The sequence below is a fragment of the Rousettus aegyptiacus genome, unplaced genomic scaffold (genome assembly GCF_014176215.1).
Source record: "Rousettus aegyptiacus isolate mRouAeg1 unplaced genomic scaffold, mRouAeg1.p scaffold_m13_p_14, whole genome shotgun sequence".
NCBI lineage: Eukaryota > Metazoa > Chordata > Mammalia > Chiroptera > Pteropodidae > Rousettus > Rousettus aegyptiacus.
The window spans coordinates 1548729-1616553 of record NW_023416289.1 but is presented as its reverse complement, the minus strand read 5'-3'; the positions used below and the strand labels follow the sequence as shown (position 1 = coordinate 1616553).

Below are 67825 nucleotides of genomic sequence, written 5' to 3'. Positions count from 1 at the left end.
TTTCTCTTTGGCCGTTGACAGTTTCTCTTCTCTGAAACTCTTGGTTTTTGTCTTACTTCACTTTTCTCCTGCATTAATCGTCCTTTGCCAAGAAAATTCGCAGGCAGAATTCTCGCCGTGTTGTAGGCAACCCCGCCCCCCTCACGTGCCCGGCTATTGTCTCCCACTCTGGCTGCGAACTTGGCGTGCGGTGTCCCTGGCAGCACAGGCTGCGCGTGCGTGTGCGCGTGCGTGTGCGTGTGCGCGTGCGTGTGCAGCAGCAGCCGTCCCGTCACAAGCTTTTCCTTTCCGAGCTGTGTTTTTCACGCCTCGTCTAAGAAGTTGTCCTCTGCCCTGCGCTGAGGAAGACCGATCCTCGATCACCTGCTCAAGGTCGTAAAGTTCTGCCTTTCACATCCGGGTCATTAGTGCATCTGGAATCGGTTTATGGGATGAAGCGAGAACCGCGTTTTAATGGCCCTCTTATGGGAGAGCGATGATCCAAGCACTGTTTACTGGGAAAACCCTCCTTCCTCCTGATCTGTAATAATACCTCAATCACACACCAAGTTCCCATAAATGCTACAGCCTTCCCAGGCCAGGGACTGGCAAACTTTTTTCTAGAAAAGGCCAAGTAGTAATTATTTTAGGCTTCGCCCGTCATGTGGCCTCCATCACCAAGACTCAGCTGAGCCATCGTAAGGCGAGCTTGGCCAGGGACAGACAGCCCAGGGGCAGACGAGCGAGACCCGTGTTTGGGCGACAATACCACGCTTTCAACACTTATTATAGCTTCATAACACATCTCGATATTCTAAAAGAAGAAGTTCTGCCTCTTCATTTTTGAAATTATCGTGATGATTCTTGCGCTTTAAAATTCAGTAAATTTTAGACATCATTTTGACAAATTCCATAAAATTTCGTGTTGGATTTTTTTTTTTGTCATTGCACTAAATTTCTAGATTGGGGGGCTCCATCTTTATAAGACGCATCTCATGCTGGGCACTGGACGCGGTGTGAAGTCCCCCACGTGAGCCCGCAGCGGTCCTCGTCTGGTGTGGGCTGAGTGAGCAGCTCCCTCGGCGGGGTCCATCGTGTCATGGATGGCCCTCCCTCTCCCCTCAGCCCGAGGGTGGAATTCGGGTGCGTTCCCAGGGGTCACAGGACGAGCTCCGTGCTGCGGGATGCCTGCCTGTCTCCGCTTTGCCCTGAGGGATGGGGGACCAGACCCCCGCAGCCTCCACGTCCTCCTCAGACCCGCTCGCAGGCCGTGCCACAGAGCAGCAAACGGGATGGCAGCTCGGCGTGCAGAACGCAGGACAGCTGCCCAGAGGCTGCGCCGGCCGCCTGGCCGGGTCCCGCCTCCCGCTCTGCCCCCTGCCCACTCCCCACTGGGCGCGAACGTGCCGGCCACGCGTCTGGGTGGGGGACGCTGAGAAAACGTGTCTAAAGCCAGGCCCTGAGCTGGGCCGTGCCCGCTGCATCCCGCCCCGGGCCCGAACCCGGCCTCCGCCTGGGCCCAGGGCCCGCTCTGCTCCAGGACTCGGCCCGGCCGCAAACCCCCAGCTCCGGCCTCGCCGCCCTCCCCGCTGGAACCCTGAGCCCCGCCCCCCGACCTCGCCTCACGCTGCGCCACGGAGCGTGGCTGTTCCCCACTTGCTGGTCCCCCCCCACCCCCACCCCCCCAACGCCGAGCTCCACTGGCCAAGCTGCTCCCCCTCCGTCAGCGTCTCCATCCTCGGGGCCGGGGACATCGTGGGTATGCGAGGGACGCGGCACGCGGCGTGGGCGCGGGCCGCTGCTCCCCCCGGAACACCGCCCGGGCGAGGATTAACTTGGGGATCCCGCTCCATTCACCGCTGCGAAATGAAGCTTAAAAAAAGAAAAAGAAAAAAAAGCACGGATCATCCTGAGCCGCGCATCCAAATGTCAGATTTCAAAACATGTTGTGAGCTGAGGATCCGAGTCGCAAACTTCAAAGCCAGGCCCCACCCCGGGGAGTCGGGCGGGCGGCTCCTTAATTGCAGCCTTTATTCACGCGTGGGCGGGCGGAGGGGCCCGGCGTTTCGAGGGCCCCCCTGCTTCGCTGGCTGGAAGCGTGAACGGCGGGGTGTCACCCCTCAAGCTGCAAGGGCCGCGCATCAGAGGAAACGTGGCGGGAGCTCTGCAGACCTCGCCAGTCAGCGCGGATTCTGCCGTCCGCAGACGCCGAGGCCCCGAGGAGGAGGGACGAACAGCCTCTGGCTCCACACGAGAACAGGGAGCGCACGTTAGAGCACTGGGGTGGGACACGCGGGTTGGCGGGTGGCTCACAGCGGGGTGGCCGGACACAGGGCGGCCAGTTACCCCAGCACCGACAGACCGCGGCAGCCCCGGGCCCCAGGCGCCTCCAGCCGCACGCCCACCGCGCCGCCTGCAGCGGGCCCACTGGCGGCCCACGTGCTGGTCAGGGAAGGGGGTTTGGGGAGAGGCGGGCCATGTGTTCACGTCCCAGCTCTGCCTGGGGAGGGGCCGAGGGCGGGACCGCGGCCACCCTCCTGGAGAGACTGACTCCGAGGAAATGGAGCATTTCTGTTTGATTGGATTTTTACCCTGGCTCGCCCGAAAACAGCCAACATTTAATTCCTCATCTCGCAATTACAGTAAAAGGTAGATAAACCCCCGTGAGCCTTCGTCTGGCGTGTGGTGGCTGCCTGCCCGCCTCCTGTCTCACACATGTGTCACGCGCCACGTTTCTGGGGCAGGCGGGAGAAGGCCGGGGAGGGGACGTGGGGCCGCCCGCCGTCCCGAAAGCGCGCGGCGCTGGGCCAGGGCCGCCTGGGCCTGAGCCCCGGGTCCCCGGGGATGTCCGCTGCCCCGCCGCTCTCCAGAGGGGACCCACGCGAGCGGCTCTCCTTGACCTGTGTGGCTGGGGCAGGCCGGGCCCGCGTCGGCCGATGAGGAGGACACGGAAGCCCTGTCCCCCCTGCTGCTGCTGCGGCCAGTGGCGTTCTGCGGGGACAGCTCTGTCCCACCCAGACGGTCAGCAGCGACGAGGCTCTTCGTGGTTGGGGGCTGACTGCGCCCCTCGCTGGCCCCCCCACTCCCTGATGACCAGCGGTCGCTGCCACCAGCAGTGGCTACAGCAGCGTCCCTGCTGAGTGCTCTGCTGAGCTCCTCGCCGGACCCCCTGAGCCCTTAGACAGCCCTGCCGGGCGGGCGCTGTCGCAGTGCCCGCTCCACAGAAGCGGAGGCCGAGGCTCAGGCCACACGGCCACACGAGGGCGATGCTCACCTCTGCCACCTGTGCTCTCGGGAGGCCGGGCCTGGATCCCCAGAGCCTCCCTCCCAGGCCCACCCTGCTCCTGCTCCCGCCACCCCGGCCGACACACACGCCGACAGGGGCTTTACTGTCAGCAAAACCCTCACCTCTCGCCTTTAACGTCCTCCTCATTACGGTTCTGTATGGTCGGACAAGCCGAGCTCCTTATTCCTGTGACCGAGAGCAGAAAGTCTTGGCCTGGGGTGGGAGGGGCCTCCCTCGGGGACCTCAGGGCATCGGGGGGGGGGGGCACTACAACAACATGTGGCCCACGGGGAGAAGTCAAGGATCTGGACAGGCAGACAGCTGGGCGAGCAGGACGTCTTGGAGGAGGCGGCTTTTCCGCTCGGACCAGACACCTGGCTCACGGTCAGGCCCCAGTGGGGGAGGTCACCGCCGCCGCCAGGGCACAGCTCAGGCCGGAGCGTGGTGGCAGGAAGTGACGGAGGCACGGAGAACCAGCTCGTGACAGAGGGGAGACCCGGGGAAGCACCAAGGGGGTAAACGCTATTTACCCAACGGCCGCAAAGGCCGGGAAGTGGCCGTGCCTCCCGGGGGGGACTCCTCTGTCGCCCGAGCTGGCCCCGCCTGGCCCCCACCCTCTCCAAAGCGAACAGACCACATCCAACACTGCGATGAGCAATGTCTAATGAATAAACATTATTTAAAGGGACTTCGTAACACCATGAATTTTTCAGTGGCGAAAAACAGCCGAGGACTTATTAAAAAATGCATGAATTTCGTAGTTGATTATAAGTCAAGAGCATCCAGAGAGAGAGAGAGAGCGAGAGCGAGTTGGAAAGGGGGGGCGTGGCAGGGGACACCCGCGGCCGCGCAGACAGGAGCTAACAGGGTGTCTGAGCGGGAAGGAGCCACACGGCGATTAGTTGATGGCCCTGCAGCGCCTGGAAGTGAGGCACGGCTGAAACGGTGGACGACGAACCCCACGGCCGCACGAGGCTGGACCCCGATCCCTGCTGCGGGAGCCTGTTGCCGGGGCTGCGGCACCGTGGGCTCGGCGGGTCGCCCTCCGCCAGGGAGCTCGGCACCTCGTGAGGGGCGCCCAGGGAAGTGTGGCCCACGGGCATCGGGTCGCGAGGGCGCGCGCTGGGTGACGGATCCGCCCAGAGCCTGAGCGGGACGGAGAAGACGGCGATGCTGAGACCGGCCCGAATGGCTCGTGCTGCCACAGGCAGGCGACAGGCTGGGGAGAGACGGCGCTCTCGGGTCAGCCGGTCAGTAGAAACACGAGCTCCACAGAGTTCGAGTTCAACGATGCGATGATGGAACTAGATGGAGAAAAAGATGGGACACCTGGGGGGGAATCAGAACCCGAAAAGCATCGTCACAGAGGAACAGAGCAGACACTGTCGACAAGCCGATTACCGACGCAGAGAAAAGACTCAGGGCGATAAAAATGGACGCATATTAAAGAAGAGAAAGCAAAGCCATCAGAGAGACACTGGCTATAAAAGAAAGGCAGTTTGTCTTAGAAATAACTGGCGTTCCTGAAAAAGAGAGTCCAAGAAATGGAAAAAAAATTTATATTCGAAGGTATAATACAAGAAAGGCTCCTCGCGTTGGAAAAAATCACTGAACGTGCCCCAAACAAAACAAAACAAAAGAGCACAATGTATTTCAGGAGCGTTCAATACAGAAATATCAACACAAAGGCAAATCCCATCCTAATTAAGTTATTCAACTTCAAAGTTAAGACAGACAACCTCACACATCCAAACAGAAAAAGCGAAATCACAAGCAATGGGAAAATCGGGCCGGAACTTGCAGCGATGCTCAGAGCAGAGGAAAAGGGGTTGAGGCCCCAGACGTCTGAGAGGAACAGAAAGTGGGCCAGGAGCACGGCCCGGCCGCCAGCCTTGTCCGAAGGCCAGAAGCAGCCATCGTGAAACGTCAAATACGCCAGGAAGTAAATGACACAAGGAGCTTTCTTGGAGGAAAAAAAAAAAAAATCATTCACAAGTATATCCAGCTCTCTAACAAATTAATCACAGTAATAATAATAATAAACGCTCAGGAATTTAGACATGGGGTAAAAGAACTAGGGAAGAACAGAGGATTTATCTAAATATAGAATACATACTAAGCACCTAAGGGAATTGCAATTACCGACGAGGTATGACATTAATTAACCTGGATAAGGTAAGAGTCACACGCAACTGAGGAGGCGCAGCTGGCGGGCGGGAGGGGGCAGATCGACGTCTCGTCTTTGAAAGAAGGGAGTCCACAGGCCGGACTTGAAGCTGAATAAACTCGAAACCTGAAACACACCTCTAAAAAATAATGACGCTAAACCCCCGATGTTTTTCGAGAGCTTTTTTTTATTATTATTTTTAAGGGATCTTCTAGGAAATGATTTTGCTTACATTTAAAAAAATATTTGAAGTTCGCAATTTCGTTGGTTTCACTTCAGTTATGATTTCTTCTCGGTTCTAGTAAAAGTATATGTAATACTTTACATTTTGAAAGAATATCTAGAAATGGCCGTATTTTTATAAAGGAAAATATCTGTCAATGTACCTATGTTGCCTTTGAAGTATGTATGTGCACAGACAAGTGTCTGGAATTATATGTGACTAAGGTAGTGGCATTTGGGTGGTTTTTAAAAACTTTATTGTACTTGTTTGAAGTCTTTACAAAAGCATGCATGTTTTGTTTTTGCAAAAGTAACAGAATGATTTCCTGGAAGCAAATACGCTAAGATATTATGTGAATAATTTCTGGTGATGGGCATACTGATGATCGTTTTGTTCTGTGTTTTCTAACGTCAGGCAATTTTAACTTCAAAAATACATTTAAGAAAAAAATAAAGATAATCATTTAAAAAAAAAACAGAAATAGAATCTATAATTTCCAAATCGAGAGAGGAAAATAAAAGTTTTAGTGATCAAATGTAAACAGGAAGAGAGTTGCAGAGAAAAGAAAACATACCACATAAGCCAGTAAAAATAAGTCCAAGCAGATCATATCGACATCTATAATAAACATAAACAGACTTAAGTTACAGACAATAGTTTGCTTAGTCTAGTGATGTGCTTGCTACAGGGCAAGCAGATACGAACGACCCAGGAAAGCCGAAGACAGAGGACGGGAACAGAGATTCCTGCCCAATGAAACAGGAATAGGATCTCAGCAGCAAGTACAACTGGACTTCAGACAAGAGGCGTTTGTGGAGATGAAGAACCCGAGGTAATGACAGAAGGACTCGCTGAGCAGATGAATCGGTCACAGGCGGCATGTACCTGGCAGCCACGTGGCAGAACCCACAGGATCGCAAGGAGAAGCCGACGAGCCCACAATCGGAACAGGAGATCTGACCCGCTGCATCGGAACCTGGTCCCGCGGAGAAAAACGCCTTGGGACGTAGAAATTGTGTATGACACCGGACCCACCTCGACCGAACAGATATATGAGGAACCATGCAGAGAACAAGCAGAGAGTATGCAGTATTTTCCCGAAAATGAGGACTATTTACCAGCGACCAGTTTGCAGTAGAACACAATAGAAATCTCGACCAATTTCAGAGGATCAAATATCAACAAATACCATTCTCAGATCCCGATGGAATTAGAGACGGACAATCAAAAGACCATTAGGACAAAACTACAGATTTTTTTAAATGACATTTCTCAATTAGTCATGTTAAAAGAGTGCAAATCTCCCCAAAATAAAACATTTAGAACTAAATGAAACAAGCGTTCTACTTACCATAAGTTGCGGGATAAATTCCATACAGTTTTTAATTCACTTACATAAAAAGTGAGGGTGTGTGTAAAAATAAATGAGTTAGTTATACAACTTGAGAAGAGTAAACTAAAAAAAAAAAAAAAAAAAAAACGTAAAAGCATGAAATCACCTGAGGAAAGGATTAGAATGTGAGGAGTCTTTGAAGGAAGTTCTCCCAGGAGAAACCAGGAAGGAGGTGGGGTAGCTCGGGAGGAGAGGAAGATGTGTTCTGTCCTGTGGCAAAGGATTGAGACTTTACATTCCAGCACTAGCCAGTCATTGGCTAAAGGCTGCTGGCGAGTGGGAGGGATATAAACCTGGGGTACTTCCGGCCCCAGCGCCCACCTGCAGGCGTTCGAAGATCGCAAATGCAAACCTTTAGCAGCAAAGCCCACAGAAGCCGGGAGAGGGGCAGGCTGTGCTGGCAAATAGGACCCAAAGGCACCGACAGAGCCCTCTGCAGGACGTCACTCAGGAGAAAAGCCACACTGTAAGAGAGACGATCAGTGCAAAAAAAAAAAAAAAGAAAAGAAAAATCCGGTTATTATAAAAGAACACCAAAGCAGAACGATGTCTAAGAAAACAGACGAAGAAAAATAGCATTTGAAAAAGCAGCATTTGCACAAACTAAGCTCAGAGCAGCCTACCTCTCCCACCAATCACAACTAAAAATTCTGGGTAAAACATAAAAAGCAGCAGTGGAGTCGCAAACCAGCGGGAAAGGTGCGTGCGTGCGTGTGTGTGTGCGTGCGTGTGTGTGCATGTGTGCGCGTGTGCGTGTGTAAGCTCACACACATATCTACAGATAATATAGACTAGAGATACTAATATGTAGCGCTCTCTACATGTGTATATATAAAAGAATATTTACATATATTGACATATACATCTACATATCCATCTCTATTACGGCATTTCACTCTTCATAAAAATGCAATCCAGGAATGTGTAAAATTATAAATGTGAAAATATAAAAGGGTTTAGAGACGAGTTTCTTAGATACAAGACACACACACACCACCAAACAGAATGAAACGATAAACGTGATCACGCTACCATTTAAAATGTCTGCGTGCCAAAGACACTGTTAACACATTTTTTAAAAAGTCATAATCTAAGAGTATATATTGAAACACGCATTATCAACATCATATTGGTATCAAGAACATATCAAGTATCCCTACAAGGCAATTACAAATCAATAGTTTAATAGTCGAAAGCGTAAGAGATGAAACCCTCATGACCCGCAAGCATGTGAGACGATGCTTAATTTCACTGCTATTCAGGAAGAATTCACATTGAAATGAGATGCTCTTATTCCACATCAAAACCTATCACCGCGTTGGTTGAGATGTTTTAATTTGGCAACAGCGAGGGGCACTTGAGGTTGAGGGGAGTTGAAAGCACGTGTGAACTGTCGATGTCGATCGACATGGCCAGGGCTCCTGTCAAAGACGAGCGACTAAGTCAGAGGCGGTTGCGAGCGCTCGCACCCCGCGTCCCCGCTCGGGGATTCCGCTCCTGGGTGCCCGCGGGGGGCGAGCCGGCATCCGTGCCCAGCAAGGCGCGCTCGCGGACCGCGCCTGGCCACGGCCAAGACCACCGAGGACGAGTGGATAAACCGCCGTGCTGAGCTCGCACAGCGAAACACAGCCCTGTCACTCAAACGAATGCCCTGAGCGCGAGCTCGTCCAGGGAGACGTCCTGAGACGCCACGGAGAGGCCGGGGACAAGCAAGCGGGCGTGGACGGCTCGGCACCCGCGCCGTGACACGTGACTCCCGCGCGGCGATTCACAGGCACGAACGCAGGAAGCGGAGGGTAAACCCCAGACCCCGATTTGGGAAAACACGGCCGGCCCCGGGGAGCGCCCCGGGCTGCGCCGCAGTCTGCCATCTGAAGCCAGGACCCTCGGGGAGCGAGGGGACGTGGGCTATTGCTCTGTTTCCCCTGCATTTCGTTTCTTTCTGTTTGAATTATTTACGACAAAAAAAAAAATTAGAAAAAGAAGCAGGAGACGAGGGAGCGAGGGCAGAAGGACTACGCGGTCACCCGCCAAACGTCTAGTGCGGCTCGTGGAGCATCATGGGGGACCTTATCCTTTGCTTTATACTTTTTCATATTTTCCAAATTAGCCCCAGGAAGCATCAACGACTTGTATAATCTGAACGAAAACAATAAATGTTGTTTGAGAAGCGCCTTGGCAAGCCGCGCTGGTTTGACAGCCGGGGGCGTGCGGCTCTGGACGCCCAGGCTGGATCCGGGGGCAGCCGGGCCAACGCGGGCTTCTGGGGGAACTGATAAGGGCACCACTGAATTTAAATGTCACTATCAGTAAGGTCCCCTGGGCCCCAAGGGACGGGGCTCTGGGAGTCCGGACCCCTCGGCCAGCCTCCCAGAGGGCAGCAGCTGCAAGGAGAGATAGAAGCCAGCTTTGAAAATCAGTTTTGAACATTGTGGTCACCGCCCTGTCCCCAGGTTACCATAGGCAAAGCCCCGTGGTGGCCCTGAGGACATGGCGGTGACCCCTAGAGCCCAGCATGTGAGCACGGTCCCACGGGCGTCACGTGGGCACCGAGCTCAGCGACTTTACGAACCTCCCGGGGCTTTTGCGTTTATTTCTCAGAACAGCTCCGGGACGTCTCACTTCACGGCAGAGAACTGGGGCCCGGAGAAGTCGTGAGCACGGTGCTGCTGCTGAGTGGGGCGGGGACAGCGCCCAGGAGGTCACCCAGCACCGCATGGTGGCGCGTCAGACCCCAGGACCAAGCTGGGGAGAGAGGTGGCTTTGCATGGGGCACAACGCCCCCAAGTCCTAAACCCCGGCAAGGGGGCAGCCCCGAGTGCAGGGGCCCATAGGGGACCAGACTCCAGCCCTCGAAGCTGGGGGGTCCTGGTAAGCAGGGGCCCGTCCCCCCTCCCCAGACGCTCAATTGCCAGCGACATCATGATGGGAAATGGAAGCCCCTTGGAAAGGGCCGAGTAAATGGGACTGAGAAAAAGGCGGTGTTTCCTCCCAGTCGCGTTTTAATGGCTCTTAATTCTGTTTCCAGGACAGGATCTGTTGCAGCCGGGCTCCAGACTGGCCATGTTTCACCTTGTCGGGACGAGCCCGCAGCACTGAGAGGCCCGTGGGGGCCCTGGGAGCTGGCGACCCGAGATGGCTCTGGGGCACCTCACGCTTGGAGGTGGGGAGGACGGCGCCTTCTGGCAGGTCTCCTGACTTCCTTCCCCGACTCCTGGAGCCCCAACTCCTGCCAGCCCCAGGCCTCGGCTCCCATCCGGGGGACTTCATCCCCCCCGCCCCCGGTCCAGCTCTCCTGGGTGGAGAACGTGCCCACGACACGGGACACGGGCCGTCCAAAGCCGCAGAAGCAGTGGCGCCTCTGCGTGGGTCTGGGGGCCGGCCGGGGGTGGGGGGGTGCACACGCTGCTCTCCTGTGCCGGGGGCCCAGGGGCTGCACGAGACCCCTGTTCTCAGCGGAGATGCTGCCTGTAGGGCCGTCGCATCTCCTGGAGCCCAGCGCAGGCAGCTTCTCCCTCCAGGCCGCACTCAGTCTTGCTGGGACCAGGTGGGAACGTATCAGCATGACTCCCGCTGGGGGTCGCAGGGAAACGGGGGCTCCAGGCTGCAGAGCCCAGGCTCCTCTGAAAGAATCACCCCACTCAGGGAATAAGCGGGAGCCAGGCGACACCCCAGATGCTACGTGTCCCCCTGAGTCCCCCGGGGTTTGGGCCCCAGCAGCAGGCCCAGGGGAGGAGCAGGCTGAGGCCGAGCTGGCGGAGTTCCCACACGGGAGAGCGAGGGCCTTGGGGGCCAAAGCGTCCGACTTCCGAGCAAATCCGGCAAGCCCCGTGCTGAGCAGCGGCCACCAGCTCGAAAAGGCTCGGGCGACCATCATGTCCCGCCTAACGCAGGAGCGCATGGAAAACACGCCACGCGGGAAGATCCCACTTCCCTCGATCAAGGAACAAAGCAGAGTTGATGGGGGAGGGAGGGGCAGGGGGCGGAGCAGGGAACGACTGGGGGAAACGACTCGGCTCCTCGCCCACGGAGGTGCCCGCGGCCACTCTGCTAACATCTTAGAACCGGTCAGCGTCCACCGCCAGACCTGCCCAGGTCGTTACCGTCTCACACGACCCCCGGGCCCCACGGCAACGGTCGTGCTGCACGATGCCGACGTGCCCATGTTTGACCACAATCAACTCGGCTCTGTAGCGGCCTCACTGAGGTGTAATTCGCCGATCCCAAAGTTCACCCGGAACTGCTCTTAGAGAACACGCACGAGCCGCTGGGAGCTGAGCGAGTCGCTGGGAGGAAAGGAGCTCGGCGGCGTTGTTCGGGGACCCGCGCCGAGGGGACCGTCCGGGTGGCGGAGGTGACGACAAGCGCCCGGGAACCCCACAAAAGTGAGTTCTCCGAAAGCCGCCAAGAGGGACTGTGGGCTAGAATTAAAATAACGCCCAATCAGATGACATCACAAATGTACTAACACGACTGCTCAGAGCTCAGTTACGCTGCGGGGGACCCAGCTCCCTGATGAGGGGGCACCCCTCCAGGAGCAGGGGTTTCTGAGACCCGCGTCTGAGCCAGTCGAGCCCAGAAACCACGGAAGGGGAATCTGAAGACCCCCCAATTCCTCAGCGGGCTCAGCGTGGGCATCGGGCCATCGCGGACCTTGCGGGCGATGGGACCCCAGCCGGAACTCTCGGCCAGCACCCCCAAAACACAGCCGGAAGGGGCGGTGGGTCCGGGGTCGGTGCCGCTTCCCGGGTGCCCCGTGAAACCTGGCCTGTGGCCGGCACGGGGCGGCCAGCGCTGCCTTCCCGAGCATCGCGCAGCTGAAGACGCCGCTGGACCCGCGTCACGGCCGGGATGCACGTGGCGCCCGCCCCCACCCCGGGCCCCGAGGATCCCCACCTGGCATTTCCTTCCCTCCGACAGCTGCGACCTCTTCCGCGGGCTGCTCTCACCACAACTTGGTCAGCTGGCCTGCATGTTTCAATGCACGACTGAGAAAAGTATCTTTTGTGGGCCCAAGTGTCCTAAATTCTGCTGTCCAGAAAAAAAAAAAAAAAAAAGGTAGCTGTGTAAGTAGACCACAGCTTTTGAAAGCCATGACGATAAATCGCATTAATTTGGACCCCATTAATCTGGAGAACGTGCTAATCCCACAGGCCTAGGAGGGAGCTTAGCAGGGAAGAAAGAGTTTGCTTCCTAAGCAAAGAAGGATGCAAACCAGCCCCAGCGAGCACAACCTACTTAAACGCAGACGCGGCTCTTAAAGAAAAAGGCCGGCGAGTCGGCCAGCCCACGGTGGGTGCGGGTGTGGGGCGCCACGGCCCTCGGCCACCCTGGCCAGCCGGGCGCTTCCTCTAACAGAGCTAAAGGGTGGACGTGGAGAGCCACTGGTCCCGCAGCCTCCTCGGGGGAGCGGAGGCCCAGAGAGGGGAGGGAACCGGCCCCAGGTCGCACGCCCAGCCGTCCTGGCCCGTGGCGAGAGGCCCCTGCTCGGCCTGCCCAGGCTCCGCTCCCGGCTCTGTTGCCGCGGTGACACCCATCGGGCCTCCCTCCACGTGCTGTCTGCGTGATGCAGATGAAGCCGAGGGCCCCCCACCCTCTGACATCCCCAAGGAAGCTGGTCCCTGAGGGGGGCTGTGTGCGCTCAGCCCCACGAGCCACGACCGGTGAGGGCAGAAGGGGCTCCAGGCTTCCGAGGGCCCCAGACACGAGGCGTGGGTGCGGGCGGGAGGCACCGCCCCGCGGAGACCCGCACCGGAACTCCTGCTCCCTCGGCCTGTCATGGGGTTCGCCTCTGGCCGGCCACCCGCGGGCTCGGAGGGAGGGTTGGACGCGGCACATCTCTGAACACCCTCAGCCCACACCCGGCCTTCGGAACAGAGCAAACGAGTGAACAAGTGAACGAACGAATGAATGAATGAAGCCGTGTGCGCTGCTCGGGGCGCTGGGGGGTCTGGGAGGCGAGGGTCCCTGCTCCATGGTGCTCCGTCCACACGCAAGCCACACGGCGGCCGCCAAGGGAGACCCCTGGATCAGCCGGTCCCACCCCCTTCATACCCATCACCCACGATCGGCCGCCCCCTAGCTTTTGACTCCAAGCATAGCTTCCCTCGGACTCTGCCGGTGACGGGCAACTCAGCCCCTCGCGGTGACTCGTCTCATCCCTGGATACCCGTGACAGTCGACACGCCTGAGACCCACCCCCCACACAGGCCCGACTCTGCTCCCAGGGGCCACGGTCCACGCCCTGTGACGGTCCCGCAGCCGCACGAGCAGAAAGGTCTGCCTGTCTCCGCAACTCCTCGCCAGCCTCGCCAGCGGGGAGCAGGCGGCAGCCATGGCCCAAGGCCCAGGTGGGACGATCGAGTCCAGGGACGTACAGCCACGTGGTGGCTCTCCCTCGCTTCTGGGAAGATCCCCAAATGTCCGTGCGTGCCCCCGCCCGCGCCCTCCCCCCAGGTCCAAGCCCGCCACGCCCCTGGTCACTGCCGCCCCGGCCCTCGCCTCGCCCTGCTCGTGGCCCAGCGAGATGGCCTCTGCCTTCTCTGATTTCTGCCCCCACCTCGCCATTCTCCTCCCCGGTCCTCGGTGCACCCTTTCCCAGCCCCCTGCTTCGGCGCGCCCCCATCGGCCCCGGGCACACCTTTTAACTTAGAGTCTCTGCGTCGCAGCGAACGCTGCTCTGTTTCTCTTCTTTTCCGTTCACGTTTATCGTCTGCGTCCCCCTCCAGAACGTAGGGCCAGGAATCAGCCGTATCGGGTGAGAACTCCGCGCACGGCTGCCATTCGCACAGAGCACAGTGACAGCACGAGTCTCCCAGGGTGCGTGAGCCGGTGTTTGCAGAGCACTGGGTGTAAGGTGGGTTCAGAGCGAACCCTTCATCTATGAGCTATGACCCCGGGGAGCTGCGCCCCACACAGGGAGGGGGGGCTGGCTGGCGGGTCTTCTGCCTCCCTGAGGCCCCAGCCGGGACCCCGCCAGGGCTGGCTGTTTCCCACCCTCCTTTCCGCCTGCAGCAGAGACTCGGTAAAGCCTGGAACCCACAGGGATGAACTCTGGGGAGGCGGCTGAAGGGGGAGCCACCGCACAGCTGTTTGCACCTGCTCTCATGGCCCCCGGGGACGAGGAGGCCTGTGACAAAGGACGGGCCACCCCCCGACCCCCCGCAGCCTGCAGCCCCCCTGCCCGAGGACCCAGGAGACCTCCGCCTTGGCAGTGCCATCTCAGTCTCTGGGGCTGAGAGGAAACGAGGACCCTGCAGAAGTGGCTCCCTGGGGCCCCACCTCAACCCCCCATGGCTCCTGGGCCGGGGCCAAGGTGCTTCCGTTGGCTCCTGGTCCCCCGGGACACAGCCGGGATTGTCCAGCCTGCTGCAGGCGCCGAGCACAGCTGAGGGGACAAAGCCCAGCTGTTCCTGTAGACAAGCGGTCAGCTTTCTCTCCACATGAAAAGGGAACCTGTGTCCCTGGAGGCGCGGAGGGCTGTAGGGCCCCTCCTCGACCCTGCTGCGCCCTGGACGGGGCTGGGTGGGGCCCGCATGGGCCGGGGGGCGCCCTGAGCCAGCTCCCCGGCCTCTGCCATTGACCCCGTGCGACCCTGGGCTGGCCCCTGCCCGTCTCTGGCCTAAGGTTCTCCACTGAAAGCAGGCAGCTGGAAAGTGTCCCCTGGGACCCAGCCAAGGAGGGCGTGGGCCGCTTTGGGGCCCCCTACCAAAGAGGAAGCGAGACACAGGCCACCGCAGGCGAAGGTCCAGATGGCCCTGCCACGGCCCCCGTGTCGCGGGGAGGCAGAGCAGCATGGTCCGGGGAGCAGAGGGGCAGCCGCCCCCGCGTGTGGGCCGCGAGGCCGGTGAGGGCCCGGGGGTGGCGCAGAAGGTGTGGTCAAGGCCAGCTCCGCTCCCAGGGCCCAGAGCACCATCACAGGGCGCCCGGCCCCCAGAGCCCCTGACGACGCCCTGCAGACGTCCGAGGCGGGTCTCCACATGTCCCCTCCTCCCCGGACCACTCCAATCATGGGCCGCATGTTTCTACACCAGCCGCCCCTGCCCGACCCCGGCCCACGCTGGCCCTCCCCTTAGACTTCTGCCCGTCCCAGGCCTGGGCGAGGACAGGACGGCCTCCCGGAGCGTCATAGGGCACAGGGACCTGGAGCGCACAGTCTGCGCCAGGCAAGGGTGACCGGGAGGGGTGATCTCTATACAGGAAAGGTCGCGGGCTTTTCCTTTACGAAGCGGCCGTTCGCTGTCAGTGTGGACGGCGGCCCGGGTCAGCCGTCCCCACGATGGGACCCGCCCCGTCACAAGCCGGTCACCTCTTTTTCCTTCGTCTTGTCATTCCAGATAGTGTGGATTGCGTTCCTGTCACCCGCAACCCAACGAAGACGCGTCGAAACGCCTGTCCCTGCCACCCAGACGCCCAGGTCCTGAAGGTCAGAAACCGAATCTTCTCCATCCCTGTGCACCGCCCCCCCACCCACCCCGGCACGGCGATGTGGACCAGTGCGTGTGAACGATGCTGACAATCACACAGCGATGACGCTTCCTCGCTGACGGCCGCCTGCGAACTCACATTCGCAGGGCTCGCTCACGCCCCCCATCGCGCCTGGAGCCACGGCATCTTCCCGCCACACCCCAGGGACTCCGGGGGGGCCGACGGGCTGGCCCCACCCTCGAGAACGAGGGCCGAGGAAACTGTCACCCGAACCCCTGCCCCGGGGATGCTCACCTGTTGCACGTTGATGAAGATGGTTCCGAACATCCCGTTCGTGTGACGAGAGAGCCCCCTCTTGGACAGGTGGCGTCCGTGCCTCCCCAGAAGGTGTCCCCTCTGCAGAGCTCCCCCACAGAGCAGCCGGGCACACAGCACTGGCCGCAGAGCAAGGCGGGCAGAGCCTCGGACACGCTCGGAGGGCGAGATGGAAGTCGTTAGCTCCAGTTTTAATTTAACAAGCCCAATTTTATAAATAAGAGTGCATTTTCCCAGGCTATTATTTCTAATTATGCATTTACATCAATTCACATTATGCAGTTGATGAAACGTTAATACCGAAGGCAATTTTCTGCTGACGGGTGGCATGGAGAAGAGCTTTCTCCACATTACGAGTCAATATTTTTGGAAATAATTACCCAGTTGCGCACTACAGTCCGCGCCGACGAACCCACTAGCTGCGGGTGTCTCCGTGGCCCCCCACGCAGAGCGGAAAACCCGGACAGGAAAAGATGTCCAAGGGCAGCGGGCCCGAACTGCGCGGGGACCCTGGACAGCTCCGGCTGCGCTGCCGGGGCTCCCGGCTGGGTCCCCCCCGCCCCCCGGGTGGGTGACTAAGCTGCACCGGGCTGCTCTGCGTCTGCAGGATGGGCAGGGCGGCGGCCGCTCACGGATGCCAATGCATGCATGCCATCCCTCATAGGTTCCTTACTCATGGCTGGTCCACTCGGTGGGGCACATAGTGGGCACTCCGTGAATGGGGGTGATGATTGTGAGGGGACGGGGGACGCTGGGGGACCCGACCATCCAGGCCGGTGGCTGCTCCTGGCCCTCGGCGACAACACATCTCGGGGCTGATGGAGGCCTGAGGGAAGGGGCCGGAAGGACCAGCCTCCGGCACAAGGACCCAACGGCTATTCACAGAGCTGCTTTCACGTGCCTGTCAAGTCCAGACGCCAGGGCTACAGAACGAGCCCTCGTGGAGACCGCCGCACAGTCCCGGGAGGGACGACGGAGGCCGGGCGGGGAGGTGGCCGAGCAGGGAAGAGCGACGGACAAAGCTGAGAGCTGTCCCACAGATCGGATCACGGTGGCAGCAGTGGGCCCGGAGGTGCTGGTGGCCGTCCTGTCAGCTGCGGGGCTCAGGCCAGTCCCCCAGGCAGGGCGCACCCAGGCTCCTGTCCACTCCGGCCTCCCTCTGCCCTCTCGCGGCCGGTGGCCATGGCTGCTCGCCAGAGCCCCCCAACCTCGCTCGGCCCCCCCCCAGGAGGCTCTGCACGAGGAGCCCCCAGAGCGGCCCCCCCTTGTCCAGGCTGACCCACAGAGCCACCCACCACGCGGGAGCTCTCTGAAGCTCACCTGCTGGGCTGGTCTCTGAGCAGCACCCCTAAAGTGCCAGATGGACAAAGGTCCGTGCGCCCCTCCTCCTCTCGGCAGGGCACCGAAGCGGGTGGGGGTCAAAGGGCACACAGCGCGTGGCCGCTGCCCGGGCTCCCCCAGCCTCGGGCGTCTTCCCAAACACAGAATCCCATTCAACAGCTTTTTTATTTTTTTTTTTAGAAAGAAAAAAATGGCATTTTCAAACCATTTTGAAACATTGCTGTGAACAATTAATTTAGGTCTGAAGCACGGAATATGTCTTGCAGACAAATCCAGGGCACTTGGTGGCTGGCAGCTGCCCAGTGTGAACCCCGAGGCGCCTCCGCCCAGCCACAGGCCCAGGGGGCAGCGTCGCCCACCAGAAACAGCGGCACCACGGGGGGCGCGGCCGCTCCAGCCCCGGGGAGGCCAGGCGTCCACACGCAAGGCCAGCAGCCCCCCGCTGCCCCGGCGCCGTGACCTCTGTCCACTGCGGACAGCACAGGCCTCCACCGGCACATCACTCCGGAGCAGCCCTGATTGGATCAAAATCCCATCGGAGAAGGGGCGGCCGGCAATCAAACCTCCGGAACCGACGTTAAACCAGTGACATTTCACAGAGCGAGCAGCGCTGGCAGCTGCCAGTCTGCCGGCGGGAGCAGTCCACGGGGCGAGTCAGCGTGAAGGTCACGGAAATGCCACGGCGCCTCTCCCGGGGCCGGGCATCAGCTCTGAGGCGCAGGGCCCGCGGTGGCCGGGGACCTGCGTGCCCACCCAGGCCTCCGTCCGCTCATGCACTCGGTGCGGGGCCCGGCCGACCTCCAGGGCCTCCCGGGGGCTCTGTGGTCTGAAGCCAAGGAGGGTATTAAACTCATGGCTTGTGCCTGTCTCCGCCCCCCTGTAGCTCCACCGTGCAGAGGGGCCACCACCCGGGATGAAACCAGGAAAGACACACGTCCTCTGAATAGAGCCTGGCCGGAACCTCGCTGGGAGCCGTGCAGTTCCCTCCTGTCACCGGAAGGGCGCCTGCTACGTGCCAGGCAAGGTGTCCAGCCAGGTACGGACCAGCCTTCTTTTCCTGCGGGTGACCCCACTTGGGCAGGAGAGGGGAGGCCAACACTGCCAGCACCCGGGACCCCGTCCCTGCCGGCGACGGTGAGGGGAGCCACAGAGCCTGCCCATGTACTCCGGACCCTGCAGACCCCAGGCGCAGACCCACGTGTGCTTGAGGGGACGCACTGCCCAGAGCCCAGGGGGCCCAGGAAGCTTCCCTCTCAGCCCCTGCGTCCACAGCAGATGTTATTGACCGGTGACAGCCACAGTGCGCTCATCCACACTGAGCGCAGCAGCCACCAGCACCAGGAGCCGGCCTGGAAGGCGAGAGCAAGTCGGGGCCTTCCCGAAATGAGAGCCTAGCACAGGCGAGAGGGTCTGCTCTGGCCCGGGGACAGAACGAAAGCAGCCGCACGCGGGGGAGGAAGAGACGGTGAGGGAGGCCTCCCGGGGACGAGTCGGGCTGGCCGGACCCAGCCGGGAGAGGGAGGCAGACACGCAGGCGAGCACAGCCAGGGCCGTGGCAGCGCCAGGCGGAGGCGTGACATGGGACTCAGACAGCATCCTGAGCTCTCGGCGCGGCCAGAGGGGAGCCTGCCCCCGGCCTGCAGGGGCCGCTTCACCCGGGACGCGGCAGCAGATGGAGCCCCGGCCCTCGCCCTCGGAGCCTGTCACATGCCCAGCACAGTGTGGAGGGAGCCACCAAATGCCAGGGGGCTTCCTGTGGGCCCCGCGCCCCGCGCCAGCCCCCATGGGGACACTCTGATCAGAAACTTCTAGGTGGTAGCCCAGAAAGGTGTAGAAGGATGACAGACCTTGGGAAACGGAGCCATCTGCCAGCCTGCCTGGCACGTCCTGAGTCCCTCCCAGGACCCAGAACTGCAGGGGACCCAGGACCATAATCATCGACAAGTTCACCCCACGACAGCTCATGAAGCTACTTCCTGGACATGGGCTCGTTTGGCCCCGCAGCAGCCCGGGGACGTGGGGCACTCCGCCCGGATGCCGAGGCTCAGCACCACGGACTCCAGGTGTCGACCACCCCGACACCGGCTGCACCCCAGCATGTTACCCCAGCCGGCCGGCTGCCGTGCTCCGGGTTCCTGACCCATAGCTGACTCCTCAGAGTTCCTGCAAGTCACAGACTTGGGGAGGCTACCGCAGGTCCCCGGTGGAGACCGGGACCATCAAACAACGTCTCACCAATGGGGCGCCCTCTCCGTGGGTCTGGAGAACGCACGGGAGCTGGGCCCCGGCCTCGCGCCCTGCTCAGCGCCAGCCTGTGCTTCCTGATCACCTCCGGCCCCATTACGGTGCAGACCACGCGCCGGGACATAACAGCTTTATCTCAACTGGATCAATCCCCGCCGATCGTCTGGCCCCAGCCTCTTAATTCTCCTTAATGTCAAAACAATTTTTGGTTAAGTATACAGTCTGTCCTCTACTAAATTAAACTAATAGATCTAGTGGGAAATAAAACCCCGAGTGTATTGAGAATATTAAAAATTAAAAAATAAACTCTCCATGGGTCTGGAAGATTTACTCTGGCGAATGATTAAATAAATAACCCACGCGGAGGCAGCAAGAAAATCCATTAGCGGATCCTCAGCTCCACGGGTCACGCCGCCCCAATAACGCCACCCCTCCCAAGCACGCAGGCTCAAGGACTGACGAGCAACCGACACCCCGAAAGTCCGCCTCCTCCTTGCTCACGGCGGCCACACCAGCGAGGCTCTAGCACGTGGCCCGCTGCTGGTAATGTCACGCCGCGGGCACGTGCGAGCCACTAAACGCCTGACACTAGACCAACCCTGCCACTTGCCGCCTGGGGGGACACAGCTGGTGCACCCCGCTTGCAGACGCAGAAACCCAGGCCGCGAGAGGCCAGGGCGAGGCCAGGGTGTGCACCGAAGCCCGGCTGGCTGCGCGGCCCTGGCGCCGCCTCGCTCCTCCGAGCGACCACAGCCCAGGCCTCACTGCGGTGACGCCCGTCAGAGGCGGCGTCTGCATGCCAGGAGCCTGCCCACCCGCCATGCCACCAGCCCTGGCCCAGCACCTGTGAGCTTGTCCCTGGGAGGTACGGGGGAGAGGGGCGTGGGCAGGAATTGAAATCCCATCCTGTGCTCTGCGCCGCTCTGCGCAGATCTGCTTCCCTGTTAGGCGTTAGGCGTTAGGCTCTCAGCCCACTCTTCTTGCGCAGAAGCCTGGAGCGGGCTGAGGCCCCGCCCCGGCTGAGGCCCCGCCCAGGCTGAGGCCCCGCCCTCCGCTGCGGCCCCGCCCGCGCTGCTTCCCTGCGGTGCCTAGCCCCTCCGTGTCCCCCCATCTCGCTGTGCTGCCTGCCATCCCCCGAAACCCCACCTCACCAGCTTGGCCTTGGCCTTCTGCCTGAAGCAAACTTCCGCTCCCGGGTCTTTGCCTGGCTGACCACTGCGGGTCCTCCCCGACCCCCGCCTCCCACTGAACGTGTCCGTCGCGTGTGCGTGTGTGGGCTGCACGCCACCCATCACTGGCTGAGAAGACTGGGCTCAGCCTGTCTCTCTGCAGGTGTGTCTTCGCCTCCTTCTGGGCTGAAACGCAGGTCGCCTGTGGGCAGGCCATCACGGGCACCCCAGACCTCCCCCTCCCCATCCCCCACGATGTCTGGACAGATGAACGATCAGGGTCTCAGGACATGTTGGCTGAATAAGTGTTTGATGGGGAACAGGCTCCGCCTGGAGTTTCTCCCCCTGGTTCCCTCTCTGCAGACAGTCTCCAAGCCCGATCAATCCTGTCTCTCGCAAGTGAAGAGCCCTAGGGCCCGGGGGATCCAGCCTGGCTACAGGAATGATGGGCCAGACCCTGGGGCCTGACGAGCATGGGCCCCTAACTTCTGCGGGCCTAGCACGGGCTGACGGCAAGCCGGGCCTGCTTTGCGAGGTGCACATGGGCATGGTGGCCCGCCTCCCTGATGGCTCTAAGACGGAGGCCCCTCCCTCGCCGGAGCAATGCGGGGGCAGGAGCCCCACTGTCCTCCAGGGGGGCGGACAGGAGAGGAAAACAGAAACCAAACTGTGAGTTTTTTCACTCGCCCTCCCCACGTCTTTAGGGCGCTCAGCCATGGGTTCCCGCCCCAGCAACCCAGGTACAGAGAGGGCCATGCCTCCGCCACCCCCACCCCTAACTGGAGCAGCTGGCCTGGGGCCGGACTTCGGGCCTTCGCCCCGACGCTGATGGTGAGCGAATGACTAACCTGGCCAAAAATAAAAGACCTCGTAAATCTGGTATTTTCCTTTAAGCTGTCAGCTACACAGAGTGTGCCAGGATTATTGATAGAAAAGTTTGTGGATGGGCTGCATCTTAAAATCAAAATACATTACCCCGAATCAATGCTGCTGTGCGTGGTACGGGGAGGACAGGAAAGGTCAGCCGGGAAAAGAACACCGAACCCGGAGCTCCGGAGGACCCGAGCACCACAATAAATAAATGTTGAAAGTGGGTTCCAGGGAAAACGTTCACTTAGGGCTGTAATTTAAGGGTGCTTTTGCGCGAGGCTGGGCAGTCTCTTTAAATAGCGCTTTTGGAAAGACGTTCAGTGACTCCATCCACAAAACGGCACTGATGAGCACTGCAGACCCCAACTCACGGCCCGACCATGACGGCGCGTTATGACAGGGGCAGGAGGGAAAGAGCTGAGGGTGGGCACGGCCACACTGGTGGGTCAAGTGCATCGCAGTGACATGACAGGGGCCTCCGCCTCCAGGTCCCTGTGTATGGTGGTCTCCTGACCATTTGTCCAGGAGCCTGGGGATGGAGAGAGAGAGGGAAACCCTGGTGGCCCCAAGGGTGTCTGAGCTACCCGCTGGCGAGCACTCAGGACTGGACACGGAGCAGCTCTGGCATACTCCTGCAAGTCCTTCAGTGGGAAACTGGCTTCAAGTCACGTGCCCGACATCCCCTGTAAACGGGCCATCTTCTGGGCAGCCTGAGGGACACTGGCAGTTGGCAGGGCTCAGTGGCTGTCTCCCCAGAGAGACGTCTCCCTCTGGAGAAGCAACACACATGCTCTATCACAGACTCCTCCCTCCGACTGAGCCCGGGACACAGCGGCCAGGGCTCGGCCAGGGCTGGCGGGGACTGCGGCCCGGTTCCAGCTCGCTGATTCTCCAGCTGGCCGAGGCTGGGTCAGGGAGGCCGAAATCCCTGCCCTGCCCGCCAGGAAACCCCCAGCAAAGGCAAAGGTGAGGCTGAGTGCCCCTCCCCACCTGCCAGCAGCACTCCCAAGGGCCACGTTTCATCCGTCCTGAGCCCGGGTCAGGCCAGATGACCCAGAGTGAGACACACAGAGCAGGAAGGGGCAGCTGCTGCCCTGGCCATCCACCAAGGGGCGGAGGAGCAGATGAACCCTTTCGCTGCACAGTTCCCAGCACGGGCTGACCCAGCCAGGATGAAGCAACGAGGCAGGCCGAGGCCATCCCAGCTGCCACCAGTCAGGCCAGCAGGCCTTCCTCTCTATAGCAGCCCAGGCACGAGGACCAGAGACCTCCTGCAGCAGGAAAAATTGGGGTGTTTTGGTTAAGAATTCAGACCCCAGAGTAAGGGAGACCTGGGGTGAAGCCTTGCTTGGCCACTTACGAGCTGTGTGGCCTTGGGCTACTTTCTTAAGTGCTCTGACCTTCAGTCACCTCATCTCTAAAATGGGGTGAAATCAAGGCGGCTACCCACCCCGGGGTGTTACGGGGTGAAACGAGCTCATCCATTTCCTCCGCAAATGTTCGTGGAGCTGCTGCTCCGTGCCAGACCGCGCCCTGCGTGCCAGTGAGAAGCCCGCAAACGACAACCCTTCCGTAGCGTGGCCAAGACCGCCGGCAGGGGCGCGGGGCGCAGGACGTCCGGCGAACGTGAGAAGCAGAGAAGAGAGAGGGGAGCCGGTGGGGGGTTGGGGTGCGGGTGCGGCAGACTGCAGCCCTCAACCAGTGGACCCAGGGGTCTCAGTGAGAAGGTGACTTCTCAGCAAAAGTCAGAAGGACATGACGGGGTCAGCGGGCCAGGCATCAGCCCGGTCAGGTGACGCAGCCGGTGCAAAGGCCCCGGGGCCAGTGTGGCTCGGGCAGCGTGGGTGAGGAAAGGTCAAAAGACACTCGGCGAGAACAGAGAGTGGTGCAGGGCCCAGTGGATGGTGTGACCTCATCGGCCACAGCAAGGCCACTAGGGTTCGTCCTGCAGGGAGGGGGCCGCTGCAGAGGCTTCGCAGAGAAGGGTGATCGCCCGGTGGTCGTATCCACCTAGTGTGTGGGGCGTGCGGAGCCAGCGCCTGGCACACGAGCAGGAGGCCTGGACCCGTTATCCTTGGAGGAAGAGCACCGGCTCACGCAGGGCGGCGCCTCGCCCGGCCACGGGCGTCTAGACGACTCACAGGTGTGGCCGCCTCCGGTGCGGGAATTGCCCCATGCACGCCTGATCACAGCCGCGGACCTCGGCTCACGCCCGCTCTGCGACGGGAGAGCACAGTGTGCCGGCTCTCGCCGTCAGAACCCTGCCTGGAACCCGTCCCCAGGTGAATCTGCTCTCCTAGAGTCAAGCCACAGGCCCCGCCTCTGGGAAGCACAGTGCAAGTCTGCCCCCTCCCTCCGGAGGCTGAGGACAGCAAGGGGCCCAGCAGGGTCTGACTCGCACCGTCCAGTGCGGTTCCTAGAGGAAGTGGCATTTTTCGAGGGAAAGCTCCGGAACCAGGAGGATAAACTTTCAGGGGGCAGTGGGAACCGCCTCCCGGGGGCCCCTGCAGAGACCGCGGGAGGAGGAGGAAGGCCCCGGACGTCCCTCCCTTCCCGGCCAGAGACCTGGGCAAATGAGGCTCGAGCCGGCTGCGGAGCTGAGGGGAGGGGCATGATTCTAGGGATCCTGAAACCCTGGCCTGGAAGGGGCAAAGGGCGCTGTCCAGGGTCACCCGGGAAGGACGGAGCAGAGACAGGGCCTGACTGCCTCCGTCCAGAGGCCCTGCCACGGTGGGCTGCCGCACAGTGTCTGCCCTTTGGGCTTCCTTCCCCGGGACTGGCTCTCCGGGGACCCTCCCGGGGCAACTCCGGGAGGCTGGTGAGCGGTGGGAAGCAAACACATGAATCCCCGGGGTCTTCTCACGCGAGCCTGGGGCAGAGCTGAGCGTTTGGGGTCGGGGGTGAGGGGCAGAGATACTGAAATCCACCGGCTGGGAACTCGCCCCGGGAAGGGAGGCGAGGGGAGCCCAGGCCAAGCGGCGGGGCTCGCCCCCATGGCGGCTGTGCGAACCACAAGCCTGCCCCGCGGCTCCCTTAGGGGACCAAACCGCACTCCTGCAGAGGGCCGGGGAGGGGACAGGCGCGGGGATGCGGGGGATGCGGGGTTGGGGGCAGGGCTCTGGAACGCGGCTGCGGACCCGACCTTTGCCTCCCGCCGCCTCGGGGAATCCCCCTCGCGCCCGGAAACGGGGCCGCGAACAGCGAAGAGCCAGTGGGGACGCAGCGGCCAGCGACTGAGGCGCAGGAACCCACCCCCGCCCGGAAACCCCCGGAGCCGTGAGTCGTGCCGGGCGCTCCCCACCCCACCCCTCCCGCGCCGCGGCTGCCGTCACTCACGGCCTCTGCTGGCTGGCTCGCTCGTGCGCTCTCGGCGCCACCGGCACCTGCTCGCCGGCGCCCTGCGCTCACTTCTCGCTCGCACACTGCAGGCTCCCGGCGTCGCCGCCGTCACCCGGCCTCGGCCCCGGCCCCGCACAGCGCTCCGCCTTTCTCCCGGGTGCTCGGCGCCCACCCGCCCGCCATGGCCTGGGCCTGGGACAAAGAGCGGTGCGGCGCGTTGCCCAAACCCGGGTAAGGAGTTAAGGGCGGGGGTCTGCGGAGAGGGCCGCGGGACGCACGGCCGTCTCCCGCGTTGGAGATGGAGAAGCAGCCAGGGAGAGTTTGGGTGGGAGGACCTCCAGCCAAAGCGAGTGCGGGGCGGGGCTGCGCTCCAGCCGAGAGACTGTGGTTCCTGCAAGCGACCCCCACGGGGGGGGGGGGCGCTCGGGGCGGGGGCGGTGCTCGCTGTGCAAGGGGAGGGGAGGGCGGGGGCGATGCCGCGGTGGAGGCGGCTCGGTGCCCAGCCACTGACCGCCCCCTCCCGTCCTCTCCCCCGTCCCCTCCCCCTCTCCCCGCCTCTCTCCGGCTCTGGGTCCGCCACGCCGGACCCGTCTCCCCGCGCTGCGCTGGGTCGGACACCAGATCTGCGCGCCGCGGCTGAGCGCCCACTCGTCTGCGGAAAGAGCCGCGGAGGGACCGGCGGGGGCGGTGGCGGTGGATCTCGGCAGGAGCCGGAGGAGGTGGCAGTCAAGAGCCAAACCAGGCGACCGAGAGGCGGAAGCTGGCGGCTCCGAGGCGCGCGCTCCCTTGGCCAGGGATGGGTCCCGGCGCGGCCCAGCCCCTGCCCGGCGCTCCCGGCAGAGACTGAACGGCGGTTCCCCATCGTCCTGCGGCCGGCGGCGTAGAGGGAGGTGCGGACCGATCCCCGGCGGCCTCCAGGCGGGACCTCGCGTTCTGCACACCCCGCGCAGCGCCCCCCGCCGGAGCCGCGCCGGGCAAGCCGGCCAGGGAGCTGGGCTGATTGGCGGCCGCCGGCGGCCGGGGGAGGGCGCGCCGCGCGGGGCCATGGCAGGCTCGGGGGCGCCCTAGCCCGAGCGCGAGCGGGATCCGAGCCCACGCTGCCGCCACCGCCGCCTGTCCGCGCCCGGGCGCCCGCCGCCGCGCGCCCCGCGGGAGATGGAACAGCGGAACCGGCCCGGCGCCCTCGGATGCCTGCCGCCGCCGCTGCTGCTGCCCGCCCTGCTGCTGTGCGTGGCCGACGGTGAGCGCGGGAACTTCGCCTACGCGGGGGCGCGGGGGTCCTTGCCGGGGCCGCCGCAGCCAGCCGGCCTCGGTCGCCGCGAGAGGAGGAGACGGGGACGGCTCTGCGGGCGCCACATTCCGGCGCGCGGCCGGGTCTCGGAGCCGCAGAGGGAAGAGAGCCGCGCAGGGTCTGCGCAGCGGCGGCGCCCGCGCCCGGCGCGTTCGGAGGCGGGCCGGGGCTCCGGCTGCGGAGAGGCGGCGTGCGGGGCGCGGGAGCTGGCGCGCCCCAGGCCAGCTCCGGCAGTGCGGCGGGCGCGGGAAAGAAGCGCCCGCCGCTCCGGCCGCCCCGCGGGGTGCGAAGCGAAGCGTCCTGCCGCGGTCGCCGGTCTCCGCCGCGGCCCAGCAGCGGCCCGAGCGAACTTCGCCAGCGCCCGGGCCACGCGTGGAGCTGCAGGGTGGGGAGCACGAGGCCTGCGAGCCGAGCCAGCGTCTCGCCTGGGGTTGTCCCAGGCCCCCGCCCCACGGCTGGTCACGCCTCTCTCTTCTCCCGCCCCCAGCTACGTTTACCGAAGTCCCCAAAGATGTGACAGTCCGGGAGGGAGACGACATCGAAATGCCCTGCGCGTTCCGGGCTAGCGGAGCCGCCTCGTACTCGCTGGAGATCCAGTGGTGGTACCTCAAGGAGCCCCCGCGCGAGCTGCCGCATGGGCGGGCGCTCAGCGCGCCGGGCGCCCGGAGCAAGGTACCGGCCGGCAGCGACCGGCACTGGCGCTCGGGGTTCTGGGGCGGCTGGGGACCCCCGTGGAGGAAGGAGGGCGCCCCAGGCAGGGCAGCCCATCTCTCACCCTCCCCGTCCCCATGGGGTCTTTGACAGCAGTTGTTACCCCCAAGCCCTGTTCGTTCATTCCCTTCTCCCCAAACCTGAGAACTCCACACCTAGCAGGTAAAACGCCACACCTCATCCAGTCGCAGGCTCTTGCTGGCTGGCTGCGGGCCCAGAGTCTGATGGATGCTGGGCGGTAAAGGAAGACCCCTTGGTCGCAGGGCTTCCCCTGTGCCCTGCACCACTTTGAGGTCTCCAGGGCACGAGGCCAAAGACGTAAGCTCCTCTGGGCTGGATTCCAGGGGCCGGCAGAGCACGGTACACAAGGAGGCAGGCAGCCGCCTCCACGCGCCGGGGGATCAGAGGGCGGCTCCCACAGGCCCCTCTGCCTCTTGGCCCAGTTCCTTACATACACCCTAGTGCAGCTCTGCGCGGGCGCGCGCACGCGCGCGCGCACACACACACACACACACCACACCTGCCCTCTGCCCAGGGTCCCACCCGGAGTTACTGCTCACGGCTCCCACTGCGTCCTGTCCAGACACACCAGTCCTTCCGTGCAGCTTTTCACGGGGTTTAGAGAAACTCGGTGGGGAAGAGGACGCCCCGCGGGATGGAGACGGGCCTTCCTTCCCACCCGGTGGCATTCCAGCCTCCCCCCTTTGGCCAGCGCGTGTGCGGGGCGGCCCTTCAGCTGGCCAGGCACAGGGCTGGCTGCACGGCCTGCTTCCTTCCGCGACGCGCTCCTGGAAATCCTGACATCCTCCGCGCGCTCAGCCCGCACCACATCCCCAGCGGTTTCGAGTCCCAGCCCGCCTGCGGAAGGTCCCCTTGCCAGAAGCGCGCCTGAGTTCCAGGGCCTGAAGGCCGAGAGCCTAATGTCTCTCCCTCTCTGCTTTGCATTTTAGGTAACAAATAAGGACGCAACTAAAATCAGCGTAAGTGTGGAGCCCAGCGCGGGCCGCGGGCGACCCCTTCTGGCCGCTTCGCGCCGCGCCGCTTTCTCCCTCTTAGAAAGGCTCAGCGGCCGGGCGGTGCAGGGCTCCCTCGCAGCCTCGCATTCGCGGCGCCTCGGCGTGTCCGGGCGCCATCTGTCGCCGGTAGCGGCACCGGGTTCTCGCTTCTGTAAATCAGGGTCCCGGGCTCTGCGCTCACCTATAAAACTCTCCGTCCGCGGCGCGCTCAGGCCCTGCGCGTCCGCCTGCCTCTCTGCTGGCATTTCTCCTAGCAGTCAGGGCGCGCTGCTCTCCTCCGCTGGCTGCTACCGGCCCCTCCGGTGGGCGCCCCCGCCCGGCGCCTGGGCGTTGCCCGCCCTGCACTGTCCTGCGCCTGGGCTCGGGTTGCGGTGCCAGGGAAGTGGGGCTGGGAGCGGAGCGGCAGACTTGCCAGGCTACAGGCTGGGGCGGGTGGGGTTTGTAACTCACGGAGGAGATGCACCCAAGCTTCCCAGGGCCTGGAGACTCCCTCGTGGGCTAGGTTCCAACGGGAGGGTCCCCTGGCTGCATGGTGAGGGCCACCATGCGCCTGCTGCCCTGTCCACACCAGGTGAGGGTGGGGGGAAGGGCTTTGTTGGGAGCTTCAGGCTGACCCCAGTAAAGGGCAGGTTCATAAGTAGGGGGACCCAGGGGGTCCAGCAGCAGCCTGAGCGTGCTCTGCCTACCTCAGGAGGGAGGGCGGAGGGCTAGCTGCGAAGGGCTGGGGCCTGGGCAGGTACATACCTGTACTGTGAGGGCACGCAGCTTCCTGGGGACGCCACGCAGACCCTCTCCGTTCTAGAACAGGACCAGCAGCCCTGGAGGGCCAGACTTGAGGCCATGCCTCAGAGCCCATGCTGTCGGCTGCACCGCTAGCTTAGGATGATGGGGAACTGGGGACACGAAACAGCGGGCAGGACCACCGAGAGGCCAGCCGGAGTTGGGAGCGCCATTCCACTGGAGAGACAGGGGGGTGGCACGGTGAAAGGAAAACTCGGTCGTGGCGGGCAAGCCCGGGCGGCAGCGGCGCAGGCGCGCCGACGCTGGGGGCGCCGTGGCACGGGGCGGGCGCGCGGCCCCTGCGAGCCGGGCCGGCCCGAGAGGGCCTCTGAGCCCGGCGCCCGCTCTCTTGCAGACTGTGCGTGTCCAGGGCAATGACATCTCGCACCGGCTGCGGCTGTCCGCCGTGCGGCGGCAGGACGAAGGCGTGTACGAGTGCCGCGTGTCGGACTACGGCGACGACGACACGCAGGAGCACAAGGCCCAGGCGCAGCTGCGCGTGGTCTCGCGCTTCGCGCCGCCCAACATGCAGGCGGCCGAGGCCGTGTCCCACATCCAGAGCAGCGGCCCGCGTCGCCACGGCCTCGCCAGCGCCTCCGGCTCCGGCCACGCGGGCGCCAGCGGCGCCGAAGGCCGCGCCACCTCCGAGCCCGGCCGCGACGACAGGAGCCCGCCCCCCGGGAGCCCTCCCGCCACCCCGGGGCCCGGAGTCCCCGAGGCCGCCGCCGCCTCCGCGGCCCACACGGCCGCCGCCACCACCACCACCACCACCACCGTCGCTGCTGCAGCCGCTGCTTCGTCGGCGTCGCCCCCTCCCGGCCAGGCGGTCCTGCTGCGCCAGAGGCACGGCTCCGGTAAGGGCGCGCGCCGCGAGGGGGCGCCGGCGCTGAGCCGCGGGGCCGCCCCGCTCGGCCCCCCGCTGCCCGGAGTCGCCGGCAGCTGGTGACGTGGCCGGCGCGTGTTGCCTCTTCTGGGCTCCCTTCCCGCTGTTGTCCTGTCTTGGTTGTTGGCCGCTGGAAGCCGTCATGAGTGCATGTGATGAGCATGGCGGCCGGAGTGTGGGGTCCGTCACATCAGCTCTGCCGTGGCCCTAGGCCCGGGGTGGCCACCCAGAGGTTGAGGCCTGCTCCCCCCTAGGGAGCTGAGAAGGCTGGGTGGGGGTGGGGGGTCCAGACAGTAGAAGGTCCCCAAAGGGAGTCACCACAGAGGACTGGCAACCTGGTGGGAAGAGGCTACTCAGTGGTCGTGGGGTGACCGAGGGTGGACACAGCTGCCCGGTGCGTCCCTGCTCCCCAAGCATCCTGCACCCTCTGCTGGCTCAGAAACGGGCCTCAGAGACGGTCTCCCTGCCTGTGGCTGATTTCGGGGTGCCACGGCTTGCTAAACACAACCCCCTCGCTCTTGTGGATGAACCATCTGGCAGGGAGCACGTGATCGGGCCTTGCAGTCCAGGGGCGCTGGGTTCTGGGCCGGCACGTGACCCTTCCGGGTACACGGAGCACACTCGCGTGCCCTCCGCCCGCGTCCTCCGCATGCAGGCCGCCTGCGGCCAGCCTCAGGGCTTGTTAGGGAAGCGGGCTCTGGGTTCCACTGGATGTGGGGTGATGGGCAGCCTCGCCCACCTCCCTGGCTGATTCCTCATCCGGCTGAGACCCTGCTGACCTGTCTTCCACATCGGCTCAGTCATGTCTCGTTCAAGCTGCACTCTCAGGGGGCTCAGGCTGGGTCTGGAAGACTTGTCCCTCTCAGGAGCCACACAGCTACCCCACAAGGCTGCAGGGAGACATGAGTCAGCTGGGACCTGTGGGGGCCTCTCCCCAACAGCTCCCCAGCTGCCTTGGAACCTTCTATTCCCTGTATTAGTTTAAAGTAACACTAGCTGCTGTGACAAATAAAACCCCAAAATGCCAGTGGCTTAAGACAATTCAAATGTGTTACTTCTGGTTCACATCAAGTCCTGCTCTGGAGTACATGTGCGTGGGGCAGGGAGACTCTGTTCCATGCAGTCATTCAGGGACCCAGGCTGACGGCGACCTTACCATCTTTAGCAAGTGGCTTCCAAGGTCACTCCGGGCATGGACATCCAGCCAGCAGATAAGGGAAAAGAACGGAAGTAGCCCCCCTGAACCCGGCTCCCTGAGAGAACCACGCCCAGAGCGCAGGGGTACATTGTGTATACATCAGCTGACTTCTTCCTTACGCATTCGGAAGGTCTCTAAGTGTGTATCACTTTTGGAAGATGGCGAAAATAGCTGCTCAAGTCATTTGGTAGCGCTTAATTGTCTCAGAGAAAAGCTGGGGTAGAGAATGGCAAGGGGGAGTTTCAAGGGCCAGGCCGAGAAATGATAAGCATCACCGCCATTGGCATTGGCATTCACTGCCGGTAACTCAAGCTCCTTGGCCAACGTCGGTGCGGGGCAGGCTGGGAAATGTAGTCCTCAGCTTGGCAGCTGCTTTCTAACCTCGTCTCTTCACGGCAGAAGTGTGACTCTGGGGGGAGGTTAGCCCTCCCTGTCTAGCACACAGTAAGTGTACCGGAAGAGTGCTCTCGACTCGTAGCATAATTAGCTTAGTCGATGCTGGTTGGTGAAGGAAAGACCCTTCTGTGCCATCCCTGGGGCCCCAGCAGGTGACCCTATGTGTCTCAAGCAGGAGCCTTTTTCTGGGCAAAGCGGAGGGCTTGGGAGGCAGAGGCCCAGACATGATGGCGTCTCCGTCACTTGCTGGCTGTGTGGCTGTAGGCGAGTGGCTTAACGTCTCCGAATGTGTTTCTTCCTCTGTGGAACAGACACGGTAATCCCTGACCTCAGAGGGAGCAGCTGTGTGAATGTCCATTGTTTTCACCATGGCCATTACCTGTGCTGGCCGGAGGCGGGGGTCGGGGGTAAGGGAGACAAGCCTGGGTGCTTGGAAGCTGTGAGGGTGACAGAGACCGTTGAAGGCTTTAGTCAAGGAAGGGCCATGGGGAAGAGGTCTTTGAAAGTGAACTCGGTAGCACTCACAAAAATGTCAAGCTCAGGGGCTCATTCTGGCTGAGTCTCCTCGCCCCCTGACCAGAGCCTGAGCCCCTGAGCCCAGCCGACTCTTCGTGGCCTGGCTGGTCAGAGCTCCCCTCTCTGGCTGGCCACGGGACAGCTCATCCCCACAGCAGGGAACCCATCCATGGAAGGTGGCCAGGACAGTGCCCTTCTCTCCGGAGTTCTGTTCTGATGGCACAGGGCCCAGGGCCTCCCAGCAGGCAGGGTCTTGGCCGCCCGCCAGCCACAGGGCGGCATGTGCATGCCCACGTAGACCAGGGCAGCAGCCCGGCCAGGGGCTCCACTGTCCTCCCTGGAGTGGGGGGTGGCATCCATTTCTCTCCAGAAAGCGTAGCCAGCTGGGCTCCCACCAGGGCTGACAGGGCAGTGCCATGGGGATGTGGTGGCCCCTAAGGTCTCTGTCACCCCCACATCCTTGCCAGCTCCCAAACATGCCAAGAACTATGCAGAGCCATCTCAGCGGCCCAAGGTCTTCTCCAGCTCCTGTTTGCAAGGCCAGGAGGGCAGGCCTTCAGCTGGGAGGCCAGGGGGCCTGTGTCCTCTGCCCTCGGGGTGACGCTCCTGGGAGGTCACCCTACTGTGAGCACCTGTGTGTCTCACTCTGGGAGTGGACAGGCAGGTTAGGTGACTTCTAACCCACAAACATACCCAAATGGCTCTGATCCCAAGGCAGGACCCTTGCCTTCTTAAGTGTCCCGATTCACCCCCCCCCCCCCCACCGAAGGCCACCGAGGCCATGGGCTGTCGATGGATGAGGCCTGCAGACCACGTCCGGGTGTTGGCCGTGTCGCCGAGCATCACTCAGCCCTGCCGCGTGTCCCCAGGATCGGCAGGCCAGCCGACGGCCCCGCGCCGCCAGCAGCGTGAGCCAGAGAGGAAGCTCGGAGCTCTCAGCAGCGAGGAGGGGAAGGGACCGGGAGGGACTGCTGCCACTTGGTGCGCAGGCAGGACTGTTTGGGACACGCTCCAGCCAGGGCGCTGGCCAAGCACGTGGCACGTTCGAACAGGGCCGCGGGGGAGGGGCCGTAAGCGTCGTTTTTAAAGGTGTGGAGAGGTCGGGGCATCAATGAAGGATGTGTGTCGGTCCCCAGGGCCAGGCAGTGGGAGCCATCAGCACCTCTGGCCGTGAGGGGAACGGGGAGGGAGCTGTTAGCAGAGCCCAGGCGGTCGGCCAGGTGGAGAGGCCTGCCTGGCAGGCACTGTGGCCTGAGTAGGAGGACGTGGCCGCCCCACAGTGGCCCAGCGAGGGCCTCACTCTCCTCCGCCCCCCTAGTCTTCTGCCAGGGCCTCCCCTTGGCCACACCCTCCTAGGCGCTGAGGGTGAGAATGATGCACCCTCCAGAGGGAGGGAGGCGGCCTCCAGGGGCTCAGAGCAGCGTGGAGAAGAGTGGGGGGTGGATCTGGGGGCCACCAAGGGGAAAACCCACAAAAGTGGATCGCAGCCCACCCCCACTCCAGGACAGACCCAGAGCAGTTTCTAATGACGAGGCCATCCCGGGCTTGCGGCCGGCGGACGCTGACTGAGACTGGCAGCTCCACGAGGGGTCCCCGCCCGTCTCCCCAGACAGTCACCCGTTGAGCGACTGCTCCTGGAAGGAAGCCAGACATCCCCGGCAACCTGCCTCGCTCCGTGTGCCCATCCCCAGCCTTTCGCCACTGCACAGCCGGCCCGGAAACCCTCCGTGCCCCCACAGGTGCCCAGCCCAGCCAGATGCGTATTTTTGCACTAAAAGTTTATGTGCAAAAACTCATTCACTTCACGTCTCATTTGTCAAGGGACATTTCGGTATTTGTGCTTAAAAATGACGTGGGCTGGATTAGCAGAGCAGAGCCGGCACAGGACGCCGGGGCCCTTCCCAGCCACGGTCGCAAACCTGGCTCCTAATTAATCTGAAAGCTGACCTATTTTTTATGAACACTTTATTGCTGGTTGCTGTTTCTAGAAAAAAAAAAAAAAAAAAAGAGGGAGAGAAAGAGAAAACACAACAGAATACGATCCAGACAGACCCTTCTAACCGGGAAAGGCACCGAGGCGAAGCCCAGATCAGCCTCCAAAGAACACCGTTTGCAACTGAACGGCTCGTATGTTGGCAAGAGAGTCCCCTCAGCAGGGACCTGGGGATCGGATCCGTGGCGTGTGAACCTCTAATTAGCCTTGGGCTCCAGCTCCAAGGAGAGGCGCCCTGGCCCCTACAGAGAGCCAGCCGAACGTGGCAAGCGGCTGCCTCTGCCCACACGGAGAACTGGCTCTCAATATTTCAATTAATAATGAGAGAAAGACAGCCAAGGCCATGGGTGTGACGGCTTTAGAGAGGCTGTTCCTGCTGGAAGCCAGCAAGGGGAGCAGCCCGGGTGTTGCCATGGCAACCGTAAACCGTGAGCAAAGGGGACCGTGGACAAGGTGAAGGCGCTGGCTCTCAACCCATGCCCCCAGTGGATGACAGCACTGGTGGAAATCGTGCCGGCATGACCGGGAGAATGTCCCTGCAACGGGCACGGTCTGCAACGGGGCCGGCGGGGCCAGGCGCGGTCAGTCCTCGCTGCTTCCACCTCCTCAGACCCGCGAGGACCTGAGAACCTTAAATAAACAGCCGCTCTCCCCTCAAGGGAGCTGTGACATGAGGACCACAATTAGATAGAAGGTAAACCTGGCAGAAGTCGTCCCAGAGAGGAGAGGGCGGGGGTTTCTGAGCATCTGTAAAGGGAAGAGTTTCGCAACGGAAATGGCCGAGCCGTCCTCGCCGACAGCGGCTGACGGGGTGAGCGCAAGCCCCATGCCAGCCTCAGCCAGACAGTCACGTGATCGCTGTGAACAGAGGCTAGGATGGCAGCCACAGACCCAGCTCCGGGCGCCAGGTGCCCATGTATGTCCAGGACAAAGCCATCAGCGTCAGCGGGACTCCCGAGGAGGGAGAGCCCCAATCCAGCTGAGGCAATCAGAGGAGGCTTCCTGGAGGTGGTGGCATGTGTTTTCCAGCTTAAAAGAGGCACCTGAGGGGAGCTTCCCACAGGTAGAGAAAGTCGCTCCGAATGGAGTGGACTTTGTTGGTCACTGAGTGGTCAGCCAGCTCACTGCAGGGCCATTCTCTCAGCAACTGAGACACCCCAAGTTCAGGATAAAATGCTGTGCTCTGGACGGTAACGATGAAAAATAATAACACAGAACTCGCCTCGTGCGCGTCTCCTGGGCTCTCCCCCTCTCTGCAGGTCTCCATAACTCCCCCTGCCTTGCTTCATTAAACAGTCTCCTCCTGGGTGGACCCCGGCCCCCTCCCCAGCTGGGGCAGCATCTCCCACGGGAACCAACCTTTCTAAATGTCACCAGGAGCCAAACCCACCAGGAGCCTCTCATGAAAGCTGCCAGGTGCAGACTCTCAGAGCTCTGGCCAGTGAGGCCTCCCCAGGCATGGAGGGGACGTGCGAGGTCAAGCGCCTGTGTCATACGATACTGACTAGCTCTGCCCCGTGCACCGGGGATGGAGCAAAGGCTTGGCTGTGGCCTTGGCCCCAGAGCATTCTGGGAGAGGCCGCCTTGGTTTTAAGACACCTTTGCAGCACAGGAATTGAGCGGCTGTCCTCTTTCTGCCCCCCATCTTTGCCGACTGTTACCGGGCATGACTTGAGAGCTCGTAGGCCACGCCGTGAGACGCTTCCCTTCGTGTGGGCTGCAGGAAGGTCTGCGCTCACAGGCCCACGTCACTGCCGGGCCGGGCGGGGCCGGCTCCCTCCCGCTCCTCCGGCCCTGGCGCCCCGAGAAGGCGTGCGCGCCGCAGCCCAGCCACCTCCCGGTCGCGGTTCAGCTGCTCTCCAGCAGCGAGCCCTGGACGTGGCTGCAGGAGATGAGCTGGCCCTGGACAGGCCGGCCTTGCGAAGCTTGTCCCTGAGCCGGTGACCCTGGGCGAGGCGGTTTCTGTGAAGCACTGTTCCGTCTATCGCCACGGCTCTCCAGGCCAAGATGTCGCAGCTCTGCTGGGCTGGCTTCTGGTCTCCGCGATTTAGGGCTGTGTTTGGGGGCCCGGTGCCCACCCACTCGCCCACTCCGTGCAGCTGGGACGTGACCACTTTGCCGGAAGGGCTGCCGCGGGGACAGTCCACGCTGTCCGTGAAGGGGGCCCAGGGAAGCGATGCAGGCGGGGTCGGCGCTCCCAGAGGGAGAGACCGCAGAGCGGAGAGGCTGAGCGAGGCAGAGGAGGAAGTAGCACTGGCGAGTTTCCTACCAGGCCGCCTCCCCGGGCGTTTCAAACCCTCTCACCCCGGAGCCCCTCGGCCAGCGGGGTCCGAAGTCCGAACGCGGACCAGCGCCCCCTGGCCGTCCGGCCTGAGTCTGACCCGCCGCCCCTGCATCAGCGCAGGCCCCCCTCAGGCCCACTATGGGGGTTCGCATCCCGACCCTCCGTTCCCGCTGCCCCGTGCGGGCTCCCATCTGTAGCGTCTGGATGTCGCCAGAGAGCCAGCGACAGGAGCAGAGGCGATAGATAATCCGATAGATAACCCACAGGGAGCATCACGCTTCGCACAGGGCCTGGCGCCGGGGGAAGGCTCGCTGCGTGCTGGCTCCTGCCGGCGTCGTCGTGGGAAGGGCACTGTGTCCAGGAGACTCTCGGGGGGCTGCTGGCAGGACAGGCCACTCTGAACTGAGGCTCACTCCCTCCGCACCACGGTGAGCCTGGAGCCACAGGGGACGCAGGCAAGCTGGTGGGCTTCAGGACAGACAGTGCCATCAGGTTGCACGAGGCTCGGCGAGTGGCTATTTCTGTCCTGTCTCTGTCCCTGCCACTTCACGGGGGAGGGTGGGAGATGGGGATGGTGCCGTGTCCTCGTCCCTGCCCGGCGGTGGCTCTTTTCCGTGAGTCAGACCATCAGGGAGCAAAGACAAGTCCATTGTGGCTTCTCGTGTTCCATAGCGCCTTGCGGGTGGCCCTGCCGGGAGGCCCGCCGTGCACCTGAGCTGTGACAGGTGTCATGTCACTGCTGGACAGGCCACCGTCAGCAGGGAGGCTGTGACAGGAGGAGGTGGGCCCTTCAGCCCTGGGCGGAACTCGGGTGAGGAGAGGCGGGTCTTTGTCTCCTGGATGCGGCCGTCTCCACGGGCAAAGGGGGCAGGAGGAGCGAGGCCCCCTCAGTGACAGTCAGGTGGCCGGGGAGCGCCGGGGCAGGCCTGGCCTGTGCCTCCCCTCCCCCGCTGGCACGGCTCGCGTGGGAAGCCCGGCTCCCCAGGGCTGGAGCTCGGGCCACGTCGCAGGCTCGGGTACGCACCGGCTCTCCCATGTCAAAGGTAATGTAGATATAATTTTTCATGCATTTAAAACATTAATTTTCATGCATTTAAAACACAGGTGGGCGGGTGAGTAACGATGTTTGCATTATAGACTAATGTAACAGAAAATACACAAGGCAGTAGTTCTCGATGCATAGCGTCCTCGCGTTCAGATCGCCGCGCGGTGGTGCGGCGGCCTTGTCCACTGAGGCCGCACCAGTCCCCGGCTACCCGCACTCACGCAGTGCCGGGCGGGGCAAGGCCAGGCATCGGGGTGCCGGCCTGCAGACTGGACCTCCAACTCGGCCCTGGCCCCAAGGGCCGGAACCAGCCTGTTACCCATTCCGGTAGGCAGAGACAGGCCTCAAGTGTATTTAAATTTTACTTACTCTTCTAAAATCAAAAAAAAATTTTGGTTGTTAAGCTATAGTGCCAAAAAAAAGAAAAAAAGAGAAAATGTGGCCTCTGCTTTGAGTGACCTCAGACAGAAGGGCACTGTCCCCCAGCTGCAGCTCCTCGGCCACCAGCAGGCCTGCAGTGGCGATGGGCCAGGTGTGTCTGGCGGGTGGCCGTGGCTCTCTGCTAGCGAGCTACCCACTGCCACCGGGCAGGCGGTTTCACCACGGCAGAGGCCCGGGGAACTGTCCGTGGTCCTGAAGGGCGGGAAGCCGGGCAGAGGCTGCTCTGCGCATTGTCCCTTCTGGTCAGCTGGGGCGCAGCCTGCAGTGATCCTGATGTCCATGGAGTCGGGGTGGTCCCTTCAGTGAGGCCAGGCCAGAGTGGGGGTGACAAGCTGCCACCCCTGCATTCCCCCCAGCCACCTAACCCATGGGCTTGGCCTGCGCACGGCGAGGTCAGCGAGGGTCCCAGAGGACGGTCCAGAGGATGGCCCAAAGGATGGCCTGGACAAAGCGTCCTCCGTCACTGCTGTCCGGGGCGTTGAGCGGCCTCGAGGTCCCGCGCTGTTTCCGAGAGGGCCTTCGGAATTCTGGTTCTGCCAGATAAGAGGGGACGCGGGATTTTCCAGGCGGAGGGAGCAGCTGGGCTGGCGCCTCCGCCCCCCAAGGCTCCAAAGGGCTGTTTATCCCGCGCACCATCGAGTGGTGGAAGTCGATCCTCACAGAGCCAGAGCAGCCTTGATGCCTTTTGGAATGATTAGCACAGTGGTGACACTTGTTCAATACAAAGAACAAGTCAGCAGTGACTCCTTCGAAGGCTTCCGCCTCGGCTCCAGCAGCTCGGCGCCTCAGCTCACTTGGTTCCCCAGCTCACCCAGGATCGGTAAGCTTGTTCCATGCTTCTCCCGGGGGGAGGGGGAGCCAGAGGACAGGTCTTCGGCACACCGGTCAGCAGCAGCTTCCTGTCATTTCCACCTGGGGTCTTCTGAGAAAGGCTCGTGCCGGTCTGAAACGCTGAAGCATGAGCAGGTGAGACTGTAATCGTGGGAAAGACCAGGCGGCCACGTTTGGAGGCAAATCGCCATTTCTCACCCCACCACCTGGTTTGCAGCCGGCGTCAGACCCGCGACAGAGACGCCGGAGGGCCCAGGGCTCAGGCACACCTGCTTGCGAACGCCTCTGCGGCTGTCCCGGCTCCCCTGTGCCTGGCTGAGCGCCAGGGCCTGCAGGAGCAGGAAGGTCTGAGCCAGGTGATCCAGGTGCCCCGAAGGCCCGGAGGCAGTGCCAAGCCGGCCCTGCCCACCCGCTGAGCACCTGAGCCTGGGGACTTCCTCGCCGGCACCCGCTGCCACCACATCCACCCTCGTCCCTCCCAGTGGCGAGTGACAGCGAGGAGCGGAAAGGAGGACCTGCGTTTGGGGGTGCCCGTGCCCCCTGGCCCTTCCTGCTGAGGGGTGGCACCAGGCAGGATGTCCGCTTGGATCAGCCGCGAGGAGCTACGTCCGGCTGAGTCTCGGACGGGGAAGGCTGGGCGTGCGGATCAGCGGGCTCAGGACCGCGTCGGAACCCGGCACCTGTGGACGCGCCGGGCACGGCGGGCAGCCTACATGTGTCCGAGCACAGCCTCGTTTCCCAGAATGGACATAGGGAGCCCCGCGCCTCAAGGCGGAAGGGCCCCAACCCCTCCTCCTGGGCCTGGGGGAGGCCTCGGTGGCCAGGGCAGTTATTACCCGAGCAAGAATGTCTAGGGGTTGGGGGGACACCTTGGGTCCCCACTGGTCACCAGCTGACCACTGGCAGAGGGAGGGCGCGGGTGCAGGCCCGGCTGGTCAGGAAAGCCACAGAACCAGCGTCCTGGCCACAGCGCCCGTGGGCACCACGTCTGCTTAGTGGGAAGGGTCTCCGGAGCCTCCCCCAGTGGGGATCTCCAGCCCAGCTGGCAGGGTCCGTGAGGGGGCGGGGCCTTCCGTGAGGGGCGGGGCCTTCCTGAGGGGCGGGGCCTTCCAGGAGGGGGCGGGGCCTTCCAGGAGGGCTGGCTGACTCAGCTGTTAGCAGGGGCAGCGCCCCAGAGCAAGCGGGCAGCGCCTCTGCCTGGCTCCCCTCCACATCCCTGGCGGGAGCACTGCACCCACCGGGTGAGGCCTGGGGCTCACGGCGTGCTCTCCCCTTCTCCTTCGGGAGGCCTTCCGACCCATAATGATGACAGACAGGCAAAGAGCTGGGCGGGCAGCCCAGGTACGGCAGGAGGAAGGCAGGGCCCATGGCCAAGAGACCCCACTTTAGTGCCACACTGGAAAAGCAGGGTGGGGGCGGGGGTTACCTCCACCAGAATAGTGCTGGGCTCACTCCCCAGGGACCCAGCCCACCCACTTGCACCAGCCAGAGCTTTCTGAGCTTCCCACTTGGACCCCAAGGGCATGGAAAGGCAAGGTGTTGATGAGTGCCAAGCTCTGCAGTTTGGGCAGGAGCTGGACGGGTTGGAGTTGTGTGCAATCTTGGAGTCTTCCTGGAGGAAAGGGGAAGTTGGGCCTTAAACACTGAGGGCATTTTACAACATAGTATTGGGGGTGACGGGGTGGCAGGGGAGCATATTGTCTTTTTATTCAACTAAAACAGCGACTGGGCCTTTAAATCTGCCATCCAGCACGCCCCTGTCCACCCACCCAGTTCCTGGAACGTAGGTAAACAGACGGCGTCAGCGAACGCTTGCCGTGCGGAGGCCCCGGGCCCTGGCGAGGCTCGCGGCCCGTCTGCTCGCGGGCAGGCCGCTCGGTTCTCGTGGGCCCGGCGTAATCCGTGCCCGTTTTCTCGTCCCTTGCAGGCACGGGCCCCGCCTACACCACAGACCCGCTCCTGTCCCTGGTCCTGTTAGCGCTGCATAAGCTCCTCGGCCAGCTGGTGGGGCAGTGACGGACACTCCGCCCCGCGGCCTGGGTCCCCACACGGCCAGCTCAGAGCCCGGGCGAGGACCGCGTCGCCGGACGGACAGTGAAGGACTGAGCGAAGCATGACTAAGTCCACGTGGAAAATAAATAAAGCATATTTTTGAGGAAGTTACGCAAATGTAGGACACCTGAAGTAATGCACCCGGGCTCCAGACGAGACAAGGCCGGCCGTGCTGACAGCGGGGGGGTCGAGTCTTCTCTCCTGCGTGCTCCCCGTTTCCAGGCTCCGCCCCCAGGTCTTCATTTTGCACGAATGGTTGAGCAGTTATCTTTAGGACGCGATGTGAAAACGTTGGCTTGCAGCCTTTCTGACAAAGCAAAATATTTTAGTAGATTATCGTGTTTGGGAATTTTTTTAATTTACTTTTTTCTTTGGGGGCTTACCTCTTTTTATTAAAGTAAATTATTTCCTTTGAGACACTTTGATTTAAAAAAAAGATACACCTTATCATAATTAAAATTCACTGTCAATAATATTTATTTTTAAATAAACATTGGAAACAAGGTCTGACACTTGTTTATAAACCGTATTGTATATTGCCAAATAACAGTTGAATAAAAAATGACTTTGAAATAAGTTTCCTCCAGTCATGTATGAATGAACGCTCAGCCTCCGTGCAGCCTGGATGCTGTGACCTGTTCTTTGATGCCAGCTGTACCCTTGGCCAGATGCAGCCAGCATGGAGGACAGCCCAGGGCACCTGGCCAAAGCCACACTGAGCAGACAGGAGTGCTCGTCCGGCCTCCCCTAGGGACAGTGGACCCCAGGCAGCCCGGAGAGAGGGGAGCCGCAGCCTGGGTGCTGAAGGAAAGCAGGTCTCTGGCAAGAGCCTGACGACGGTCACGAGTCAGCCTTTCCTCTCTCAGGATAAACTAATCAACCAACCCGTTGGCCCTCTCCAAGATTCTGCATCTAGAAGGATCTATTGTTACTGGATTCACTGCCAGTTTGAGGGGCAGTTAGGTGACAAGATGGGGCCTTCCACACTCCTTCTCCGTGCATCTAGAGATCACTTTGAGCCTCTGCAATGCATGCGTTTGGGACAGGTTACACACAGGCACATGGCTGCGAGCACCTGCGGGCAAAGCCGCGCGCACACAGAGCCTCTCTGCCCCTCTCCACCCTGCCTCCGCCCTCACCCTCCCGCCTCCGCCCTCCCCCTCCCGCCTCTGCCCTCCCCCTCAGGCCTCCGACTGCTGCTGCGGCCAGTCTGCTGGCCTTGCAGGGCCAGAGGGTGTCGCGGCCACTCAGAATGCTCCTCGAAGAGGCCCCAAGCCGAGCGAGCTCCAGGGTTAGCTGCACCCCACTCCCAAAGAACGTAATTGATGTTTCGAATCACACGTACCCAGTTTTCAAGAACACAGCAAAGACGTTAAATTAGATCGTAGATAACCCAAGTTTTCTTGCAAAAGCTGGTTTTTCTGTGCCTTTTTTTTTTTTAGTAAATTATAGTATACAAAAATCTTCCATTTGTTTTGCAAGGTCTGCTGTGCTCTACGACACAGTCTACCAACATTCTCTTACCTGTGAGGCCAGCTGAGTGCCTGATCAGTTGTTTGCAGCTGAACGTAAACCTGCCCGGCCCCCACCCTTGCGTGGTTCCGGTTCCCCCCCACCCGCCCAGCTCTGTACCCCTCAAGGGTGCGAGTCTGCCGCCTCCACCTCCCACAGCTTCTCCAAGCCGGGTCCTCCCGAATGGGCGCTTTTCACGAAGCAGACTGCAGTCACGTTCAGCAGGTTAGGGCCCACAGAGCGGGCGTCGGTTTCACAGGGAAGGCTCCCCTCTGCCAGCACAAGCCGGCTCCGTTTGAGTAATTAATTGTCTTTAGAACAGCGAAAGGCCCCCGCGTGGAGGTGGCGGCCGGGGAGGAGGCAGCCGCGCAGCCTCGCGTGGCAGGGCACTCCTGGGCAGGGAAGCCAGGAGATTACAAATGCACAAATAATTAATTCAAATCAATACGGCGAGGGTTCAGACTGTGAGACATTCAATTACGCTGTTCAAAGAGAAGATGCTGCTCCTCAGCGAGCCCGCTCCATGCCGCAAAGAGCAGGGTGTCTGCAGTGTGTGCAGCGGGGACGCTCCTCCTCGGCTGTGTAATCCGGTCCTGGGGGAACCCCATAAATCTGTGGCACTGAGTGTGCGAGGCTCCCTGTGGAGGCACTCGATCAAGCCAGCCCTGCCTCCCCGCCTGCCTCTTTATGTCAGTCTCTCAAGACTCAATAGGAAATGCATGATAGGCTAATGATGACGAACGGATCGCGGATGGGTGGATGGGTGGGCGGATGGATGGGCAGATAGATGGATGGGTGGACAGATGGATGCCTTGGTGAGTGGATGGATAGATGGGTAGGTGGGTGGGTGGATGACCAGTTTGTGTATGGATGAATGGTCGGGTGGGTAGATGGATGATGGATGGATGGATGTATGGATGGATGGATGGATGGATGACGGATGGATGGTTGGATGGATGGATGGATGGATGGATGGTTGGGTGGGTAGATGAATGGATAGATGAATGGGTGGATGGGAGGGGATAGGTGGATGGGTGGATGGATGGATGATGGATGATGGATGGATGGATGACAGATGGATGGTTGGATGGATGGATGACGGATGGATGGATGGGTGGGTAGATGAATGGATAGGTGGATGGGTGGATGGATATGGAGGCAAAGAAAGATAGAAATTCCCGAAGATTGTCAGACACAGACACACTCGAGCGTAAACACTTAATGACGTCCCGATTTTACCTGACCAGCAGCATGAATAAATCTCAGAGGAATTATTCACATTCTAGAAGAAATCACTTTAGATTTTTTTATTTTATTTATTTTTTTAGGCCAGACAACCTTTGGTTGACCTCACAAATTCCAAGGACCTCGTCAGCTTACAATCCTTTATTTTTTATTTTTTACGCCTACAGCACCTGGTCTTCCTAGGTGGTCTCCCATCTAAGTACTAACCAGGCCCGACCCTGCTTAGCTTCAGGGTGGCATGGCTGTAGACTTAGATTTTTTAAAAATAGCAAGCTCCTGTCACATGCTTAAAATAGGATTTGAATCCCAATTTTATTACACAGAGAAAGAGAAGGTGCATTTGCACACGTATGCACACACACACACACAGGTCTGGAAAGGTGTACACCAAGGTATTAAAAGTTTGTCTCTGTGACAGGTGAGACTGTGTGTACTTTCATGCCTTACTGTGAGGTTTTGACTTTTCTGCAATGAACATTTATTACTTCTGTAACAAGATGAAAGAGATAAAATATTTTTTAATTAAAGAAAAGACAATTTTACCAAATAAAAAGGAAAATTCAATTTATAAAGATGTAACATCCTAATGGTTTTCAGAAGAACACTTACTTGATGAATAGGGACCCTCTGGGCACTCGATGTTTTCCAGACCTGGCCCCAGGGTGGCTGAAGGAGGAGGTACCAAGCAAGTGACCGAGGCGGGGAGCTTGCACTCTGGGGTGGGGTGGGGCATCTACCACACCCCACCATCCCAAAAGATGGCATAAAGGGCTTGGATCTGTTTGGCCCAAGCACCGGATGAGTGGCAACCAGGACTCAGGGCAAAGAGAGGCTGAGGGTTTGGGGTGTCACTAGCCACTTTTATTCATTCGACAAACACACGTCGATTATCGCTCTGTGAACATCGCCCCATAGGAGAAAGAGGTCTGCTCCCCACGAAGGAGCTGGTGGCCCAGCAGGAGGCGCGGACGCATCCGCAGTTGACTGGAATTCCGTTTGACGGTGATGAGGACAGTGATGGAGGGGAAAGGGCCCCGGGAGGAAGGATTAATCGTGACGGCATGCAGGGGAGGCCGGCAGGGGCTCATCAAACAGCGGAAGTGGCGTTCGAGCTGGGCTCGGAGAGTCCCTCCCTGGCTCTGACGCACGGGGAGTCCCCTCAGCCACCGACACGGCTGGACCCCCCCACACCAGGGCTGCCGGCGTGTGGGCAAAACTCAGGGCTCGTTCATGAGTGCTGTCACTGAAGGCGGTGGCCTCGCTGCATCTTTTTCTGAGATGAGCTGAGCTGTGGAGACAAGACCCAGGGGGTCTCAGAGTGTCTGAGCAAAAGGCAGCTTGATGGGTGTCTGAGCCCACTCATGGGCAGGGATAGGTTTCGGGGCAGCGCCGTGACACCCAGCTCCTGCCAGGGGTGGTGCTGGGAGACAGCGCTGGGCCGCATGAATGAGGGGACACCTGCCACGATGGAGACAGGTGTGGGGGCTGCCAGACACACCACAAACCACAAGCAACAAGGAAACCGCCACTCGCATAAAACTGAGGCGCGTCAGAGGCGGCTCCGTGCACAGACTCACCCGGACACAAACGGTCACGCCGAGGTTTTACAAGTGGACAGGCGTTCCCAGGTCCAAAGGTGGTATTCAATGGCAGCGTAGGAAACTAAAATCAGCCAGACAGATGAGAAACTTGCCATTTCCCCCCTACGTTTCATGAGACGGGGACCAAGGAAACAATCTATCAGGCAGGAAATAGTTCAGCAATTGGTTTTTATTTATTAAAGAGATGTATGGTGTTCGGCATGCTACCGTGTGTGCTTTCTACAAAACAGCAATCATTAAACCAGAGAGAAAATTCAGAGGTTTTGTCCTTGCTCGTTGCTATAAATGAGGTTCCCTGTTTCCCAATGCATGCCATTGGCGGAGACAGGGCTACTTAGGCATGCCGTGTGCCGTGACTGGAGCAGACGCCTTCGGTGCCACGCAGGATGTCCCCTCCGCCCCGTCTGGACGCTGACCGATGCCCCGCCTCAGGGTGCGGGCCGTGCACCCCACTCTCCCACCCTCCCTCTCAGCCATGGGGCGTGTTCAGCCAAGAGCAGGTTCAGCAGAAGCTCGCCGGGGCTGGGGGTGTCCAGAGGGCCCCGTGGGTGAGTGTCCCTGAGCCCCCGCCCCCACAGATCGTTCTGGAAGGCATTCTACCTGCTTCTTTGGACGGCCTGGACAGCACAGCCCCCCATCCCAGTCTCTGGAACCATCTACAAATAAGTTAGCTCAACCCCAGGCCCTGGCCCAGGCTCCGGTCAGGACACAGAGCCGTGCAGGTGGCTGCCAGCCCCGATCCTGGCTTCGCGGTGGCCCCGGCTGTGTCCCAGGGAATCGCCATGCTCTCCGTGGGTGCGGATTTGTGGGGGGTGGCTGCACGAGGGAGCCGGCGGCCCAGGCCACGAGGTTCTGGGTCCGGGCACGGCGCACGCGTGGTCCCGCCCTCTGAGCCGGAAACAGAGGCCCGGGGCGCACCTGCTGGTCCCTGGGCACGGTGTCACAGCGTATGTGGTCATCGCAGGGGTAAGAACTTGTGCGTTGTCCCTCAGTGTCCCTCCTCTCCTGCCCTCAGACCTTAGGTCTAGTGACAAGCTCGTGGCTCCTGCCCAGCCGACGGGAGCACCACGCCTCCCTGCCACAGTGCGGCACGGCCCGAGGCCGAACCGCGAAGGCAACCCCAGGACTTCCGCCGGAGCCTTCGGGAAGGGGCCGGTCTCCACTTGCTGGTCGCACAGAGGCAGACAAGGGGCGGCGGCCGGCGAGGGGTGTGTCACCAGGCTGCCTGCCGCCCTGACGGCAGTGTGAGGCTGACTCCGCTCGGAGCCTGCAAATCGCACCTCAGAGGGGTCCCACGGCGGGACGAGGGAGCTGGGCGTTCGTGCACCAACGCCCGTCGGGCGTGCCCAGTGACAAGGAGCATTCGGGCAGAGAGATGGGGACCGGGACGCGCTCGAGGCCCCGACAACATCGACCATCTCCAAGGACTAAGCAGGAGGAGCTGCCTGTCACGGAGGCCTGAAGTCACATGACAGCTGGCGGTCCCGCCGTTTGCAACAGGAACACCATCTGCCACCAGGTGACGCACTTTGCAAGGACGAAGCTGGCAGAGTTTTGAGTAAAGTCACTTTAGGAGGCTCATAAGTCTTTTTGGACAAAGGGACTCTTTTCCTTTTGGCTATTATTCTCGCTAAGAATTTCAAAACACTGTATAAGTAACATGGCCTCTAAGCCTCCCTGAGAAGGGAAAACTGAATTTCAAGGGTTTTTTTTTTTTTAAGTCAATTTCTTTAAAAAAAAGAAAAAAAAAAAAAGATCCGACCTGGTCGTGTAACCTCCTGAAGACAAAGTGACGGACAGATTGGGTTTCGCACTTTTAACCCGATCACTCTGCATCTGCCGCGACATCGCCACAGCAGATCCCAGAGTCAGCCTCTCGGGATCACCTCGGCCGCTCCCAGAGCCCACGCCCGGATGTCTCCACCCCGAAGAGCTAAAACCTGGGCTGAACGAGGGAGCACAGCCCCGGGGGCGGGCTGCTCTTAGAGCCGCCGTCACGGCAGGCCGCTGACCCGGCAGGCACAAGGCCCCTGACCAGATGACAGGCAGCGTGTGCCCGCCGCCCCGCGGCCCCGCCGCCCCGCCACCCTGTGACCCCGCCGCCCTGCGACCCCGCCGCCCCGCGGCCCCGCCTCCCCGCCGCCCCGCCGCCCCGCCGCCCCATGGCCTTGGCGCCCCGCGACCCCATGCCGGAGATGGGAGGACGCGATCTGAGTCCCACCCACAGACCGGGACTGACCGGAGGCCGCCGCCGGACCCTAAGCCCGCCGGGTCCGAGACTAAAGGGCTTCCCACGAGCCTCGGGCCCCAGATGTTTGGTGTCGCGTGAATTAGTAAAATGATTAGGTCGAACCAGCCGAAATTGCTGTTTTCATTGGTCAAATAACAGCACATCTGCCGTTTTTATCGATCAGAGTGTCAGCGATTTCCCGTGGTTCAGCCCAACACGGAACAACGTGGGAAGCTGGCCGTCGGGAGCAGGAGCGCCGGCGGGGACGCCCCTTCACGTTGCAAACAGGGGGGGCCCCTCTAACCCGAAGGGCAGGACGGGCGCCACCTCAGGCCGCCATCGTGGCTGCGTACGGAGCGCTTCGCCCGGGAGCCGAGGGGCCCCTCACTCCGAGCCTCCAGGTCCGACTTCCCCAGCCTGACGCCTCCGGGCCCCACGCCCCTCCTCCCGCTGACTCAGCACGCCCCCCGGCCGCAGGAGCGGGAAGCCAGCGGGAGGTAGAGGCAGCGGTCATCCAGTCATCTGGTCATCGCATCCCCAGGCGAAGCGTCAGAGGGGCTGCACGGTGGGGACCCACGGGGGAGACACAGCTCAGATGCACCTCAAGGCACAGCGCTGCCGGCCGAACGGGAGCCACGACTCATAAAACCCACCACTGTCCTGAGACCAATTCCTTCTTATGTTAAAAAAAAGAAAAGAAAAAGTAGAAACGCACGTTTATTATTTGTCTGCACTGAGCTCAATATTTAAATGAAGCATTGTCTCCAATGGCCCCATCATCTCTGCTGCATTAGTTCTGATTGCATTATTGCTTAATTGCCCAGTGACAGAGTGTGTAATTCGGGAGCAGTAATGCTGGGGGGCGGGACGATGTAACTTCTCATGCAAAGCCCGGAGCTGGGAAAGTGGCCCCAGACGGGCGGGGAGAGCCGGGCCGCCTTCTGGCTGTCCCCTGGACGTCCCAGCTCTGTCCCCGCAGGGCAGCGGCAGAAGCAAACAGCCCTTGGATCACACCTTGAGCTGCCCCAGGTGAGGCCTAGGTGAACCCCCAGGCAGCACAGAGTTTTCCCCCACCACAGTCGATCCTGTTTGGGCTGCCCCGGGGAGAAACAGATTCTCTACAAGCCAGGGCGGGCCCGCAGGGCCGGGCAGCCCACAGGAGGTCGCAGTTGCGGTCTGTTAGGGGGAACAGGTACGTGGGGCTGCTGAACGTGACTGAGAGGCTCCGGGTGGGCACAGCCCTCAGTCTGCAGCAGGAAGTGACTCGCCCTGGCCAGGAGATCTGCCAAGTCCAGGTCTGGCCGCAGGCCGCAAGATCCCAGGCACCATGAGCCACTCGCTGCTTCCCTTCCGGCCTGCGCACACCCTCCGCCTCTGCTCTTCCTCTCCAAAACGACTCGAGCCATTCTAGGACCTTTGCACAGCTATGTGAATTTTAAAATTAGCCTGTCGGTTTCTACAAAGAAACTTCGGGGGCTTTGGCTGGGATCACGTGGAATGCACAGATCAAATTAAAGAGAGCCGACATCTCAAAACACCGAGCCTCTGACTCCCGACCGTGGCCTACCTGTCCCCACGCGCTGAGGCCTCTTTAACCCCCTGGGTGGCGTGTCATAGGCCCCAGTCCAGAGGACCCGCACATCTGCCAAATTTATCTCTAGGTATTTCAAATTTTTGATGCTCGTGTAAATTGCACGATTTTAAATTTAAACTTATGATCGTTGCTTGTGCACGTTGATCTTTTTTTTTTTTATGACCTCACTAAACTCAAAAGTTCTGTAGTTTTTAGGTAGATTTCTTAGGGTTTTCCACATAGGTGAAGATGCCGTTAGCAAATAGAGATGAGTCTGCTATTCCCTTACCGACCGTATGCTGCCTCCTTTTTCTGCGTCGTGCCTTACTGCCCGAAGCAGCGCGTCCAGCACAGAACGAGCGGACGCCCCGCCCTGCTACGGACCTCGCGGCAAAGCACCTGCGCCTCCCCGTGACGCGCGCCGGCAGCGGAATGCTCTTCATCAAGTTGAGAAAATTCTTTCTATGCCTAGTTTACCGAGGGTTTTAAATCACGATTGGATGGATGTTGGATTTTGTCAAACGATTTTTCTGAATCTATTGACATAACTATTTTCTTTTTTAGTCTGTTAAAATGAATTACATCGGTTTATTTTCAAACATTAAGCCGACCCGTCATTCCCGGCATAAACTTCACTCGGTCATGTATTGTTGGATCCGATCTGCTAAAATTTTGTTAAAAATGTTTGAATCCATGTTCCTGAGAAATCTTAACTTGCAGTTTTCTTTTCTTGAAATGTGTTTTTTGGGGGGGGGGGGCGTTGAGATTAAAAGGTAATGCTGGCCTCGTTGAATGAATTGAGAAGTGTTCTTTCATCTTCAATTGTCTAGATGAGTTTGGATAGAATTGGTATTATTCTTCCTTAAATGATTGGTAGGCTTCCCCACCAAAGCCACCTTAACCTGGACTTTTCTTTGTAGAAACATTTTTAACTATAAATTTAATTTCTTCAACAGACACAGTGCTCTTTGGGTTATTTTTTTTTTCTTCAGTAAGCTTTGGTAATTTGTGCCTTTGAAGAAATGGGCCCATTCGATCTGAATTGTGGGTACTGCCCTATGTACGCCAGGTGGGCGGGAAATCGCAATGTTTGTAGTCGCTGGTTATTGCATTTTTAAAATCTCAAGGAAGTGGGAACCCCCCCCTCCAACCCCTTCTCTCAACCACCCAGTGTGCCCTGTTGGTCAAATTGGTCAAATTATCTCACTATTGTCCCCTTTGATTTCACCCAAACCCCATTTCTTGACTTCCTAGTGCCACTGAAAATAACTCTTGTTTATTCTAACGCTAATGTTTGCTGAAAACGCCCCTGAAGCATTTTAAAGTCAAATGGGCAGGTAGAAAAAGGAAATGCGGTCCCCCGGCCCAGGGTCACGGCACACCCTGCCACGGCCATTCAGCATCGGGAAAACGCGGGAAAGCGGTGAGGCATCCGTCACGGGGAGGCTCCGGCCTCGCGTCTGAGAATCCAGAAGCTTCAGCCGAAACCTGGGCTCCGAGAAGCTGCCAGCGCGACAGCCAGGCCGGGCTCGAGCTCGCGGTTCCGCGGGGCCGCCATCCGCGCAGCGCCCCTTCTCTGTCAGCTCGTCTGTCACACGCACACACGACTCTATGGTGGAGGCCCCGACCCTGGGCTCCTCCCACCCACCTCCAGCCAGCACCTTCCCGCCCAGCTCGACACGCATTTCTCACGAAGGTGGACATTACTCAGGTATGCCTGCAAGATGCCCAAAACACACACAAAAAAACCCATGACATAAAAAAAAAAAAAAAAAAAAAGGGACACTAGGTCAGCACGCAGAGTAAACGCCCAGAAGCCTTTGCTGGAGGACTGTTGCTGGCTTTCCCTGTATTTGACGGTAAATTGTCATTTTTCGAGGAAAGGTTTTTCTTAAAATGGTGACGAGACATGGAGTTCAGGAAAGAAAGCATACGTGTGAGGGGGGGACACAGATCCGGGGTGCAGGGAGCAGGGCTGCTCCAGGCTCTGCCATGTCGCCTTCCTGTCCCAGGAAGGAGAGCCGGCGCTCGCGTCAGAGGGCGGGAACGGCGTTCGCACGTCCGTCTTCAGAGTCCCTCTCCGAGGGGCGGTTTCCCATCTGCTACCCGTGAATAGGTTGCTGAAATCAAGTCCCCCACCTGGTGACACACTGCACAGCTTCGTCCCTTCCCATTAGTGCAGGAACTGACGGGCTGAAAATTAACACCATTGATCTTCATCTGAATATATATGGTCAACAGGGCATCACGTTTTCTGATGAATGATGCTGATCAGTTTCCTAAGGAAAAAAGCGGGGGGGCCTCCTTGGCCTCAGAATCCATTTATGTGCCTCCTCCATGGCTCTCACGCACCTCGGGCTGGTCCCTGCACAAATCACAGACAACCCTCCAAGCACGATGAGAAATTTAGAGAAGCGTGCATCTCTGGGAGGGTTGGGAAGTCAGGCACCTCAAATCGGCGCCTGCCACAGCTGGGCCAGCCGAGGGGCCACCCCACAGGAGGGGCAGCCACCAGTGGTGGTTGGGGCAGCTCCTCAGAGGAGAGGAGGAAAATGACTCGCTTCTCCCCAGGTACAGCCAGCGGGCACAAGACTCGGTCCTGTCAGATGAAATCCAAAGTCCAGGTGTCCGATGTGAAATCAACAAGTGTGCTGTCAGCCCCAAGCCTCCCCGTTTACCACGCCCCCCCATCCGACCCCTCAGTCAGAGCTTAGCTGCCAGGCTAAGGGCTCACGGTGTCACTTGGCAGGGGTCATCCATTACCCTCAGCAGGGGTATTTGTATTTCAAAATAAAACGCTGGAGAAAGCAACGCTCTGCCTAAGAGAACGCGTCTCCTGTTGGAATTCCAGGCAGGTGCTGGCCAGTGACTGCATCGATAGGGGGCAGGCGACAGGGGCATTTCCTGGTGCCCTGGAGTCTCCCTCTCTTGTGCCTCAGCAGGAGGCGGCTCCTCCCTGTGCCTGCCAGCGGGTGTCACATTCAGCCATTGTGCCTTCTCTCCAGCAACCTCTTCCAGGCAGGAGGCGCGATTCTCCCAGGCAGCCTGTGGGCGGTTCAGCACCCCCGCTGCCCTCTCCGCGCGGGGCCTCTCCGCCACAAGCCCTTGCTGTCCCTTGAAAAGGAGGAGAGAAAATTGCAATCAAGTGCTTCCTAGCCCAGATGTCACGAATAAGTGTCACCGGATAGTCTCTAACGTCAAAAGTAAATAAATAAACCGTAATTGGAAGCAATTTTGCTAAGTAACTTCCACTCCCTTTGTCTCAATTCCTACCTCTATAAACACAGAAAAGGACACTTGTCCCATGAAATTCATGAGCTCACGTCCATACATCACTGCCAGTGCCGCATTATTTACTCTGCGGGTGTGACTGTCTCCTTCCCTGGTCATAACAAGGTCGCTGGGCAGAAAATCATGTCAGAGTGAAAAGGGAAACGGCCCCTCCACAAAGCAGCAGAACCACATCCTCGCCTTCCCGCAAGCCGCCCCGCCGTGGACTGGAACAGGCCGCAGGCTGCCCACCAGTCCTGGCCGCCTCTCCTTCCTCCTCGCTACGGTGCCATCAATTTCTGAGTGTCATGCACCACCACGCCTCTCCCCCGGGCTATCATAATTCCTCTCCTTTTCACCTCTATCTTATTTCAACCGCTTGACTCTGTAACTATTCCTTCTGGCAGGGAAGGCGTTGATCGAAATGAGGTTATGCTTAATAGGGAAACACCCAGCTCCTGGATGGCTGTGGTTTTTAGCGCCAAGGGCTGTGACTCTCTGAAGCAGCTAGTAAACCAGGTTTTTGACAGGCTGACGGGGAGAAGCCGCCAGCCTCTGAGTCAATCCTTGTGTTAGGCCGCCACCTCGTGACAGACTCGCATATCCTGCTGGGACTGCAGACAGCCTTTATGTCCAACACTCCGAGACCTCCAGAGGAGAAAAAGTAAACCGATAAATAATGAATGCTAATATAACCTGTCATAGTCCAAATGGCCAAATTAATATTAAAACCAGATCTTCTTCGGGCATCAAGGAACCTCACTATACAGGAAAATAGGTTTCATAGCAGACTCGACATTTGTCAAAAATCTGCAGTGTGCTCTGTCACTGGCACTTCCAGCCACCTCTGCCCTCACATTCTCGCACACCCCCCTCCCCTGGGTCAGATGGGCTGTGGCCCTCCCTCTGCCTCCACTGAGGACACTATGGTGGCGTCCCTCACAGCCAGTAGCCCTCCAAAAGCAAAGGTCGACAGGCCTCCAGGTGTGTGTTAGAGACCCATGCTCTGTCCATGCTCCATGGCTCTGTGAGGGTCCCTCACTGAGTCAAAAGACCTGAGAGAAATAGAGGAACCATCCCCAGCTCACGAAGAGGGCTGAAGCCCAGCCCAGAGCCCGACTGCTCCACAGACCGGCGCTGGAGAAACTGGGCCAGCCCTCCTGTTACCGCCGATAGGCAAGGAGGAAGCCTCACCAGTGAGGATGGATGTGGGGGCTGAGAAAACGGAAGACAATTCATGGACCAGCTGGATGCAGAGTCATTCTCCAGCCGGCAACCTCCACAACCTAGCTCTTCAGATGCTGGAAGCACCCCCTGAGGGCTCCCAGCTGCGTGGAGGGGCCCTCGGGACTGGGAGCACACAAAGCACCTTTTCCAGGACCTGACGCCTCCAGGCAGTACAGGGCCTGCAGGGAAGCTGGACATGGTTCCCATGGCTCTCTTCATTTATTTAATAGGCAAGACACAGGGGCCCAGAGAGGCCTCAGGGCTTGTGGGAAGGATTTATCAGAGGATTCCAAATGAAGGGTGTGTGGTCTGGGGATGTAGTCTTTGTAGGTACAAAAATGTCAAGTCTGAACATGGAGGCATCTGCCATCACAGGAAATACTAAAAGTATTTTTCGGCTGCAGAACGTCCACGTCTCTACTGAAATCCTTCATCTTTTCATCCATTGTGTCCATCTTTTCCTCTAAGTTATTCGATGTCTTTATGTGTTTGAAAACCTCATCTTCCAATTCAAACATGTGGGTCATCTATAATCCTGTTCTAGTGACAGTGTTTTGTCTTGATCATGGGTCACAGTTTCTAACAGCCTGAATGTCTTAAAGTGGCAATCAGAAGGAATCCGTTCAAACAGAGCAAAACGTTAACTGTAGAGCCTAAGAGCGGGTGTTCACTGTAAACTCCTTCCATTTTCCTGTATATTTGAAGCGGTTCACAGTAAACTTGGGGGAGTTGTGGGGGCGTCACCTGCAAAGAAGCCATCGAACCGCGACTTCCCGTGGAACTTTCACGAAATCACTAGTGGGAAGAAACCGTATCCAGGTTTGAAAGTTTATTATTACTATTAAAAAAAGAAAAAAGAAAAAAAAAAAAGACGCCCTGCAGCTTCCCGCCCGGCCCCTCCCGCAGGCCAGCCACGCCTCCCCTGCAGCGGAGCCCCTCCCCTGCGCATGCGCCGCGCCAGTTCGGCGCGCGGCGGTGACGTCACGGGCGGCGCCGTCCACGAGCTCCGCGCGCCGGCGACCTCAGCTCCGCGTCCGAGCGTGTCAGCCTGTGGACTCAGCCTGCCGCGCGAGTTCGGGAACCGGGATCCTCTCCACCAACCTCAACGAGAGAGGCCCTGGTGGGCGAGCGCTGCTGAAGAAAGTGTGGCGAGGTAAAGGGTGAGCGGCGCCTGAAGGGGACGTCATCAGAGCGCGCCGGAAGCGGACCGAGGATGAAGAGTAAGCGGGTGGAGGGCCACGAAAGTGGAGGGGTTTGGGATATAAAAGGTCGGGGACTTGGTGCTGGGTGAAAAGGGACGCTGGAACTGCCGTGGGGATTGTCCCACCTTGCATCAGTGAAACAGGCCCGGCGGCCTGGCCAGCCCGACCCAGTCTCCGAGCTACCGGTTGATGTCAGAGCTGGAGGCCGGCTCTCTGGGGGCTGCTCAGTGGTGTGTGGCGCTAGAGGAGGCTCCAGAGTCTTGGCGCGCGACTTGGCCGCGACCTCCTTGGGTGACCGTGATCAAGGCTCTGCCCTTCCCTGCGACCTGGTTTCCCCTTCTGTAGGGTACTGATAATGGTGCCTGTGAACGACCCTTGTGTGGTGTAAAGCTCTGGGAGGTTGCTGGACGATGAAGTCGCTAACCCAAGGCTTTGGGAACTGAGCAGAGATGTGCCGAGGAGGAGGAGCAAGCATCCAAGACGGTTATAGGCAGGGGAGTGCAGACGCCCTTAAAATGGGGCTTTGGATATGATTTTTGAGTTCTGCCTTTGTCGGTCCCTGCCTATGTCAGGTTAATGTTAACTATTTTAAAGGCTTGCTCAGAAAGCGTAATGAGGTCTAACATGTAGCTTTTAACCAGGTATTAGACAGGTATTGTTACAGAAAAGACTCCCAAGTCTGACGGTAGGCACCTGTGACAGGTGAAGCGAAGTCATTCCTGGGGTTCCAGGCCCTATAAGTTGCTGTCTACAAACAGGTTGTAATCCCCAGCTTACCTTTGAAGGAGAACTAGATTCTGTATATAAAACTTGTCACCGCTTGGTTTGCTGTATCAAGTAAATAAATGCACAGGGAGCTGGGATGAAATTTATGAACCAAATTTTCTAGTCTTCTGGCCCTTAAACCAGGCCATTGTCTCATTCTTAGTCTATTCACACCCATATTCTGTCCCTAGTGCCACGGTTTTCTTCTTTAGACAAATTGAATAAGAAATAGGAGTGTGGAAAATTTTAGAGGTTGAAACCACATTGATCATTGTATATTTTGAGCTCAAGGAAAGACCTACAGTATTTTATCAGTTTAGGACACCAGTCGTATGATGCATTCCAATTTCATAGATATTAAAATGTGAAAAATCTTTTTAAATATCTTACAGTTAACAAAATTCGATATTTCCACCACCTGCAGCCTGGAAAGCTCTACCACGTGACTTTTACATGAGTTACTTTATCAGACTAATCGGGGAACTGCTCAGGCTGTTAATCTGTGCTGTTTTAAGCAGTGCAGCTCCCAGTGCGGTCTGCTGTCCTGCAGCAACGTCAGAACTCGGTAGGGAAGCAGGATATGAGAGTGTGGCCAAGTATCCACATTTTCGTGAGACCCCCAGAGATTCTTATACACACTGACGTTTGAGAAGCGCTGTTTTTCAAGCACACCCTTGGCGTTTCTGCAGTGGATGTGGCTGGAAGGTAGGGTAAGGGGCATCCAAGAAAGCTTTGAACCTGTGCTTTGTACGACTCCCATCTTCTGTCTCTGAATAAGCATAATTATTTTCATAGTTTAAAAGTCTTGGGTCTTATGGTCATACCAAGAATCATTTTGTTTTTTTTTTTAATTCCCAGGTGCCATCTACCACGCCTTGTCTCAGAAAGAGGCAAAAGAGTTAGATGTTCAGGTAAGGCACATGGCAGGAAGTCTGGGGCCACAAAGGTGGTGATCAAGATGGCTTGGGGGCTTCCAAGCCTTCAGGGCTGCCGTAGGTGTCCTTTCCCAGGTCTTATTCCTGTCTCCAGTGGATGGACTAGGCTTGCTCAGGGTCCGTTGTTCTGATGGCCTGTCTCCCTTTGCTGGCCCCCATTCCTGTCATGCCGGAGTCAGGCTTGCTTGACTAGGATTCCCCGACCTAGTGTCAGGTCCCACTGTGCACGCAGTGCCTGGCTGTGCCCGCCTGACATAGCCCCAGTGAGCTCTACCATTTGACTGCTGTAGGCACCTCGTCACTGTGCCCCCTTCACCCCTAAAGAGGGCAGGCAAATCTCATTTCCTAAGTGGGATTTAGGGGTTACATCTGGGTGCTGCCAGCATGATCTGCCGGTTTGGCAGAAGCCCCACCGGCGGCTTATGAGGAGGGAGAGACCTTGAAATCACGATCATGAAAGACCAATATACTTTTATTTGGCGTCTCCATGAAGGAAGGGCCACTTATTTAAACAATTTAAAACAATCAACTAATTGTTCCCTTACCGTGATAATAGTCATGATATGGATTTTTAGTTCGCATCTAAAGGTACAAAGTCGAAGCTGCCTGCCCTCCTTAACTGCAAGCTACTTTTAAGGTTATGCGCGTCACATGTCGTCACACACGCACACACACCCGCCCGCAATCCCATGGGGGAGAGCTCCATTACCACAGACACATTAGCCTCAGAGTATTCACAGGGAGCTTAGTGCAAGGAGGGTCCAGGAAGTGGCCCAGACGAGAGGCAGGACGTCCATAGACAGTGCTCCCTGGCCTGTGGCAGACCCAGAGCGGACACACCTGAATGGGGGAACAGATGGGGGTGGGGAGGGACCGCCATCCTGAGAGGCGGCGATGCTTGGAGTCCCTTCAAGAATTACGCGCAGTGATGACCATGAGTTTGCCCCCTGAAAGCCTGTGCTCGGTCACGGTCACGTGATGCTGTGCTGTATTCGTGAGAGCGAGCACGGCGGCGGGGAGATGTGACGGTTTCTGTCCCCGTGTGATGTGGGAGCAGACTTGAGAGTGGCCTCACGCGTCCACAGAGCCGAAGACCCCCGTGCCGTGGGCACAGTGACGAAGCTCCCGCCGCAGAGCGCCGGCCCCGCCGTTCTCCCACAGCCGGGTTCCTCAGCCTGCCTTCGTCTGGCCATGAGAGGTTCAGTGCCGGCGTCACACATTTCTGTCCTTCCTGCCACATCAGGGCGGTCTTTTCTCTCAAATACAGAGGCTTTGTGAATCCTCGTCAGAATAAGCTCAGAGGAGCAGGGTAGGAAGTCGTAGTTTGCCGTGGCTGTCTTGTGGGACAGCCACGAATTGGCATCTGGTTGTGACTTTCACCTCTGGACAGCTAGCTATGCATGAGGGACACTCAGATGAGAGGCTGCGGGTGGATCGGCGGCTCCACCGGGGCAGGGTGTCCCTGGGGAGTGCCCCGCAGAGCCCTGAGCCAGCGCCGCCTTGTCCCCACGCAGCACCCGGGAGCCCAGCGGGCCGAGGCCTTCGTGCAGGCCTTCCTGAGGCGCAGCACGCCGCGCATGAGCCGGCAGGCCCGCGAGGACCAGCTGCAGCGCAAGGCCGTGGTGCTGGAGTACTTCGCGCGCCGGAAGCCCAAGGAGAAGAGGAGGCGGTCCCGAGGCCTCTCGGCCAGGCAGAGGAGGGGGCTGCGGCTCTTCGACATCAAGCCGGAGCAGCAGAGGTGCTCCCCACCCCTGAATTCCCGCCCCACCCCTGAACCCCGGGGGGGCCCCGGGGGGCCTTCCCCTCTGCGCAGCAGCCTTGCACCGGGCCCGCCAGCCGCCTTTCCCGGGGCTGAGCCCAGCCAAACCTGGCCGAACCCGGCGGTGGCGCCCCTCCCGCGTCCGCCGCCAGGGGGCAGCCTTCCCTCGCCAATGGGGACCGGGCCGGGGCTTGGCTGTTGGTATCCAGGCTGAGACTGGCTTCCGTCCTAGCCTTAACTAATGAGACCCTTGCCAGTAGTGAGTCTGTTGCCCGTGGCAACGGGCTGTTTGTCTTTCAGCTTTCTTAGAAAAAGAGGAACGGGTATTAATATATATCTCTTCGTGGCTTTTAATAGCACTAGACAGACTCACCCCCTGGGGTTTTATTGCCAAAGAACGTGCTGCCCACATGTTTCAGAAGCTTCTGAGAGGGACCAGGGCACGTGGGAGGACTGCCCCTCCCTGCGGCTGACACTCCGCCCTCCTTGGCCAGGCTCTGTGTTTGTGTCTTAGGACTGTAGACTTTCGCTTCAAGATCTGTAGCCAAATAGCCTCCCACACCCCAGCAGACAAGTAAAGGCTGTCACTGTGTCCAGGGCCCCTCTCGGGAAGTCAGCTGGGCTTTGGGTGGCGGAGGGGGCTGCTGCCCACCCAGGCTGTGCCTCGCTGTCCCCACCGGCAGAACCCACTTCGGCTCTGAGCTCTTGGTCACCTCTCTGACCCACAGTCTCGAGTGAACAGATCCCCAGAGGCACCAGGACGAGGGAAGCCTCTGGGGTCCTCTCACCCGCCCCCTCCCCTCCGTCCCACCGCGTGCTCACTCACCTTCCAGACAGACCTGTCACCTCGCAGGGGGTCTCGCGTGACACCAGCTGTCCTGGCTCACGAGGGCTTTACCCAGTCAGCTTCCATGACAGAGCCCCCACCGCACGGCGGCTTCACCGGGATGGAAGTGCCCCGCGTCATTCGCCCAGACGCACGGCATGCTGGGCTGGCGGCCGGCGGCTCCACAGCCATCAGAGGCCCAGGCGGTTGCCCCGGGCGTGTCCTTGCTGCTCCACGGCCTTTCCTGGCCTCACCTGTCTGCCCGAGCTCCAGCCGTCGCAGCCGGTGTAGCCAGCAGGGAGGACGAGGGGCGGAGGGAGGCGTTCGCTAGTTGGAAACGCAGCCTCAGGGGCGAGCTCCCAGGGAGGGCAGGGAGCTCTGAGAGCGGAGGGCGCTTGACCTGAGCCAGGCTGTCCGCAGCAGACCCGGACATGCCCCAGTCCCAGTGGCCCCAGGCCGTCCTCGGCGTGCGCCAAGCCCCGTACTCTTCAGACGTTATAATCTCAAGCTCGGTCGCCTCACTCTCGACCCGTTTCTGTCTGGCACAGATACAATCTCTTTCTCCCTCTGCACGAACTCTGGACACAGTACATCCGGGACTTGTGCGGTGGTCTCAAGCCAGACACGTGAGTTGCATTCCCAAAGCCTCGCCCTTCGGGGCCCAGCCCAGCTCTCATGCTGCTTGTGAATGCGCCGGGAGCCAGCCGTGCGCCCTGCCTGGCTGCCCGCGCGTGGGGCTCCCTGTCCCGGCGGACGGTCAGAGCGTCTGTCTGCTCACAGGCACCCGCAGGTGATCCAGGCCAAGCTGCTGAAGGCGGATCTTCACGGCGCTGTCATTTCAGGTAATTCGGCCTGGGGCGCGTGGCTGTGGGGGGCCCGGGCCCTTGGGCAGCACAGCGCTGTGTCGTGGTGGTAGCCGTTTCCTTCGCCACGCAGACGTCCCCACGTTGCAGCGAGGTGGAGATCACTGTAGCCACCTTAGCCAGCTCTGGCCACTCGCCACATGCTCCCGATCGTCCCTGTGCCCTCTCCCCACCGGGACCCCCGCCAGTCTCCCGGAGGGCATGGCGGTGGCCAACACGCACCCACAGCCCGGAACCTTGAACAGAAAGCCCCTTTCACCCAGTCACACGGTCCTGAACGTCACCCGTGGACTGGCAGCTCCCAGGTTGTCACCTCTAGCACAGAACTCGTGAACGTGGCCCCCTGGGTGACCGACAGGCACGGCGACGTCACACGGCCAGCCGCAGGTCCGGGCCTCTCAGACCGGCCCGCCCTGCTCCCTCGTCACAGCTCACAGGCCGAGAGCCCAGCAGGTGTCCCCACAGGTGTCCCCCATCTTCACCCCTCCCCCAATCCCTGGCACGTCCGAGCACCTGAGTCAGAGCCACTGCCATCTCCCTGGATGACACAGGAGCAGCCTGTTTCCTTTGCAGTCACAAAGGCCAAGTGCCCGTCCTATGTGGGTGCCACAGGGATCCTGCTGCAGGAGACAAAGCATGTCTTCAAAATCATCACCAAAGAGGACCGTCTGAAAGGTACACGCTGTCCCCGAGCGCCATGTGGGCTGGGGCCTTGTGCCTCTTAGGCTCAATTTGGGCTGAAGTCAGCACCAGCCCCAGGTACCTGCTGACCCTGCGTCCTCGCCTAAGGCCACCGCTGCTCCTGGGGCCCCGCTGCAGCCCAGTCAGGTAGAGCCCAGGGCAGGAGGGCCGTTGGGGCCTCCCCTAGGCGTAGCTATACACGCAGCGGGACTGGAGACGGGCTAAGGGACGCTGGCCTCGGGGTTCCCGGGCCTGTGCCTCGGCGTGCCCCCTGGGCTGGAGGCGGGGTGAGTTCTAAGCCTCGCACTGGAGCGGGCGGGTGCAGCCCACGGGTCTGGGGACCTCAGCACAGTCTGAGGTTCTGTCCTGTCTCCTGTGAGCTGCTTCCTCGCGCCCCTCCCTCCCGCCTCCTGTATCTGTTCTCTCCTCTTAAACCTCAGCAGGTGCGCAGGCTTCCCCAGCGAGCGTCGCCCCTTGGGGCCCCCTCCCAGTGAGGCAGCTCGCGGGGGCTGTGGCGCAGAGCCTTTAATCCTGGAAGCTAGGGGGTGCGTTACGTGTGAGGGCTCAGCAAAGGCCTCACGGTGGAGTGACCCCTGCAAGCCCGCAGCTCGTGCCTCCGTGGGTCCCCCACACCGGTCAGCTTGCTTCTGAGATGGGCGTCGGTGGGTCAGCGCGCGCCCTGTGGGGAGCCTCACCCCGCCCTGTCCTGCGGTTTTGTGCAGTGATCCCCAAGCTGAACTGCGTGTTCGCCGTGGAGACCGACGGCTTCGTGTCCTACATTTACGGGAGCAAGTTCCAGCTCCGGTCCAGTGAGCGGTCTGCGAAGAAGTTCAAAGCGAAGGGGGCCATCGACCTGTGAGCCCTCGCTGCCTCCAGCATCCCTCACAGCCACGGACGCGGAGACGCTCTGAGCGCCCAGCCCTGTTGGAAGGAGCGGCCACCCGCTGGCGGGGGCGGGGGGGCTGTGCTGAGCGGAGACGTGGGTGGGCAGGTGGGTGTTTAGGGGGTGGTCGTTTTCACCCCTCCACGGGAGGGGAAGATGGGCAGAGAATAGCAGCTCAGCACCGGCCGACGCGAATGGCAGGCTCCGGGGTTTTGTTTTCTGTGTTTTCCATGACGGGTCCGTCACCTACGTGATACTCGGCACGTGTAGTGCACGTGCGCTCGGCCGGCGGAGGGCGCCAGGGATGGGAGGGGCCTGGGCCTGCACCCGGGGCAGGCCTCCCCATCGCTCCCGGAGACGCCTGCCGTCAGGTGCCGCGTGTCCCCCGCTCAGCGGTGCGGTGCGTCTTCGACATGGTCCTTTAAGTCGCACTTGCTCCTGAACTGTGACCTGAGCAAGACTTCGCTGTTTGACACCGTCAGAGAGCCATGACCGGGGCAGTTGCTGGGTGACAGGGCCCGATCCTCCAGGAATCAGAACCGGGCTGGGTCGCGAAGGGAGACGCCGAGTCCAGGGCCTCACGGGGCTTGTAGCGGGACGGGGTGCGGACGCTCAGCGCCGCGTTGTTGCTCGTGAGTCAGCGCAGAGGGGGTGGCTGCAGCTCCTCCCCAGGCCCCGGCCGCAGCAGGGGACTTCGCTGGCATCGCAGCCCCGTGCTCACAGCCGAGGCCTGGCCCTCCGCTCTGACCCCAGCCCTGTGCGACAGCATGCCTGCCGGCCCAGAGGTGAGGCCCCGCCCCCTGCGTCTGTGTTGGGGAAGCCAGGGGCGGGGGGCGCCTGTCGCTCCCCCTCTGAGGAGCAGGCATCTGCCACCAGTGAGCTCAGGGCAGACCGTTCCTGGCGACAGGCTGGGGGCAGGTGCCACGCGCTTTTCCCTTCCTGCCCAGGGAGGAAGGAGGCAGCGATGCCCGAGGCTGCACTCCTCAGCTTCCGCCCTCAGACTCCACCCTAGCGGAGAACCGTCCTAGGGGAGAAGGGCCCGGTAGACCCTGAGTTTATGACAGGAGGCGGCTCTGCCTCCACAGGCGCGGAGTGCAGAGTCACAGACCGGCCGCGGCCTGACGGCTTCCGGCTGCACGTGCCGTCCTGCTTGCCAGGCCGCTTCCAAAGACATAGTGAGGCTTAGGGCTTCGACGTGGGAATCTGGGACACAGCTCCAGCCACGGATCTGTCCCGGCCCACACAGACGACGTGCCCCCGGGAAGGTTCCAGGACCCAGCCCGGCCCCCGATCTGACACTGGCCTGGCCTCCCACACCCTACCCGGCACGTGGCCCCTTAGCCAGCCCGTCCAGCCCAGATGCTGGGCGCTGAGCCCTGGCACCACTGCCGCGTGACTCACTCTGACGGGACCTTCGGTCCAGCTGTTCCCTGCGGTACCAGGAGCCCTGGGCTTGCTGTTCCCCTTTCATTTCTGCAAACAGCTGGGCTCCTCCCTTGCCCTCCCTTGGGGGCCAGCACCAGGCTGGTTGGAGGAAATGCTCCCACAAGTGGGCAGGGTGGGCAGGGGAGGCTTCCTGGCGGAGGTGGCCCTGGATGCAAGCAGCTGTGGGCTATAAAGAGCATAGTCACGTTGAGGCTCAGGGCAGGGCCCTGCAGAGCCATCGAGGACCCAGGAAGTGACCTGCCCACTGGGCTCAGGGCCAGGAGAGGTGGGAGGGGGCTCAGGGGCTCTGGCTGCCAGTCCCAAATGCACTGGAGATGCCGGAGGTTCTGTCCAGCTGAGTGGGAAGAGGGAAATGGGAGCTACTCGAACCCTCAGGTCAGGACGTAGGAAGGAGTCTGTGGACCCAGTCACCCCGTCCTGAAGGCTGGGGCCTCTGTCACCACCTGGCAAGCGGGGCCAAGAGGCTTGACCCCGGCTTCCTGGCGTGGGGCCCTGGAGGTCCCAGCACCAGCAGGGCGCGTGTGACCGGCAGCCAGGTCTTCCACCGAGTCGGCTCCGGGGGGGGCGAGGCAGCCTCCCGTTTGCAGCCCAGCTGGTCCATCTGACCTTGACATTTGGGGCACCGGACTGCAGATCTTCTGACCTCAGGACTGTGGTTGAAGACTGGACTCGGGGTGGCGTTTTCTGGGTGCCAGAGGAAATTGTCAAATGGCTGATCTCAGGTTCTGAAGAGTAAACATGGCCACCCCCCCCCCCAGTACCATAAATTATGGTAAAAAGCTTTCTTTCTGGACATGGCTTTCATTCTGATTTAGTTTGCATTTCTTAGCCATAATGCCTAATTAAGACATCTGTTAAATGTCTATAATATTAATTTAATAGAGGGGGTTCTAATAGGACTGTATTGGAATTGTCCATTTAATTAACCTCGCGGGCCTTTAATGGATGTCTTAAATAGACGTCATTAACAAGAGTGCTAGACAAATTAAAATTAGAGTCAATAACATTCTTGGTAATTTTTCCTGAGCTGTGGAGGACGAGCGCCGCTGGGCAGGCAGCTGCGGAGACGGCGGGAGCGTCGGGCCGGCGTGTGGCCGGGCCCCGCAGTCCTGCGTGCTGGTCAGCGTCGTGTGGAGACGGCGCCGCTCCGGCCTGGGCGCGGACCCGCCCTCGTGCACCTGCCACGAAGAGCGTGCGGCGGCCTGTGAGCGCAAGCCAGGTGCGTCCCTCTCGGGCGCGGAGCCCCGGTGCCCTCCCACACCGATCGCAGCCGCCTCCGCAGTGCGGCTGCCGCCCCCGCGCCCCCCTGGACCCCCCCACCCCCTCCAGCCCCTGCCCCCCGGCGTCCCCCCTTCCAGGCTCACCGCGGCCCCACTCAGCCTCGACGCCCGCTGCTCCCCCGTCTGCTCGGGCCTCTGCCTGGACGTCCAGCGCATGTGCCCTCCGCACGCGCCCTCCACGGAGACCGGCCCCCGCCCCAGGCCCGCCCCGTCAGGCCCCGTCCCGCGGTTCCTGCGCCGGTTCTCGGCGACTGGCACCGCGCCCGCCCTTCTGTTCTCACTTTCCGCCACCTGGCCACGGGCGCCGCCAGCGCCGGAAGCACGGGGGGGCGGGGGGGAGGACCTCGGGCGCGGCCCTGCGCGTGGCGGGCTCACGTGCGCGCTGGTCCCGCCGAAGGAAAACGAGCTCAGGCGGGACCTGAGGGACGCGTAAAGGTTGGCACGCACGGCACCACGGCGCCAGCCGGTGACTCCGCCCGGCCCAGACAGCTGCCCCCCCCCCCCCCCCCCGCCACCTCCACGGCAGAGCCGCGCCCGAGACCCACGGCCGCTGCCCCCTTCCTCGCTGGCGGGCCCCCCTGTGCAGCCCCCCACCCCTCGCGTGCCACTGCAGGGAGGAGGGCACGCACGCCCCTCCCTGACACGCCGTCCGCCGGCCCCCGCGGCGCGAGCCCTGCACGGTGGGCGCCGGCCGCCGGCCCCACTCCCCGAGCGCAGGTCACTGTCGGCAGGAGACGCAGCCATCGGCCAGCCCTGTGAGCGGGACCCCTGAGCGGGGTCTGTCCCGGCAGAGCCCTTCCGCGGATCCCTGGACAGCACGGGACTGGGGCGCGGAGGGCGGGAGGGAAGCTGCGGAGCCCCGCTCCGTGGCCCGGGGCTGGCTGGCCGCGGGCTCGGGACTGCAGCTGGCTGTGCGCTCTGCACCCAGGGGAGTGGGCGTGTCCCCTGCAGTCTTGGTCTTTAGCGGTTGTGTCAGGTCACCTCATGCCTCTTGCCCAAGAATCATAGATTCAAAGCAAAGAAAACCTAAATCCTAAGAAATGGGTGTGTCCCCAAACTCATCATTTTACCATGTCCTCCACCTCCAGGGACCAAGAGATCAGCAATATGGTCACCAGGGTGTGGTGACCACAGACCTGGTCCCCGCCCACATGGGGCTCCCCAGCTAGTGCATGACACAGACAGTGAGGGCTGGGGACAGGGCGTGGGGGCTGCAGGGAGAGGCAGGGTGGGAAGCGGCCCACGTCAGGGGTCAGGAGCCTGGCAGGGCTGGAGGTGGAGCAGGCCTCCCTTGGGACCTGACCTTAAGCTGGGCCAGAGGGCGGAGCTGGAGTCCTGCAGGCAGAGGGACCCCCTGCAGGGGAGCTAGAGGGGGAGAGTGAGGCCTGGAGCTGGGAGGGGTGACAGGCAGCCAGGGGCTTCGAGCCCTGAAGGGGGCACCACGCAGCCAGGATGGTCAGGGCTGGGAGACCAGCAAGGCGGTGGTGGCCTGGCCGAGGTGTCAGGGAGGCACAGAAACAGGCTTGCGGGGTGCACACAGCACCCCACAGTAAGGCCACAGCCAGGTTCACAAGCCTCACCCCCCAATCTCTACCTGGGCCTCCACTCAAGGACAAGTGGCCTGTCAGGGCAGAGCCAGCCACGTGAGTGGAGGTCGGCCCCAGCCAGCCAGGGGGCTGGGCACGTGGCCCGTGGGGCCAAGGAAGCTGCAGGAGGCAGCGGGGGTCTTCTCAAAGAAAGGAGGGGTGTGCCCGGGCGGGAAGGAGGGGCCCTTGGGCGGCAGAGTGAGAGGAAGGCGGGAGGGCGGGGCCGGGGTGGGGGGCAGGGCAGGCACGCCTCAGGCCAGGCAGCACCCTGCGCTCGGCGCCTCGCGGTCCTCGCCTGCAGAACAGGCCTCATGATGCAGGCTCGCCCTGCGGTGTCGCCCCAGCACCTGGGGAGAGGCGACAGTGTGCGGCCTCGGCTTCCTGGCGCCTGGGACCTGTCACTCATCTGTGTGAACCCTCACGGCAAACTGCAGGGAACCTGGACTGTCCCCCAAGGAGTCGACACCGAGTGGCCCATTCGCGGCCGAGGACACTGAGACCGATTCACCCAGGATCCCGCAGCGGTGGGTGGGTCACCGGCCAGGCTCCCCCGCCCAAGCCGGCGTTCGTGCAGAGCACTCAGGGGCTCCCTACCCCCGAATGTAAAGCCCTTACCCTCGGGGGGGTGGGGTGGGCGGGGGGAAGGGCGGGCAGGGACAGAACTGCTTGTCACCAGGCAGGAAGCCCTGCCGGCTCCCTGCTCCCGGCTCCCGGCGGCCTTTGCTGCAGAGTGTAAAGACCACGATCAGGATCGAAGCCTGTCACCAGGCTGCCTAGTGCTTGTAAATGGCACTATCTGCATGGCTGGCCGCTGCTTCCCCACCGGCCGCCTGGGCCCCGTCCAGGCCTTGGGCGGATGCGTGCAAGCTGCGGCTGGACACCAGGAGCCCCGCTGCGTCGCTGACCCTGACTCGGCCCCCACCGTGTGCCCCGAGAGCCACTGCACGCCCTAGCAGCAGCCCCAAGGTCCAGGAGCACCGAGGAGCCGCGGGAGGTGGCCCTCCGCTGGCCAGGTGGAGCTGCGGGGGCTTGAACCCTGGATGCCAACTCTGAAGCCACTGCTCTCCCCTCCCGGCCCCCCACCCTACCAGCTCAGCAGGGCTGTTCCAGGCCGCCCGGCCCTGCCAATGAGCAGCCTCTGGGCAGCCTGCCCTCGCAGACGGTCGGTCACCCTCTGGGCCCCGTCCGTGTCCCTCGGGCGCCCACTACTAACTGTCAAGGTCTCCCCTCAGCAGCTCTGCGCGGTCATCAGGAATGTTTATTCTGCAGATGCTAATGAATGACCCTTAAATTTTTCAGGAAAGGCGGCCTCTTCCTGAAGTGGCTCAAGATCTCTGCTCTTGATTGCAATCTTCCCCGAGCTGATTCTGGCCACTTGGCTCTTATTTCCGAAGTGACGAGGGGGGTGGGAGGAGAGGAGAGTGAGGGGCTCAGTGCTCCTACTGAAATCGCAGACTCAGGAGGCAATTCGTTAGGCATTTGGAATTCTAAGGCAGAGAAAAGAACTCTGTCTGAGGTTCTACACACAGTTTCTCCCTGGTTTGTGCCCCAAGATAAGCCACACTCATTCCTGCAGAAGTCATGGCTTGTCATGGAAAGATTGGTCACTTTTTGATGATTTTATTTTATCATAGGAGCAAAGTTATTTCTAGACGTCTCCTTCCCAATTAAAAAAAATAAAGCCTACAGGGAAACGTGACTTGAGTTGGAGAAGTTTATATACATGTAATTTTAAGAAGACACACACAGGCTTATCGACGTGCAAACGTGTAAAGCACTCGCCAGCCGAGGCATGAATTCACCAATTCCACCCTCACCGGCGAGATCGGTGCCGGCATGATCCCCATTTTGCGATGAGAAAATCGAGGTACCGGGAGGTCAAGTCGGTCGCCCGAAGCGGAGCTGGGGTTTGGCCCTTCGTGCTGCTCCCCACCCACAGGGAAACGCCCTGGCACACGGGGCCCCCGGGCCCCCGCAGACGCACGCTGCCGGCACGGCCGCCTGCCCGGCACGTGCACACACTCCCCGTGCATCCTGGCCCAGAGGAGCGAGAGGACGCCCCACGCCGGCTGGGGGGCTGGGGGCTGGCGCGCCTGTCTCCTCGTGCACGGCCGTCCTCCTCGCCCCATCCGAGAGTGGGAACCCCAGCTTCTCCAGAGCCGCCGGCCACTCCGATCCCCTCGTCACCTTGTGAGGCAGGCCGGACCTATTCCTTGTGTTCAGTAGGGGAAACTGAGGCCCAGAGAGAAGAGGCGAGTGGCCCAGAGCCATGCCGAGAAGTGGGCAGGGCAGGGCTGTGTTCCCCCAGCGCACGGACCGGACCCTTGCAAGGCCCCCGCGGGGACCGGCCAGCAGCCACCCGTGGGCAGGTTAAGGCCCCAGCTGGGGTGGTGGCCTTTTGGAGGGGCTGAGGGTGACCTCGCGTCATGGAACACAGGCATGCCACCACCGTGCCTGCACACTCGGGCCCGCCCTGGGCCAGCGGCCCGGTCCTGCAGGGCGTTTCCCATGGACCATCGACCCACGTGAGTGGCAGGGGGCCAGCCCCGCAGCCGGAGCTGGAAAGCGCGGCCTTCTCTCCCGACCCCTGGCCCTCCATGCGGCTGGAGGTTTTATGGGAAGATGAAAAATAGAAAAATAAAAAAAAATTACTCTGGAATTTGTTTTTAACTAAGCAGCAAGGCTCCGTGAGGCCGGGTGGCCGTCGGCCGGGGGGCCGGGGAGGTGTCCGGGCCCCACGAGGGCCTCCGG

At 60.8% G+C, this 67825-nt stretch overlaps 3 protein-coding genes across 6 annotated transcripts; all 3 read left to right on the top strand.

Moving 5' to 3' along the window:
* Window positions 1-23875: 23875 nt before the first annotated feature.
* Window positions 23876-25744, top strand: LOC107515882 (class E basic helix-loop-helix protein 22-like). Its single transcript, XM_016155119.2, has 3 exons — window positions 23876-24232; window positions 24843-24984; window positions 25375-25744. The coding sequence occupies exons 1-3, from the start codon at window positions 24026-24028 to the stop codon at window positions 25635-25637; spliced, it is 612 nt and encodes a 203-aa protein (XP_016010605.2). The 5' UTR covers window positions 23876-24025; the 3' UTR covers window positions 25638-25744.
* VSTM2B (V-set and transmembrane domain containing 2B) lies at window positions 25531-40601 on the top strand. Of its 2 annotated transcripts, none has more exons than XM_036231224.1 (5): window positions 25531-25643; window positions 26532-26716; window positions 27706-27735; window positions 28907-29405; window positions 40066-40601. In XM_036231224.1, the coding sequence occupies exons 2-5, from the start codon at window positions 26588-26590 to the stop codon at window positions 40152-40154; spliced, it is 747 nt and encodes a 248-aa protein (XP_036087117.1). In that variant the 5' UTR covers window positions 25531-25643; window positions 26532-26587; the 3' UTR covers window positions 40155-40601. The 2 variants fall into 2 exon arrangements, with proteins under 2 accessions (XP_036087117.1, XP_036087116.1); XM_036231223.1 differs by lacking the exon at window positions 25531-25643 and adding an exon at window positions 25909-25993.
* A 13233-nt stretch (window positions 40602-53834) lies between these two features.
* Window positions 53835-63214, top strand: POP4 (POP4 homolog, ribonuclease P/MRP subunit). Of its 3 annotated transcripts, none has more exons than XM_016155114.2 (7): window positions 53835-54068; window positions 55674-55726; window positions 57265-57488; window positions 58884-58961; window positions 59116-59177; window positions 59772-59873; window positions 60602-63214. In XM_016155114.2, the coding sequence occupies exons 1-7, from the start codon at window positions 54062-54064 to the stop codon at window positions 60736-60738; spliced, it is 663 nt and encodes a 220-aa protein (XP_016010600.2). In that variant the 5' UTR covers window positions 53835-54061; the 3' UTR covers window positions 60739-63214. The 3 variants fall into 3 exon arrangements, with proteins under 3 accessions (XP_016010600.2, XP_036087115.1, XP_036087114.1); XM_036231222.1 differs by lacking the exon at window positions 53835-54068 and adding an exon at window positions 54077-55520 and having other exon boundaries at window positions 59756-59873; XM_036231221.1 differs by lacking the exon at window positions 53835-54068 and adding an exon at window positions 54084-55520.
* Window positions 63215-67825: the final 4611 nt, after the last annotated feature.

What these genes read in the sequence shown, in the direction of transcription:
- POP4 (XM_036231221.1), top strand. An exon ending in ATCAAGCCGGAGCAGCAGAG is followed by an intron (nt 57,489 to 58,883) that starts GTGCTCCCCACC and finishes TGTCTGGCACAG; the next exon opens with ATACAATCTCTTTCTCCCTC. An exon ending in CAAAGAGGACCGTCTGAAAG is followed by an intron (nt 59,874 to 60,601) that starts GTACACGCTGTC and finishes GGTTTTGTGCAG; the next exon opens with TGATCCCCAAGCTGAACTGC.
- VSTM2B (XM_036231223.1), top strand. Translation starts at nt 25,909, where the DNA reads ATGGAACAGCGGAACCGGCCCGGCGCCCTCGGATGCCTGCCGCCGCCG. An exon ending in CGCCGGGCGCCCGGAGCAAG is followed by an intron (nt 26,717 to 27,705) that starts GTACCGGCCGGC and finishes TTTGCATTTTAG; the next exon opens with GTAACAAATAAGGACGCAAC. An exon ending in GCGCCAGAGGCACGGCTCCG is followed by an intron (nt 29,406 to 40,065) that starts GTAAGGGCGCGC and finishes CGTCCCTTGCAG; the next exon opens with GCACGGGCCCCGCCTACACC.
- LOC107515882 (XM_016155119.2), top strand. Translation starts at nt 24,026, where the DNA reads ATGATTCTAGGGATCCTGAAACCCTGGCCTGGAAGGGGCAAAGGGCGC. An exon ending in GGGGCAACTCCGGGAGGCTG is followed by an intron (nt 24,233 to 24,842) that starts GTGAGCGGTGGG and finishes CGCACACTGCAG; the next exon opens with GCTCCCGGCGTCGCCGCCGT. An exon ending in GGCGCGTTGCCCAAACCCGG is followed by an intron (nt 24,985 to 25,374) that starts GTAAGGAGTTAA and finishes GTCGGACACCAG; the next exon opens with ATCTGCGCGCCGCGGCTGAG.